This window comes from Tiliqua scincoides, chromosome 4 (genome assembly GCF_035046505.1).
Source record: "Tiliqua scincoides isolate rTilSci1 chromosome 4, rTilSci1.hap2, whole genome shotgun sequence".
Lineage (NCBI taxonomy): Eukaryota > Metazoa > Chordata > Lepidosauria > Squamata > Scincidae > Tiliqua > Tiliqua scincoides.
In genome coordinates, this window is record NC_089824.1 from 34,584,934 (window position 1) to 34,657,022 (window position 72,089).

Here is a 72,089-nt window from a genome sequence, read left to right on the forward strand (position 1 = left end):
ACACTCCTTGCATAAGAACATAAGAAATAGCCCCACTGGATCAGGCCATAGGCCCATCTAGTCCAGCTTCGTGTATCTCACAGCGGCCCCACCAAATGCCCCAGGGAGCACACATGATAACAAGAGATCTGCATCCTGGTGCCCTCCCTTGCATCTGACGTAGCCCATTTCTAAAATCAGGAGGTTGCACATACACATCATGGCTTGTAACCCGTAATGGATTTTTCCTCCAGAAACTTGTCCAATCCCCTTTTAAAGGCACCCAGGCCAGATACTGTCACCACATCCTGTGGCAAGGAGTTCCACAGACCAACCACATGCTGAGTAAAGAAATATTTTCTTTTGTCTGCCCTATTATTATTACTGGGGATCTCCATCTCTGGTATAATCCCCAATAATATCCCCTGGAGCTTATTATTATTAATTATTATTAACAGTATTTATATACCGCTTTCAGACAAAAAGTTCACAAAGCAGTTTACAGAGAAAAATCAAATAACTAATGGCTCCCTGTCCCAAAAGGGCTCACAATCTAAAAAGATGCAAAAGAACACCAGCAGACAGCCACTAGAAAAGACACTGCTGGAGTGAGGAGGGCCAGTTAATAATAACTCTTTTGTTCACACTAGTGTCACAGTTGGAAAGGGACACCTGATAGCAGCTACCAACACAATCACTAATGCAAGTGAAGCAGTTCAGAAGATATCCAGCCACAAAACCATGTAAAAAGGATGCAGTCCTTTGAGAGGACTTTAATGTATTGAGAGGACTTTAATGTATTGTTGACCCAATGTGCAGCGGTGGTTAGGAAGGCTGATTTCATGCTTGGGATTATTAGAAAAGGTATTGAGAATAAGACAGCTAATATTATAATGCTATTGTACAAATCGATGGTAAGGCCACACCTGGAGTATAGCGCCCAGTTCTGGTCGCCACATCCAGAAAGGATATAGTGGAAATGGGAAAAATGCAAAAGATAGCAACCGAAAAAGATAACTGGGCTGGGGCACCTCTCTTATGAGGAAAGGCTATAACATTTGGGGCTCTTCAGTCTAGAAAAGAGGTGCCTGAGGGGGAAAGTTATTGAGATATACAAGACTATGAAGAGGATGGATAGAGTGGATCGAGAGACACTCTTTTGCCTCTCTTAATAGCAGACCCAGGGGACACCCACTGAAATTGAATGTTGGGAGAATTAGGACAGACACAAGAAAATATTTCTTTACCCAGCATGTAATTAGTCTTTGGAACTCCTTACCACAGGAAGTGGTGATAGCATCTTGCCTAGATGTGTATAGGAGGGAATTGGACCCATTTCTGGAGGAAAAGTCCATCACGGGTTACAAGTCATGATCAGTATGTTCAAGTTCTCGTTTTTAGAAGTTGACTACCTCAAAATGCCATATGCAGGGCAGGGCAACAGGACGCAGATTGTGTCTTGCTGTTTTTTGTGTTCCCTGAGGCATCTGGTGGGCCACTATGAGTTAAAGGAAGCTAGACTAGATGGGCCTGTGCCTGATGCAGCGGGGCTCTTCTTATGTTCTTACGTTCTTAAATAGTAGGCATGCCCCCATATCCATGGGGGTTCTGTTCCAGAACCCCCTGCAGTTACATGAAACTGTGGATACAGGAGAACCCCTGCACCCCCACCCTCCGGAGGTGAGGGAAGCTGTGCTCCCCTCACCTCCAGAGGAGGCGTGCATGGAGGGGGGGCTCCGATCCACAGAGAACTGTGGATATGGGATCTGCTGATATAGGCCCCCTCCGGCAGTTGAATCATGCAGTGAGGGGGGGGCAGTTCATATACATTTGGGTGGCCAAATGAGCCTATTGTGTTGCTGCCCTTTGCCCTTTGGAGGGTAAGGAAAAATGTTTAGAGTTAAGTTTTTCTTGCACTGTGGGATTTCTTTTGCAAGAGAGGCAAATAGCCCAATCCTATGCATGTCTGCTCAGAAATAAGTCCTCTTATAGACAATGGAGCTTCCTTGCATGTAAGTGGGGATAGGATTGCAGCCAAAGTCCCATGAAGCCCTTTCCTCATTTCCTGCCACACTGATGTGGTAGCAGTAGGCGATATAGATGTTTCTCTGATCTGGGCTTGCCCAGTACAGCAGGTTATTAATGACACAAAGATCACCTCATCTGCTTCAGCTTTAGCAACCATGATAAGAACATAAGAACAGCCCGACTGGATCAGGCCATAGGCCCATCTAGTCCAGCTTCCTGTATCTCACAGCGGCCCCACCAAATGCCCCAGGGAGCACACATGATAACAAGAGATCTGCATCCTGGTGCCCTCCCTTGCATCTGACATAGCCCATTTCTAAAATCAGGAGGTTGCACATACACATCATGGCTTGTAAACCGTAATGGATTTTTCCTCCAGAAACTTGTCCAATCCCCTTTTAAAGGCACCCAGGCCAGATACTGTCACCACACCCTGTGGCAAGGAGTTCCACAGACCAACCACACGCTGAGTAAAAAAATGATCTTCTGATCTTCCTCTCCAAATGACACACTTAGAACATCATGAAATGAGAACAGCTGAATGTGAGATGTGTGATAGGTCCAATGTACAAAAGTCATAATTGCCTTTCTCTGAAGACAGAGTCATCTGTACTAGGCTGCAGAATTACACTGAAAGAGGATGGCATTGATATGTGTATGACTGTGTGATAAGAATTGTGTGTGTGTGTGATTCTGCATGTGTCAGTTATGCATGTGGGTATCTCTTTCTGTAGTGTCTATGCACAGGTAGCAAGCCCTCTGTCCAGAGGCTAAGGCACACTCCAGCAGGAGTAGGAGCTGAGAGTCAAGTATCCCTATCAAAGATGGTACTCCACACTGCTGAACCCATTGCTGAATCAGAAATGCAAAATTAAAATAAGGCTGCAGTTCTAAGAATGCTTACTTGAAAGTAAAGTAAGCATACCTTTATTTCTCCTTTGGAAATCTAACATGTGGAACCAAGCTTACCCCCCACCAAGAAAAGCTGTATGTTCCTTCTGTCACTGTTGTCTCTTCAATATCTTTTTCTGGCACTGCTAGGACACGTGTTCCACAAACTTTCGAGCTAATTCTGTGTAGATAACATGCATTTGGTAGTAGCAGAATTAGTCATTGTTTCACTTCAAATTTGCAGAGAGGCAAGAGAAGCATACCAGGGATGGAAACTGGGCCAAGAACCACCAAATGGTTACTTGGGTTGACAATATTTTTAAAGGGATATTAATCACCAGAATTTAAAACATTGGTGCCAAGGTCAGTCAAAACATGAGTTAAAACGTAGTCATTTGACATGTCACTTTTCTGCTGCAGATAGGAAATAACTTCAAACCCTCTTCACTTGAACTATACCTAGATCTCATCAGAGCTAGTACTGTAATGCTTTAGGAAACTATTTTAGTGCCCTGCCATAGTGACTCTCTGATGGGCATAGGTCCTCAACCAGTGCAGGACCCATGTTTCTGTATTCCATTTGAGAAGAACCTGGGGACTAATACAAAAATGCCTTATCTAATTCTGATAATTCTGTTAAGATTGTTTCATTTTTATCAAATTTGACATCCTGGGACTTAGGTGGTGTATGTATAAGGAGAGCCTTTGGCAATCAACAGCCTGCTAGGAAAAGTGCAAAATGTTTTCGCTTATCTACTGCATGCTGTCCAATTGCCCCTCCCCCACCCCACCATAGGATCTTTTTGGCAGAGGTGGGGGGAGGCAGGACTGGGCTATTTAACCTCTTGTTAGAGGCTTTTAGTCAAACAGTCAACAGTCAACCTGAATACCTTTAGAGGTGCGAATGAATACCTTTTGTCTGCCCTATTATTATTACTGGGGATCTCCATCTCTGGTATAATCCCCAATAATATCCCCTGGAGCTTATTATTATTAATTATTATTAACAGTATTTATATACCGCTTTCAGACAAAAAGTTCACAAAGCAGTTTACAGAGAAAAATCAAATAACTAATGGCTCCCTGTCCCAAAAGGGCTCACAATCTAAAAAGATGCAAAAGAACACCAGCAGACAGCCACTAGAAAAGACACTGCTGGAGTGAGGAGGGCCAGTTAATAATAACTCTTTTGTTCACACTAGTGTCACAGTTGGAAAGGGACACCTGATAGCAGCTACCAACACAATCACTAATGCAAGTGAAGCAGTTCAGAAGATATCCAGCCACAAAACCATGTAAAAAGGATGCAGTCCTTTGAGAGGACTTTAATGTATTGAGAGGACTTTAATGTATTGTTGACCCAATGTGCAGCGGTGGTTAGGAAGGCTGATTTCATGCTTGGGATTATTAGAAAAGGTATTGAGAATAAGACAGCTAATATTATAATGCTGTTGTACAAATCGATGGTAAGGCCACACCTGGAGTATTGCGCCCAGTTCTGGTCGCCACATCCAGAAAGGATATAGTGGAAATGGGAAAAGTGCAAAAGAGAGCAACCGAAAAAGATAACTGGGCTGGGGCACTTCCCTTATAATATTTGGGGTTCTTCAGTCTAGAAAAGACCTGGAGACAGGGTTAAGCAGTGAGGTGGCTAAGTTTTCCGTAGTTTTCCATAGTGGAAATGGATAAGGTGCAAAAGAGGGCAACCAAGATGATGATGATTGCTGGGCTGGGGCACCTTCCTTATGAGGAAAGGCTACGGGGTTTGGGCCTCTTCAGCCTAGAAAAGAGGCGCCTGAGGGGGGACATGATTGAGACATACAAAATTATGCAGGGGAAGGATAAAGTGGATAGAGAGATGCTCTTTACACTCTTAGATAACACCAGAACCAGGGGACATCCACTAAAATTGAGTGTTGGGAGAGTTAGGACCTCTGCTAACTGAGTAAGAGGCACTTTTTCAAGTGGGTGCTCCTCTTTCTTTAGCAGGGGAAGAGTAACTGTTAATATGCTTTTATCTGTTTTTAAATTATGTTTTTAATCTGTTTTAACCTGTTGTAAGTATTTGTACATGGAATGCCCCAGGATGGGCTGCTTATTCGCTCCTTTATCCCTGAATCCTCTCATTGTGCCAAACCATCTATCACATCCCATCATGCTACCATTCCCAATTTCTTTTCCTACTCTGCCTTTACCTTGTTGTTCTCTAACCTCCCCGTCCTTGTCCCATAGGGATGAGGAGTCCCGAACAGAATACCCCTCGGCTCCTGTCGGCTTTCCCCCAGGGATCAGTTTAAAAGCTGCTCTGCCACCTTTTTAATGTTATGCGCCAGCAGTCTGGTTCCATTCTGGTTCAAGTGAAGCCCGTCCCTCTTGTACAGGCCCCGCATTTCCCAAAATGTTCCCCAGTGCCTAACGAATCTAAACTCCTCCTCCCTACACCACCGTCTCCACGCATTGAGACCCCTGATCTTCGCCTGCCTAGCTGGCCCTGCGTGTGGAACAGGTAGCACTTCAGAGAACGCTACTTTTGAGGTCCTGGTTTTCAGCTTCCTATCTAATAGCCTAAATTTGGCCTCCAGGACCTCTCGGCTACACTTGCCCACATCATTGGTGCCAACATGAACCACAACCACTACCTCCTCCCCAACACTATCTACCATCCTGTCTAGACGAGAAGTGATGTCCGCAACCTTCGCACCAGGCAGGCAAGTCGCCATGTGGTCCTCACATCTGTTGCAAACCCCCCTCTCTATGTTTCTAATAATCGAATCCCCCACTGCAAGAAGCCCCCGACTCCCCTCCCACCGAGGAGTATCCTGAGTGCGTTCGGATATGGGCCTGTCCCCTGGAGAAGGGGTCCCCCCTAGGGCACTGTTTCCCTCCTCTCCAGGATGACGTCTTCCAGCCCTGAGACTTCCCACCTGGGCAGCTGAGGAGCTGCACGCCTGAGGTTGGGACGAATCCTGATCGTCCCCGGAAGTCTCCCTACGGTCCTTCTCTGCCTGCCTCTGCTTCTCCAGGTTGCCCACCAAGGCTTCAAGGGAGCGGACGCGTTTCCTGAGTCTCTGGAGCTCCTTGCACCGAGGACACACCCATGACTTATGCTCCAGAGGCATATAGTCATACATGTTGCACTCGATGCAAAACACTGGATAGCCCCCACCCTGCTGCTGTCTGTCTGACTGTATAGCTTTTTCAATTTTGTTTGTTTTTGTTTAGGGGTACTTAAAAACCCTACACTGGTTAGCAGCCCTCTTCTCAAGAGAAGAGAAAGGGCGGTATCTGGGGCCCTGGCTTCCTCGCCCTGCTGCTGAACTTGCACAGATGCTAAATTCACGGTGCCTTACCTGGCACTTTGTTCTCGAGGCACTTGGTGTCCCAGAGGCCATGCGTGCTTCTCCTTGCTGACAAATAGGTGGCAAAGTCTAAAGAGTGATACTAAACCTGCTTCAGATTGTAAATATTCTAGCAATATAAGAGCTGATGTATCTCCTCTATAATCAAGCCTCTATAATCAAGCACGTTTTAATGTCTATTTTAAATATAAATAAATAAATGCGGCGCCGGCGGGCCTGCACTGTATCCAACGCAAGTTTCAGGCTGGCTGAGACTCAGCTTGGAGCAAGGGGAAACTTCTTGTTACCCATAGGAGAGTCACCGCGGCCCCAATGGGCCAACTTGGATCTACGCCACCTGACGAGGCAGCGCAGATCTGAGAAGAATGGAGTAGCTAGGACTGCCAGGTCCTGACCCTGCCTCCTGCTCCCTGCCTGCCCACCATGGGCCCACCTGCTGCCCACCCTCCCCTCAAAACGCCTCACCCTCTGCCCGCTCTTCCCAGACCTCTACACCGGCCGAGCTCGGCTGGCGCAAACGCATCTTCTGTTGCTACGGAGGCCGGATCTGGCCTCCTTGGGCCAGTGCACCTCTGTGCGCAGGTGCGGCTTACTCAAAGGGAGGCGCAAACATGCTTTACAGCACATTTGTGACCCTTCCAGGCTGGTGCAAGGGACTTGCATCAGCCCAGGGTGCGCTTAGGACTGCACCCCGAGTAGTTTAGATTTAAACCTCACCTTTGCTAAGAGCAAGTGGCTACTTCTGAGCCCCAGTCCCCTATGCATAACCTGGCAATTTTGACAATCTGTCTCATGGAGATCCCATGAAAACAAACCAACATACAATTACATTTGTATGGCAATTTGCAAATTAAAATGTGTCAGTAGCCATTTCCTTTTCAGTGTACCTGTGAAGCTGTCTTATGCTGAGACAGATTCAGTGGCTGGAGTATGAGAAGACTTCTTTCATCATGAGAAGTCCATGCGCTTTCACAGTTGGCCTGCCTTCCTGCTTATTTAGCAAGGCCTGGAAGCTACACTCACCACTCTTGTTTTCTATAAGTGTAGAGCTGTGTCTAGTATGAATCACCACTGCATAGCTTAGATAAGGCAAGGCCCAGATTTTTTTTTGGGGAAGGGGGGGAATCTATCATTGTTTTTTTTTTTAAAAAGACAGATGTTTTGAAAAATGTGGATATATTTAGTTAGCAAAAAACATCTAGATCAGTGGTTCTCAAACTTTAGAGGCCCTAGAAACTGCTCCCTGATTTATCAATGCCAAGGGGTGGGGCTATAATGGGGATTGGGCAGCAGTTGCTCCCTTCAATTAGCAGCTTGTTTAACCCTTGATAGCCTAATCTGCCCTGTCAGTTTTGCAAACCACCCAAAATTGGGGCATGACCTACCGGGGGGTCCTGGACCCACAGTTTGAGAACCGCTGATCTAGATGCTTTTAGAAGTACCTCAGCAGAGAGTGGCAGCTGCACAAGGCTCAGGAATGCCAACATCCTTTGGATTTCACTGGTGCCTGAGGATTGTGCTTTTGCAGAGCCCCTGAGAGTTGGCACAAGGCAAGATGCCTGTCTGGGCTCCTCCTTCCTAAATGCTTTGGGGTACAAAAGTGCATTGAAAGTGGATGACAGCTGTAGTGGAAACAGCTGGGTAGACTGAGATTAAGGTACCCAAATTTATTTTGTAATATATTTGTTTTGTACTGTATAGCTTGTTTTGTCCTGGCCCAGGCCCCCTGGAAGCCCAAGCCCCTGGAATTTTGCTCCCCTGCCCCTTGTCCTCAGAATCCGCCCCTTTGGAGTCCTGCTGTCAGGAATCCCTGGTCAGCTGAATGGATTTGACTGTAAGTTTTCTTTTGCTTAATGCATCCTCCTTAGACCAATACATCTTCCTCTTTATAACATATATTGCAGTCTGCCTTTCCTTGGCAACCCTCCAAACTTTGATAAAGCAGAGCCTGGCTGGATCGGGCTCTAAATTAAAACAGACCATTGGTCCACTTATCCTGTATGGCTGCTCTGATTGGCAGTTTTTCTCCAGAGTCAGATGTGTTTTTCTCCAGAGGCAGATGTCTCCCAACTAGAGGTATCACAGATTGAATCTAAGACCTGGTGCAGGCAAGCCTTGTACTCTGCCATTAGCCATCAGCCCCCTTCTAATAAGAGGCAAGGATACACAATTATTTAAGAAATGAATTGTGATTTCAGCTGTGTTTGCAGAATTAAAAGAATCCAACATTCCGTCTACAGAACCATGTGATTGACCAAGTCTGTACCTGTTACCTTTTTAAAGTTAATAAATAAATTCAGCCCAAGATGAAGAGTTTAAGCTGGTGAAACATTCCCTTGGAGTTATCTCTATGTTAGGAAATGCTTCAGCTACATGATTTCTATGTGTCAGGCTTCAGTTAAATGCAAGGAGCAGGATGGATCAGAAAAAAATAGATATAGCCTAATTATAAGCTGTTAGCAGGAGTATAAAAGGTGGAGAGGGAGGTATGGGTCAAGCAATGAATTCATGTGCTGTGGGCTAAATATACTGCCTACTGTTTATGCCCCACTTCCCAGAACAATGGGAGGTTCCGGAAGCCACTTAGTACTACCTAGGTTTCAGCTTTTTTTAGAGGAGAGAACATTGAAAACTTATACTTTACTAAAAGAGTGATAGTTTGGGTATTGGGGTGGTGTTAGGCTTCACAGTCCTGTAAGCAAGAATGGTCACATCTCCAGTTGGCTGTTCTGCATCCCAAGAAGCCCTGTGGCTTTTGGCTACCTCCCCCTTGGCTTCCATTGCAGTCTCTCAACACATCTCAGTCTCTCTGAAAATACGCACACTGCCCCAGTCCACACTGCCTTTGTACTCTCTCTGAGCAAGAAAGGTGGGGAATGGGACAGTTTAAACTCCAAACTTTAGCCAGCTTATGTCAGGTAGATGTATGTAAGTGTCCTGAGGGCCCCAATGGAGACCCCCACTCAATGAGCTGCTTGAGACACTAATATTTCTTTAGCAAAAGCCTAGGATCCAGGTAGCATTAAGAATCAAGGACAATCCACTGTCGTGCAGAATTCATCTTAACACAAAGAGAGATGACCAGCTAGCATTTTGTCACATAGGAGCACGGGATCTAATATTGAAATCATAAGTTCAAAGCCATTTCTTAATTTTGGAACAATACTGTGGCCACAGCAGAGCCATTCACATTGGTGTGTACAGCCCTACCTCCTTGGGTGTTATTCTAATCTGTCCTAATGGGATTATAAATGACAAGCTGTGCAGCTGAACTGGCTTGCCCATTTGCCTTTGACTGGATGTAGCGAAAGCTTCACTGCCATGTGACACTTGGCATGCCATGGGATCCTAGAATTTAACCTGATGAAAGAGCACAGAGTGCATAAACTCAAAGTGTAGCTTACATGGCTGTTATGAAGATTTACTGGCTTTCATGTTCACATCCATCAAGTGCTGACTGCATCATTGAGCTGTGAGTTGCATGTGTGAATGACCCATTCACAGAATGAGTGCCACAGGCAAAACTTCACATCACTTCCCATCATTTTGAAGTCCTCAGTGTTTTTCAGTGGCATCAGTTCAGCTACAAGTAATTGGATGATGTACATGTAGGTGATGTACATGTAGGTCTCCACACATGTATTGACATGGAAGCATGTTAAAAAGTTTTACGAGTTATGGCCCAATTCTATCTAAAATGACTGTTAGCGGAACTCGCGTTCCATTGGCAGATTGCTGCAAAGCAGCCGTAAAGCACTTTGTAGCAGGTCAAGCTGCTGGCGCGCTGGCGGGAAGGCCTTCCCACGTGTGCTAGCAGAACTCAGAGCAGGTAAGCCCAGTGCAAGGGTTGAAAAGGGGCAGAGGAGGGGATAGAATGGGGAGTAGATGGGGTAGCGGATGGGTGAATCAGGCTTTAAGAGAGGCAGTGCTTGCCGAATCCAAATCCCTTTCCCAGGCCTGATCTGCCTGCACAGGTCAGCGCGGACTTGCACCGTGATATATCTGGCACAGATTCAAATTGACTCAAAACAACTGCTGGTGCTTACCCTGGGGCAAAGGGACAAATGCCCCATTACCCTGACGAAATCTCCAGCAGTCAAAACTCTCCTGTGGGATGCGATGGAGGTTGCTCCAGCACCACTGCATCACTGTTCAGGGGTGTAGGTGGGCTTGGGCTGTTGATTTATTGACATTATTCACAATAGGCTGTATGGTAATTTGAGTCACAATTTTTTTAGAGGGGGAAAGGGCACTTTCCATCTGCTTGTGTCCCTGTGTTTTGTTTTTACATTGCCTAATTGTTGAAAGAATTAAAGCGCGCGCGTGCGCACGCACACACAGACACAGACACACACACACACACAAAGAGAGAGAGAGGTTCATTTATATAGGTCCAAGGGATGTCATAGTTACTTTTTTTGTTTTCATACCTGACTTACATATTTCTTACATATTTCAAGTGGGCTTCAGGCTGTAGCACTCATAATTAAGTGGTGGATCAGTTAGTTACCTTAGAAATCTCTCTCTCTCTCTCTCCCTCTCTCTCCCTCTCTGAACTTACAGTGAGACAATTTAGCAATTTGTGGCAATATTACTGCCCAGGAGGATGGCAATGGTAATGTTTCACCCGTGATATGTTCTGCAAAGATGGTCTGTCTGGGCATTAATATGTACCCTGCATTGAAACAATTGCTCACAGTTCTGCTATTATTGCTCACTTTGAAATTCAGTCAACAGCCTGCGATACCAAAAACAAGAAAAATATGTACACTTATCTTCAGGCCATTAAAATCTTACAGCTGTGTTTACTTTTGTTTCTGTGCACGGAATGAGTAAAATGGTTTCAGACACAGAGCCTTATTTGGGGGTGGATTCGCAAAGGGAAGAAAAGAAAGAAAAGGAGCGGATGAAGAGTGGCCTAGGTATTTCACAGTTTCCAGTGGCTGTTTCAGAATGGTAATATCTCATCTAATTTTAGCTCCTCTCTGGAAAGAGCAGAATCCCAGCACCCCAATACATAATGGGTAGGGACCCATGGGTACACTTCAGCAATCTAATCATTCCAGGTAATTTGCTGTATGGATGATTGCATTAAGGCAGTGTGGTCTAGAGACTTCAATTCATTTCCACCCCCACTCACAGTCACAAGTGAACTGGAATGAGATTCATGCTTTAATCTCAGATTTTCAGCCACCATTTACGCTAATGTTTTTAACCCTGCAGTTCAAAAGAGAATGTATGCATTTTATTGTCTTAGATTCACTTCCTCGGCTGAAGGCAGATGCTTGCATCTAGGCAATGAATAGAAAGAAGACAGAGAAACCAATCAAAGTGCTCATTGGAATTAATGACAGCAGGCCCCCGAACACTGTTACTCCAGCAAAAAAGGTTGTCTTTTTGAGAAAACTGCTGATTCTTCCCACAGCAGATGTGGGCAATTCCTCCTGTTCACAAGAATGTCACCTGTGAAATAAAATTTTACCCATTACATTTTTTTCAATTGTCTAGGTAGTTATTTGAAAAAGCTTCTTTTGCCAGACAGTCAAATAAAGCAACAATGTACTTCCTTGTTCATACATGCATGTCAATTGTTCCCACCACTCAATAACTCAATATTAATTGCACAATCCTACATAAGAACATAAAAACTGCTCTGCCGGATCAGGCCATAAGGCCCATCTACTCCAGCTTCCTGTGTCTCACAGTGGCCCACCAAATGCCCCAGGGAGCACATCAGATAACAAGAGACCTGCCTCCTGGTGCCCTCCCTTGCATCTGGCATTCTGACATAGCCCATTTCTAAAATCAGGTGGTTGCACATACACATCATGGCTTGTAACCCGTAATGGATTTTTCCTCCAGAAACTTGCCCAATCCCCTTTTAAAGGCATCCGGGCCAGATGCCGTCACCACATCCTGTGGCAAGGAGTTCCACGGACCAACCACACGCTGAGTAAAGAAATATTTTCTTTTGTCTGTCCTAACTCTCCCAACACTCAATTTTAGTGGATGTCCCCTGGTTCAGGTGTTATGTGAGAGTGTAAAGAGCATCTCTGTATCCACTCTGTCCATCCCCTGCATAATTTTGTATGTCTCAATCATGTCCCCTCTCATTCGCCTCTTTTCTAGGCTGGAGAGGCCCAAATGCAGTAGCCTTTCCTCATAAGGAAGTTGCCCCAGCCCAGTCATCATTTTAGTCTCTCTCTTTTGCACCTTTTCCATTTCCACTATGTCCTTTTTGAGATGTTGCGACCAGAACTGGGCGCAATACTCCAGGTGTGGCCTTACCATAATTTGTACAACGGCATTATAATATTAGCTCTTTTGTTCTCAATACCTTTTCTACTGATCCCAAGCATAGAATTGGCCTTCTTCACTGCTGCCACACATTGGGTCGACACTTTCATCTGTCCACCACCTATCCACCACCACCCCACCTGTCCTTTCACCTGTCCACCACCACCCCAAGATCTCTCTCCTGATCTGTCACAGACAGCTCAGAACCCATCAGCCTATATGTGAAGTTTTGATTTTTTGCCCCAATGTGTATCACTTTACACTTACTTACATTGAAATGCATCTGTCCTATCCATGTCTACTCAAAATTAAGTCCGATTGTGATAATTTGGGCTTACTCCCAGGAAAGAGTGAACAGAATTTCATCCTAGGTGGTGATTTGCATGTCTGCAATTCTATACACACATACCTGGGAGTAAGTCCCATTGAATAAAATGAGACTTACCTCTGAGTAGACATGCAAAGGATTGCACTGTGAATGAACTTTGTGTGTGTGTGTGTGTGTGTGTGTGTGTGTGTGTGTGTGTGTGTGTGTGTGTGTGTGGGCAGGGGGGTGACAGCGAGAGGGATTATATATTCAATTTTATTGTATTTTATTGTGTTTCTTAAATATCTTGTGAGTCACCTTAAGCACTTTCCTTTCGGGAAGGGAAAGAGAGGGTACAAGAACTTGAAATAAATAAAATCAGTGGATCGAAGATAGGTTGCTGTTGCTATTTACAGTACCAAATAGCTACAAATCGGTGCTTCCCTATGGATGAAAGCAAAGCACTCCATGGTTGTATGAGACTGTTGCCTTGGCTGTGACACATATGGGCTTTTAAAAATCTATTGATTAATTCTAAGCCTCTGCTATGCATAATTCTCCTCATGGCAGGTCCTACCTTATTTTTTTATAAGGACATTGTATCCTTAATTAGAATGTGATGGTTGGAAGTAAATAGGGGAGAACAATAGGACAATGTGAAGGACATAAACTGCTGAGCTAGTCAAGTATTTTCATACTGAGGAAGTCAACTACAATATATGGAGAAGAGCCACAGAAGTTTCTCTTGTGGCCCTCTTATCTGGATGTGCTTGAAGAAAATATATGATCAAATGTCTGACTCTATGACGTTATTCTGGCACATGAGCCTTTTGGAGGCTCATAGCAAGTATTAAACTAAATGATATTATGCTGGTGTCATAGCAGTCTGACACTGGAACCACAGTCAGTCGTACCAATGTAAATGTTTAGGATCTGCATACAAGGCAATCTCTTTTCCCATTAACAGTATAACATTTTTGCCATGTTCATCTACTGGAATCAATGAGCCTCAAATTTCAGTACAGTTTATATGAGTGAAAATGACAGCTACGTTACAGTCCAATCCTGAGCTGCCCGGCGCGTGGGGCTGCCGTGATGCCAAAATGGCTGTTGCGGCATCCTGAGCACAGCGGGCAACCAGTGGTGGCTCCTCAGGAGAAGGGGACATTCATCCCCTTCCCCCTGTAAGGGAAGCAGCCCCTCAATGGGGCTACTCAATTCTGCATCAGCTGTTTAGCTGGCGCAGGGTAAGGATGTCTCATGTTAGGCCCCAAGGCCTGACACAGGGCTCTGAATCTGGCAGAGCTGAGCCCTCCCCCTCTGACCCTGCTCCTTCCACTGCCATGACTTCCCCCACCCTTCCCCCACCCTGGAGCGCCTGCTCCCCGCCTTTCCCCTGCCCCGACTTACCTCTCTGCCACCCAGCACTCCGAGCAGGCACCAGGAAGCGGACCACCGGTCTCTGACTGGCGCTGTCGTAGCACAGGCTCACGCTGGGCCAGTTCCAGTAGTGGGCTGGTGCTAATGCCTGCAAACGTGCCTCACGGTGTGTTTGCGACATTACATGCCAGTGGTGACAATACAGGAGTTTTATGGAAGTGGTTGCCTCAGACTGGCAGAGGGACTGTCTGCCTCTGTCCGCCTTCACCACTCTTCCACCTCCACTGATCCTCCTCCCCTCACTCACTGGGTTAGAAAAGAAAAGAGAGGGATGGAATGGAAAAAGTGTGGAGGGTAGGAGAAAAGCAGGCTGGAGTTCATACCTTACATGTTTTAATCAGGAGACTGAGACCTATAGATACACCGTGGCATAAAAACAGTCACCCCTTGTCTCCATTTGGCTGTACAATCATTTACATATAACAGAACGCTTGGCCTTTCTCCATTTTTCTGGGAAAAAAGTTGATCGTGGCTTTGTGTTGAACATACAAGGCGTAAATATATGACTGTGGTTTCCCAAGAGTGATCTGCAGGAGCCTGAACATCTCCTAAAAATATCACTGACTCAAAATGGATCAGAGAGTCATGTTTATTCATAATGACTAAATCATCTGCAAAATCAGTTGGTGGATTGTTAACATTTAAGGAATGCAAGTGCTGCATGTATGTGGCAGTAGATGTTTGGGACGTGAAAAGCTCACATAGTTTATTAAATAAAGCTAGGCCATTGATCTGTTTTGGCGGGTTCAGTAATTCTATTTTATTGCTTGCTGATTGAAGCAAAACAGAAATTGTGTTTTAAATCCCAGTTTGAGGGGAAGTTTCTGCATGAGATGCCTTTCCCTTGATCCTCTTAAGAAAACAGTTTTATTTTTGAACCTCCAGTGTTTGGAACAGCTTTCGAAAATCTAGGTGTGTGCTAGGGTTCTTCTATTGCAGTGTTTCTTAACGTTTGTCCTTTGCCGTACCACTTCACATGGGTCACCCATTCAAATTACCACCAGAAGTAACTGGTGATGACAAGATCGCCAGTTACTTCTGGGTTGGGAAACCAGATGTGATGCAATAAACACCAGTAAGGGCACAATCCTAACCCCTTATGTCAGTGCTTTCCAGCTCTGAGGTAAGGTAACAAACATTCCCTTACTTTGAGGAGGCCCCGTGAGTGACACCCAACTGCAGGATGCAGTACATGTCCCATTGGCACTGCTATGCCAGTGCTGGAAAGCACTGACATAAGGGGTTAGGATTGCACCCTAGGAGGCTCAAGGTGAATGGGAGGGCTTTTATAGGCATGGAAAAAAATGCTTTGGAGCTTTTCCCACCGAGCTGAGCCTTCTATCTCTGTTTGTTGCATCATGTTCCTGGTCTACTACCAGATGGCAGTTGTCCAGGAGACCTGAGAGTACCACCAAATATCACCTCAATTACCACTGGTGGTACCTGCACCACTCGTTGAGAAACACTGTTCTATTGTTTTCTTAAGTGACTGGGAGTGTAATCCTAAGTCCACACGTCCCTTGTGCTGGCCCAGGCGTGCCACAAACATGCCATAAAGCACATTTGCACCTGCTTAGAAGTCATGGAGGCTGGAGCAAGGACATGTTTGGCTTCCCTGCACTATGTCCCCACCAGGCAGTGGTCACGCTGGCCTGGGGAGGCTGGCACAGGAGGGTTGGGGAGGGCAGAGGAGGGCAGCAGTGGGACATTTCAGGGCAGGGATGGGGGCAGGCCAGCTTGTGGATGAACCAGACTCGGGAGGGGGTGGGTGGGACCAGCCTCTGGCACTTAGGCCAAATCCTAACCCTCCTCCTGAGCAGCCTGATGTTACATTGGGCTGCTTGGATTTGCACCAGTGATTTTGCCGGCATAGATCTGAGTAACCAGTGCAGGGTAGGATCTGGCTGTGGGTAGTGTTAATGGCAATAAAGTCCAACTACTGAAGCAGTAACCAGATTTTTTCACCCTTGGCCACTAGTTAGTTTGCTCTTCAGAATCATTATTACATTTATAGTCCATCTTTCCTCTAAAGATCTCAGGGCAGCATAATGTCTGGGTCTCACCGCTTCCTGTATTTTCATAATTTCTCTGGGAGGCAAGTTAGGCTGTGAGACAGTGATTGGCCCAAGGTCACCCAGCAAGAGCCTGGCTCTCCCTTGCTCTAGTCTGGCAAATTACACATTCTTGCTTGCTTCCTTGTCTTCTTCCCCATCATTTTCCAACAAGAGTTGCTTAGGTCTGAGATCCTCAGGTCAACATGGAGTCTATGAAAGCATGGTAGAGCCAGGAAACACAAAGGCAATAACATTCATTGGGGTCTTGTTTCCCCTCCCCTTTGTTGTTCAAGATCTTTCTCCAGCATACAATTGCCTATTTATTTTCTTTTGGATATAATATAATCCATAAGAACATAAAAATGCTTTTGAGTATCTGACAAGAAATATGATTCAGCCTTAGTGCTTCTCCAACTTACAGTCATTTTTTCCCAGATAGGTGACATTCTAACATTGAATTTCATTTACACAAAGACTATGATATTAGGAAACAATTTAGTGTAATCACTTGTTTCATTGCAAAGAAGAATCCAAACATTATTCTCTGGAATGAATTTTTCCTGCAGTGTTGTAGATAATAATGATGGTTTCCTAGATGTTGTTGTGAAGATTTTTTTTTTTTTACTTTTTTTGCTCTCACTTCTGCTGCTCTTTGAGTGAAGGGACTTACTATTGTCAATAGGATTAGAAATTAGAAAAGGCCCTAGTTTGCTTTAGAACCTGGGGGATATGTTTGAATTTCCTTCCCCCATCCCAGGTATATGTCCCAACACATCCTTGGCAATAGTGGACACAGTTTACATGTCATCTCAGGCGATATGCTCTGTAAATTTGAACTTTGTAAAGTTGAATGTTGCATTAATTCAAGCAGGAAGCTGGAACACTTACTGCCCAATCCTATCCCCCACTACATTATAGTATGTAGCCACGCCAACAGAGGCTATGCTGCATGCTAAGGTTGGAGTGTGGGTGATCAGACAGCCTGTAGGAGGTACATAAAATGTAAAATAATTTTTACTTACCTCCTAGTAGTTTGTCTGATCACCTATAGGTATCCTTGAAGATATGCCAAGTCATATGTTCTCTCTCTCTTTCTCTTTCTCTCTCTCTCTCTCTCTCTCTGTATGTGTGTATGCAGGTATAGTCCTGCAGGGACTTATACTGAGTCAGACCACTACTCATTATACATACTCCATCTAACCCAGTACTGTCTGCTCCAACTGCAGCAGAAGATACAGACAGAACTAACTGAGATCCTCTTAACTGGAGGCATGAAAGAATTGATCAGTCGACCTTCTACATTCAAGGCATGTCCTCAGCTTCAAGGCTCACTGGCTTGGATGATGCTGTGAAGACCATCCTCCAGGAGCAGTGCCAGGGTAGGCCAGGTGGGCACTGGCCAATGACCCACCAGAGGGTCCACCTGATCAGGCCAATCCCTACACCCTCAGTACAGCGGCAGAGGTAGTGCCACTGCTCTAACAAGGGGCAGGCTAGGGGTGGCAGGCCCTCCCCATGCATAGATTTACTCCAGGTCTCCCAGCACCCTGGCACCAATACCACCCTCCCTTTGGGATGTGTTGACTGTGAGGAACAGGGAGCAGTCTAATGACCGATATGATGTTTGGAGCCAAGGTGGAGTCACTCAGACAAGAAAGACAGTGAGACACTGTAGTGTAGCCAGAGGGGGTGGTGGCGCAGTAAGTACTGCAGGCGCCACCATGCACTGTGTAAGTGGCCCCCCTATTAACCCTCAGAGCCATTCTGGGCAGCAACAGCAACTCACAAGAGACACTGTTTGGTTCAGTGAACGCCTGCGCATTGCTGTTATGGCCCAGAATGGCTCCTAGGGTGAGTGGGAAGGGCTGCTTTCACGGCGTGTTGTGGCTCCTGCAGTACTCACTGCTTTGCCCCCCTGTGGCTATGCTACTGGTGAGACACATTCCTTCTTCCTCACTGAGGGAAAGCAGAACAATGCTATTCTGTTAGAGATACTTTATTTTAATTCATCAAGCTGTAGCCTATAATTCAGACCATTCACTGACTTATTCCATCTCTTCATTCCAGGTATGGGGCAACCCTCTGCTGTGTTTCATACAGGGTAACACCCACCCTTTGCTCCTATTTAGGCTGCTTTGCATGAAGCCAGTTCATCATTTACCCCAGAAACTCCCTTTTCCATTTTCTACATCTCCTTTCTGGAGTGGTATTTTTGTAGAGAATTATAGCAATATTATTTTAAACAATATTATTTTAACAGGATTATAAAAACCAGCTGCCCTTTTGTTCTCTCTTGACTGGTAATCTTTTATTTATATAGTACATCCTGCCAGAATAATACTGTGGGTGCGCAATTATAATGTGGATAATGTTAGAACCCAGCCTATAAAATGGAGACAGCAAAGGGAATCATTTATAGGGAATGAAAAAAATGAGCACCATTCCTTTTATTTTATGCAGAGTAGGTCATGTATTTATTAAACATATTTATTAAATGTGTTTTGTTTGGGGTGGTTTTTTTTCTTTTGGGCATAAAGGGAAACCGCAGCTCTGTTCAACAGCATCAAGACTTGTGGTTTTGGTTTGAGGAAAATATTTTTCATATGATGTTTCCTTATTTTCCTGCGTGTACTGCTTTTTTACAACTTAGCATAGAGTGGGGAGGAAGGAATAAATTCTGTGGCTGATAATGGGCTCCATGTCCACTGAATCATGAAAAACTACCATTACTGCATTTTATTTTACCAGTGATTGGATTCTGCAGGACCTAATTTGTAAGCCACGGCAGGGCTTATAACAGCTCTACTAACTCTCGCATCCTGAGCAGAGAGAAGCCGGTCTCCAAACGTATCATGGAACCTCAGGGCTTATGCACATAACTTCTGACCTAATTAGTCAAAAACATCATTATTAAAATTATTCTAACTTCTTTTATTGCCATGTTATTATCTCCAGTCCCTTCTAGCTGCTCTGCAGTTAAAGTTTAATTAAGCTTAGCTGCCCTCAAGTGGTGCATGCTATGAACGGCATTTCAAGAATGGCATATTGTTGACCAATGTAGAGGAAGAAAGAAAGAAGAATCTCAGTCCAATGTGATCTGTTCTGGAGGATATATGGTGGTACTGTATTCGCAGCTCAGCAATGACACCATCCATTCGGTCTTCCAGGACCATTTCTTACAATTAAAAATTTGCATCTTGCATACAGTGTGGGTTTTAGAAAAGTGATGGCATAGCCAGAGATCATTAGTCTCTTTTTTTTTTGGGGGGGGGGGATGGCTTGTCACTAACAAGTATTCAGACAGGGTCAGCCCATCTATGAAGATAACAAAGGCAGCAGATTGGTGTGTGTGTGTGTGTGTAGGGGATACTCATCTCTGTCCACCTACTTGCCTCTGTTGTTCCACCTTCTCTTTCCACTGCCTGGACTGGAAAAGAACGGGGGTGATAGAGAGGAAGCGGAAATGTGAAGGGGAAAAGCGTGGTGAGCTCGAACATTGGAGAGTGGAAGGAGCAGAGGCTGGTACATCATTAGGTAAGGGGGCAGTATTTGGCATGCTACCTTAGGGCCCAATTCTGTTAATCCTCAGTACCGGCACTGAGCTCCACTGCTGGTGCTGGGTATCGTAGACATGCAGTAAGGCATGTCCACGGCACCTGTGGAGGAGGGGCTGCTGGCACTGGGTCAGTGCCAACCAGCCCTGAGCGCCACATGGAGGCCAGCCAGCGCTCCTGCAGCACCAGCTGGTGGTATTTTCAGGGTGGGAGGGTAGTGGGTGGAATGGGGTGGGGGGAGGGCATGGCAGGGGGAGGAACTAGGGCAAGGAGGGTGGAACCTGCAGAGCCCTAATCTGCCTTATCTTATCCTCCGTGTTGGGCTGCAAAGTCCAACATGGAAGCTTGCAAATCTGCACTGGTAACATAGGCAGCACAGCTTTGTGATGCTCCACTGCAGGGCTTAGGGCTTTCCCCAGGGGAAGGGGATGAAAGTCCCCTTCCTCCAAGGAGACCTCCAGCAGACAGCCCCAGCGGTGCAGCTGGATGCAGCAATAGCCATTTTGGTGCCACTGCACACAGTGGTGCCGCCGCTGTTAGAGTTGGGCTGCCTGGCATCAGGAGCTCTGCATTCAGATGTTGGTCGGGTTTATATCTTGTGATGTTCAGAAACATCATTTTTTGTTTAGAGATTTTGCAAGCATTTTACTGGGTTGCTTGAAATTCTGAAGTCTCCCACTTGAATACTTGTGATCAGACTCTGGACAAACATGCATGCTTCCACAAGAGTTTGAATCTTTGAGAGCAAACTGACTATGCTTGCAACAATTATTTTTCATGGGAACCTTTGCAAATGGTTTATGCTCCAAAATGTTTGTCCTTCCACTGATGCACTTTAGAAAAGATGCAACTGACCCAAAAGCTTGAGCTCTTGTGAACATTTGCTTTTGTGAACTTAGCTCAAATTCAGGTTGAACATTTGAATGTCCATGTACCCCTATTTTTGTGTCTTTTGGTCATCATGGTTATGAAAGAAAGCTATTCTCTCTCTCTCTCTCTCTCTCTCTCTCTCTCTCTCTCTCTCTCTCTCAGCCGTTTTTGTACTGCCAGGCCTGCTTCCTGGAATAGAGGACACTACAGGAATTTTTGTGGCATACAACAACTCGTATATATGTTCCCCTGTTCCTGACTCCCAGCTGGGATCAAAGCTCCTTAGGATCAAATCAGAGCTTTGTACTAATAGGAAATATAACTGAGATGTGTTTGTCTGGTTTCACAAAACACCTGACCGATTAGATCACTAATTATACCTTAACTAAAAACTTTTTTTCTGTGTAAAAGAGGTTGGATTTTCCTCAAGAGGATTAGCAACTTGAATAATACTTGTTCAAATACCCGGTTTCAAATGCACTGTTTCGAAAAGCTAGTTTTAAGACTTAACTAGACGTTACATGCATGCACATGTATTCCAACTAGATCAATGACTGCTTTTGTTGTGGGAATGCAGTTGTGGAAGGCTGCAATTTTGAGCAGTCAGGAGGGGAGTTTGGGAGAGGTGCTTAACTCTTTTCCCACTTGCTTTTCTTCTGCTCTAATTCTCCCCAGTAACTTTTCCTTATGGGGGTTCAAAATGCAAGTTTACCCTTGTTAATAGGTGTCTGAAAACCCAGGGAGGGTAACAGCTTTGGGTGTGTGTACAAATTTAGAGTAGAAAAGTGGCAGGTAGTCAAATAGTTTAGTATTGGTTTCCCCCTCCCTCCACTTCTATTTCATCTCACAGATGACAAGCCGTACCTGCTGAAATTCTCTCTCCTACACAATTGTTAAAGGTCCAGAATCCCTAAAATTGAAAGTTTGCCCACTCCGTCCTAGGAGAAAAGGTGGAATACCAACACAATAATAATAATAATAATAATAATCTTAATAAGACATAAATATTTTACCCTGTGTTTTAAAAACCACTATTAAGCCAGAATTTTAATTAATGTTCCATTTTGTTTTGGTCTTTATTTCTTATACTCTCTCTCTCTCTCTCTCTCTCTCTCTCTCTCTCTCTCTCTCTCTCTCTCTCTCTCTCTCTTGCCCTGGGCTAAGTTGTGAAAAGCTCTGGCCTAAACCCACATAAGCCTCAATCCATTTGGTTTCTATCTCTGTAGTTATAATATTCTTATAAAACTGGTTAGCCTGCTCTTGTTATTGTGTATTAAAAGTCACTCCAGGGTTTGAGTGTGAGAAATGTGTTAGCTCAAGTAGATGAGCCTCTGGATTCATGACAGTTACCAGCCAGGGTTGCTGCACATCAGTAAGTAAAGCTGTGTATATAAGGGAACTTTTGAAGTACTGTGAAGCTTAAAAGCTTGCTCACTGTAACCAACAGATGTGACTGCAATAAAAGGTATCTCATTACCTGCGTTGTAGCTCTCATTTTTCAGGACCATCATAGTAAAACCATCCCGCGCAGTGAATGGTAATAATAGCAATGACTTTTATAGTGCTACTATTGATAATTCAGATTTTTCCAGGGCAGAAATGAATGCTGATTGCTGATTTTGTGATAATTTACCATTCATTACTACACTATTGATCTATCTGTGAAGTATATAGAATTACCAGATGTGACTCCATTCTGTTCCTTGTGAATATATGAGCCTGTGTTTGTAATGTAATTGTGAGTTTGACTAAAGCCAACACTGTCATTTTGTCTATCACATACAAAAAATCCACAGCGGTGCCCAATGGGTTTGTATATTTTGGTCTGTGGAAATTATTCACAAAACTATAGAGAAGTATTTGATTTCCTGGGCAACTGAGCAAAAAGCATATTTTAAAGTGCTGGCTTTTTTATATTTAGGAAAAGGGAGAGCCATTGTCCTTATTGATCCTCGCACAGCGTTCCCTCCAAATGGATCTTACTGGTGTCTCTCTTGTGTTTCTTTTTAGATTATGTAGCTGAACCAGCTGGTGCCCAGGGCCAGAAGATGTGATCATGTCCCCTGTGCCATTGCATCACCCTTGCACCTGTGCCATCACCCCCTCCTCCATGCATGCATGGCTCTAGCCCTAGAAATGGCTCCATTGGAGCCGTATGAGGGTGAAGGAGGGCAGGATGGTCAAGGCTATTTTGCTGGTGCAGACTTGAGAAGGTCCGTGTCGGGCTTTGCAATCCAACGCAGGGCTTAGGAACTGGAGGAAACCTCTGTCTGTCCCATCCCCTCCTAGGCTGGTCCCTCCCCAGTTCTGCCCTCCCCCGCCCTCCACCACCTTGGAACACCTTCCTGCCACCCCAAAAAGCCACAGTGCAACCCAGCAGTGCTCATGCCAGCACTGAAGCTTTATGGCACATTTACAACATCCAGTGCCAGCGGTACACTCATACCACCAGTGCTCAATCCCTTTGAATTGGGCTCTAAATATATTCTTTATTGTACTCAGTTTTAGTCATCAATATTCAATACTGGCTTCACCTTTGCAGCTCACGCTTGCTTGCTTATTCTTGCATGATCCCAGGCAAATTCTAAGCCTTGACAAAGCTTTTACTAAAACAAAGGGTTTCTGTTCCACATTCTCCAGAGCTATTTCTTTCCACACACTTCATGTTGGATTATCATGAGCTCTTATTGCATACTACATATATTTCCAGATAGGCAAGTTTCTACTTTGCTAGGATTTTATTACACGCTAAGTTCTCTTAGAATGCCATGATAACAAGGCCCTTTTTTGAGACTTTTTCCCCCTAACATTGTCAATGTGACATCGATAACCCTCACACCTTCTCAATGTCAGTATGCCTTTCAATGACAATTAAAGAACTTCAACTAAGCTGATCTCAGAGAGAGTAGTTCATGTCACACCAAAAAGCATGATTGGATCATCATACTTGTACTTTACCCAGGAGAGGCAGTCCATTGTATCTTGGAGAGCTCCCTTTTCACAAATTTTCTTTCTCTTTCAGAGCCAAGTCTACAAGGTGGTTTGCTGCATTTGAGGGCAAGACTGGGTAAAGTCCCTATTGTTAACATTTGTAATAATGCAGCCTTTGGTCCTGGGTATCTTTTCTTACCTAACAGGCCTTATATCTGTCTTTATCTTGTTTGTTATCTTCAGCCATTTTAAGTAGAAGTTCTTTGCCACCCTCTAGCTTAGCTTAAGCCTCCTATCAGCCACACTAGCTTTTTGGCAAACCTTATGTCTCCAGGTCATTTCTGCACATAAAATCTGTATCTGTTTGAGTTTATTCTAAGTTTGCAAGGTTAAAAAAAAGAAAAGAAATGAAATGAAGAGGGGGAAAAACCAAAATGAATGGAATTCTTGGACTACCAGCTTGGAGATTTTTCCTCTGTGAGGTCCTCCAGTTCCAAGGAAGCAGATTCATACATCCAGAAAATTAAGGTACAGAGAGGCCACAGAGAATTTACATTCCTAATGTGAAGGAAATGGCTGAGAATGTAAAAATACAAGGAAGATCTGACATGATTTGATAATGGGATTTTTGAATTCCAGGTCAGTCTTCTTTAAGAGGTTTTTACTAAGTATGGCAGTCAAAAAGTATTGTGTTTCAGGAATGTGACTGTAGAATTTAGCAATCAAGATACACAGAGCCAGATGCGAATGCTGAAGCAGTCTGTTTTTGTTTTCCTGTCAGTACGAGCTGAATAAGGGCATCAGGATTTAGCTTCTATAACCCTGTAATAAGAAGAAATATTAAAAGTGCAACACTGTGGAAAAGGATTGTGATTCCCAAAAGAAAACTTAAATTCAGACTCAACTCGCTGCACAATGTAAGCAGAATAAGCAGGCAGCAAAATATATTTAGTCGGTTTCTCCCCCCAAAAAACAAAAGAAAAAAGGAGACCACCCAGTATACTTCACAATAGGCTGTTCCCAGGTAAAACGGAACAAGAGAAACATAACAAAATGCACAAGGAATATACATTGTACATTTAACTTGATGATGAAAAAGAAAGGGCATCTGAACATCAAAGAGAATTGACATTTGCCAAGGAACTATAAGGAACAATTGGACTTTTAGAATCTTCTAGGGAACAAACTATGAAGAACAATAGGACTTTTGCTTTACTAGGTTATTATCATGGCATCATGAGAATGGGAGGGGAACCAGGTGACTGAATAAAACTTCAAAGAGATGAAAAGAAATGATCTCAGTAATTATTCCGTTTCTCTTCCCGTCTTTGCAAAATAATGGGCAAGACCCAAAGGAAACCAGCCTGAAGCACAAAGTGACTGGCATCAGATTGCAGGTTTCTATATGGCAGAGTCAGGTTTGCAGGATCATGGAAACCAGGATCATGTCTGAGGTTTTGCTGATGCTGCTCTAATGAAGCTCAAAAACAAAATAAATCAAAGTCCTTGGACAAGCAAGTTCAATGCTACTGTACTGGATTCTCCTTTGGTGAAACTTACCAGAATAGAATCCTGGCTTGAAGTGGTGCATTGTGATGCTGTTGAGTGGCCTCAACATTTTTCCTCCATTCAGGTCTTTGGAAAGAGCAAACACTCTTGATTGAAAGACAGATTGGGATTCAGACTCAATGGGCAACATGACTCAATGACTCAATGGGCAACTCAATGGGCAACTCAATGGGCAACTCAATGGGCAATACAATGACTTTCTCTTTAGGTCCTACATCCAGAAGACTCAACATGTGGAACTTCCAGGGAAAACAATTCTGGGGTCATTGTCTTAAAATCCAAGAGGCTGGTCCAGCCAAGCTTTGTTTTTCCCAGGTCCAGACGGTAGCCAAGGAGAGCCAGAGCACAATATGTATTTTTTAAAAAAAAGGAAGACTGATTGATATACTGAAGCAAGAGAGAGTTTATACACAGAAAGCACAACAGGGAAAATAAAACGTATATGTGTGAGACCTTTTTATTTGTGGGTTCGGAACCCCCAGATTTGGCTCACTCATGTCACAGATTTGATGTGACTGTTCTGGACATGTCCAAGAGGCTTTCTGAGGCCCAGAGAGGCCATGCGCTGCCTCTCCAGACCTCAGAAAGCCTCCAAATGTGACTGGAAGGCACTTCTGGTTACTTCCAGAGTCAGCTAAACCCCAGCCCACGGATTTGCTTATCTGTGGTTTTTGGCATCCATAGGAGTTCTGGGAATGGAACCCCTGTGGATGCTGAGGGATAACTGTATATAGAATGGCAACTGGGCAAACAAAAGCTCATAGCAATGTCCCCTTAAGCTCAACAGCAGTGGAGAGACTCTGTAAGTCTCTAGTAAGGCAAGGTCTGAGGCACACCTGCGCAGTCCCTCATTTCACCATTGGTGAAATCCAAAAGCACATTGGCAATGCTGAGGGTCATGTGGATTCTAGAAACTGCTAAAGGCCTGATTCTAATAGAAAAATATCATATTTCACACACAAACAGGTCTCACCCTGGGCCTCACTCTGGGCCTCTCACCTTACCTAAGGTATCCTATAGCTAATTAGGCATTGTGAGTCTTTCATTCTCTGTCCTTGCTAAATGAGCATGCAGACAGGCAAGATGTGAATGCAGCAACTTGGGCCTTACTAAGATGGAAGACAGACTGGCCAATTGATGAAGTTCACCTGAACTCCAGGTGTCTCTGAGCAGGCCAATAGAACAAATTGTCTCACTAACAGCCCAATCCAATCCTTTCCCACTCTGCTGGTGCAGCTGTGCTGGAAAGGCTGTATCCACTGAAGGAGCAGAAGTCTTTGGCAGGGAAAGGGGATATAAATCCCATTCCTCCTCCATAAGCCTTCTGCCTCACAATGGGACCCCTCAGACCTGTGCTAGCTCTTTAGCTGGTACACATGCAAGGAGATAAAGGGGCTGGGGAGGCTACTGTTGGACGGGATAGGATCCAGGGCATGGAACTGCCACTGTATCCACCCCTTCCTGCAGCCTCGTTATCTCCTTTCATCCCCCTTCCTGCCCCCATTCTGTCCTCCCCCACCCTTTCTGTCTCATGCGCAGGCTTACTTGCTCAGACAGGTAGTCAGAGGTCTGGCAATGCATGTGGAAAGGCTGTGGTTTTCCCACTGACACTCTGAGAGCACATTAATCAGCCCGCTACCAGAGTGCACTTTACAACTGCCAGCACTACTATTTACAGTAGTCGTCCAGTTTACAACCACTACAGTCACCAACAATGAGTTTACTCTAAGAAGATTTCAGGGTCTGGGGGCATAACATTAACACCTCATCATACAGGCACTTCTTGGAGGTTCCTCTAACGTGGGGGAAGATACTGATATGGCTGGAGGAACTTTCGTATTGCTAGGCTGAATGTACTCCATTCTGTCAGTATTCATTACAAGCTTCAAAACCAGATGCTCTTTTCACAACTTACACTAAAGAATAAACGGATACACATCTGATATGAATAATGGAATCATTCAGAAACCAGTGAGAGAAAGTTCAGGTTCTTAGGACATTCCGCTGCTGATCTGAGAACCACCATTCGCACCATTTGGTCCTTTCATTCACAAATTTAGGCTTGGAAACATAACTACTGTTCTCCCCAATACTGTAATTAACTTATTATAGCTAGGATGACTGCTTTGACTTTTCCAATTGTAGTTAATTGTTACTTTACATAATAATGGCCACTGACCTTACTTCTTCGATCCTATATAGACCTTTGACCTCAACTTTTATAATTTTTTACTGTTTCTCAATCCCCATGTGTGCCCAAGTGCCCGTGTGTGCCCGTGTGTGTGTCGGTGTGTGTGTAAGTTTAAGCTGATAAAGTAGGTAGGAAGAAACAATGACAGGCACAATGATACAGGAAGAAGGGATACCAGCATTGCCCCTCCAGCATGATCCAGTTGTTGCTTGTGTACCAGGGTGATGCTATGTATCACCCATCAGGACCCATCAGAACCTGGAAATAGGGTGTATTACTTCTACATGATGTGGTCCATCATGCTGCCTTCTCTAAAACCACTCTAATAGTAGTGTGCCTGATTTTGAAAAGTTCTGTTATTGTCTGCCCAGAAATACCTGTAAGACATGTCTCTTAGTTATGGCCACAAACAAATTAGCCCAATCAATAAGTTTCCTGTCATGGTGACCATCTGATATAATACACTGTAGCAGCGCAATGTTGCTTGGGAAGCACACAAGGCTTGGACCTCATTGCCTGGTGGGTGTGCAGAGTGCACTGAGAAAGCTGAGACTATGAACAGGGGTTGATAGAGCATGGAATCAGAGCAAATGAATGAGAAATGGCAGACATTCAGAGGGTTGATGCAGGGAGACTTGAAACTGAAACAGATCTCCCTCTCTTGCTCCGCCACTACCAAGCTTTATTCATTCTTAAACATGTTTCACAATACTGTGCAAAACAAAGAGGGTTACTGAAGGTTACAAAGGTTACACTGCTAGGGAACCGGCTATAACTAGCCGGGCTTTCTAGCTGACCACAACATTGATAAGAGGCACTTCTCCAAAATACCATTGCACTGGGCTTTAGACACTCAGCATGTTTCAAGGCTGATGGCAGAGTGTGCTTTGCTGTGTTGTCAAATATGCCAAGGCATCTCAAAGCCCAGCGCCTATGCGCATAAATACTACAATACACTACTGTTGACATCACTGCCGTCGTGTTCTCTAATTGTGCACCAGTGTAAAATAGTGAGTAATTTCATCTTTCTTAAGTGTTTCTGTAGCTCTGACAGCGACCATGGTTCACCTTTAAAAGTTGATATCGGTTTTGTGGATTATCTTTTTTTGTGAAGAACTTTACTTAAAAACAAATGAACTCAACTGTATGTACTGTCGTCTTGCAGTTTAGGTAGGGTAGTGCCCATGAGAGTAATTCCATCTTTCCAGAACTTCAGCTGAACCATTTGTAGGGTTAGGAGCAGAAATTGTGTTGATCTTACAACTCTGTTGAGCCACCCTAGGGAAAGGGTGACATTGCAGGAAAAGGGGATCTGTGATTCAGTAGAAGGGGGAGCAGAGGTTCATAAGCTAAGTGTTCCCTAAAGGTACAGAGAAAGTGCAAAAAAAAAAAGTGCATTCTTGAAAACAAAGAGGCTGCTAGCTTATGAAAATAGGAAACCTATTATAAAGTGCTGACTGTATCATTTATTTTGAGGCTGAAAAACACTGAGTGTAATTTTAAAAAATGTATAGAATAAGAAGCAGCTAATTTAAAAATAATTCAAAACACATGTATATGTGTGTGATAAATAATTGGGTTGTGTGAAATATGGAAAATATGTGCAATTGTAAGGAAATAACACTCATAACTCATGAGATTACAAGCAGCCAAAACAGTATTATAGAGCCAGCAAAACCACTTACAAGGGGGAATAAAGAAATTCCACCAGTAATGGTTAAATGGGGTGTTTTATTCATTTATAATTTTTAAAAAATATTTTAAAGACAAAAAAAAAGCTAAATATGTCTATCTGCATCCTGGCAAAACTCATAACACTGACAAAGAAAGAGAAAATGGCCAAAGATGCAGTATTCTGTTTTGTTTTTAAAAAAACCAGAATTACTACTCTGTAACAGAAAGAAGATAAACTACAACAATCTCTTGTACCACCCTCAAACAAGTAGTGATTTTTTTAAGCGATCCTGAATGTCAACACATCTAAAATATTCTCTATGTGACACTGTGTGTGTGTGTGTGTGTGTGTGTGTGTGAATTATGCAAACAGATCTTTACTACAGTACTGCATATTTTTAAAGAAGAACAGGGGGAAGAATCTGAGAGTGAATCAGCAACTTCTGGTACCACTGAGCAAGAGGTAAAGAAATAGAACTACAGGCTGTTCAGCATTAATTGATATCCTGTAGATATATCTAGACTGCTTAGCTTGAGCTTGCAGAATTTCAACATTTCTCTAAAAGCAGGATGGGCAAAAGTTTAGTTTGGAATGACAATAGCTTTAGATATGTTGCAAGCAGTCGACCAAGGGACTGTAAAACATTGCACTTCCCTGCTTGAATGTTTGAATGCAGAATTAAAGTGAGCATGAACATACCTAAGTTAGGAATGCTTTTGCATCCTAACATTACTTGAACAATGAGTGGAAGCCACTTCTGTCCATCCCTACCCTTGCCTTGTCCTCCCCAGGTCTCAGGAACAAATAATAATAATAATAATAATAATAATAATAATAATAATAATAATAATAATAATAATAATAATAATAATAATAGTACAGGTATTTCTATACTGCCTTTCTTGGTCCTCAGATTTCTCCTTAGACTTTATTCAAGGCGGTTTACAAAGGCAGGCAATTTAAATCCCCATAGGGATTTTTACAATTTGAAGGTTTCTGTCTTTCAAGAAACCACAACATTCAGATGTTTCTTTCTTGATCTGGTTGCATATTCTGGCCTCCATCCTCCCACGCTCAGAGCAGATGGAATAGCTCAGCTCAGCTTGTCAGCTGCTTCAAGGTCGCACGGTGCTGGTGGCCTCAAACTGGCGACCTTCGGGTGTTATCTTCAGGCAAATGGAGGCTCAACCCTCTAGACCAGACCTCCTGCCCAAATCCCAACCCAAGTTGTTTAGAACAGTGGTTCCCAAACTTTTTAGCACCAGTACTCACATACTTTTAAACAACACTCTATTGAGACCCACCTAGGCTTACCAGACTTTTAAAAAATACTTGTAAGAAATATTTATTTATAAGTAAAAATAACCCGAAAAAAGACTCTCAAACATTTATCTCCCTATACAGTATTTACACATGGTTGCAAACTGCAGTTCAGCTCCTTGTAGGGCAATTAGCAGCTATCTTACAAACTACAGGAGCTGAGCTCTTTGCAGGGTAATTAGCAGCTAGATTTTTGAATAGCCTCAGGGCTTGAGGCAATTATCTGATCTTTCCACCACCCTTTGGCAACCGACCAAAAATCAGGTTGTGACCCACCAGTGGGTCCAGTTTGGGAAGTTTACAATGTTGGTGGAGTATAAAGGAAAGTGCACAACTGAGTTTTGTATGTGCATAAAAACTCCCAAATCTAAATTGTTTGTATAAACTGCTGTTTTGCAACATATGCCATCTCCCCAAGCCACCATTTTACAGTGGGAGCTCCTCATGAAGTCTGGTCTGTGTACTCCTGCTATAAAGTGTCCATGATAATGTACCTCAACTTTAACTATATCTTTTCTTTGACGAGGCCCAGACCTCCCAGAACTTAAGGCAAATTTTAAACATGAATGAATTAATTTGCTTTGCTCCCTTTTTCTTTTTTAAACTGTTATTCATACTACATTTTATAAGAATTTGTTGCCATATGCCTGTTTCTTTGCTGCTCAAACATTTCCCCCTTTTCTAGTCCGTGCTTTAGATCTACCTTCTGCAAAACCCTTTCTCCCAAAAGGATTGTTAATGGAAGTCTCAGTAGTTAGAGAGAAATGGAAACAAACTTATTGGCCAATAATGAATTATTGAAAATTTAGCAGCATATAGGTTAGGTCAACAAAGTCACGGAATATGCGAAGGAGCAGAAAGCATTGTGGCTGTGTTCTGATTGTAAAGCTAATTATAGAGCTGTGGTCTCCAAACTAGAGACTGTAGCATGCTAGAAAATTCTTCCCTAGCACAAACAGAGCTTATCATGCTGGAAAGCCTCTTCTTTGCACCTCCTATCACGGCTGCCCGGAAATCCAGGTGCAAAGCTGCTGGGGCAATGGAACCTGGAAGCGGCTGGCCGGCATGAAGATTCAGGACAATTGGAAGTGCAGAGAAGAGGCTCGCCAGTGGAACATTAAGCTCCATTCACCTGGGGGATCGCAGTGGGTGCTGGATTCGGTCTGCCGGTTGAGGGTTGGCACCCACTGTTAAGGGGAATACCTTCCTCATTCTATAATGTACCAAGGGTCTGTCTCTCTACAATCTTTTGTCTTTCTGTTTTTTAGAGGAAAAGTTTCCTATGTGATTTCATTGCTCTTTAAATGCTCTCTCAGAGAGAGAGAGAGAGAGAGAGAGAGAGAGAGAGAGAGAGAGAGAGAGAGAGAGAGTACTGATAGCAGTCAAAGGCCAGAGTCAGTGAAATTAATGAATATATTTCTTTCTTTCTCTTCCCAATTCATCTTTATATATAAATTAGAAAACACATGATGGAGGACATAAATGAGAACATCCTACAATCCCTTCTGAATATATTCCAATTTTAGTAATTGTAGGAGAAAAGGTTTATGCAAACCATCCCTTCATGTCACTGGGGTGCCCTGTGCATCCTGGGAGATGCACTGCTGCCCGCCACGTGGAGCTCCGGCGGCCCCCTTACCTGAACGGGAGCCGCAACAAAGGTGGGCCAGGAGAGCATGCTCTGCGCTCCTGCGCAGCGCTCCAGAGACAGCCAGGCTGAGAACCGGGGAACACGGCACTGCCTGGCTACTTCTTCTGGAAGCTCTTGTTGAAGAACTGTGCTCAGGGCCTGTGAAGCAACAGACCCTATGAATGTTAAAGTATTAACACAATTAAACTACACTCTCAAGCTACTATTGTCAGCTCCTCATCCCTCAGAGAAGTGGGGTAAGGCTTGTGCCCCCCCCATAGAGGGGGCTGCCCCCAAGATGGAGATAACAATACACTATATTCAGTTGATTCATCTGGCCTGCCCCTGTAATGACTAACATTCTTACATTACAAGTGGGTAAGTTTTGTCTGAGCCAGCCCTGGGCCTGAGGAAAGCCAGTGTCATCATCCTTGAAATGTCAGTAGGTGACACATAGCCAGTTGCTTATAACACATTAGAAAAGTGTTTAGCCTGAATCTGAGCCTAGATCCAAACCACGCCTGCATGAATTTCACTCTTTTGGACTCACCACTTGGATCTGATCTGGCTTGTGCATGTGTTTAGCTTGTATCTAGGGCAGATGAAAGGGAGGTTCAGGGGATTGCCTGGGCTCAGGGTCAAAAAGGGGTCCAGGATCCAAAAGAAGGTAATGAGAAATTTCCTGGGATTTTATATTTTCAGATCTCACCTGGACTCACTGCTCTGGAGTGGTACCAGTGGCTCATGATACAACCACAAGCTATATACACTGGGTGAAGAAATACATACATGACACTCCTTAACACAGTGTCACATCTGAGAGGAAACAAGCCTGCTTCAGTAGTTCTTTGACTTGTGGATTCACATACCATGAAGGAGTGTACAGGAGTTCATGGGCACAGCTGCAGGACTACAGCTGCTGCAGAAGTAAGTTTTTATCTGCAAAGGACATTTTCCATTTTAGTATGAGCTTAAATAAGCTCTTCGCATGAACTGGAGGATGTCCATGACTTTGTGTACCTTGGCTCAACGATCTCCAACATTCTTTCTCTCGATACCGAGCTAAACAAATGCATCGGTAAAGCAGCTACCACGTTTTCCAGACTCACAAAGAGAGTCTGGTCCAACAAGAAGCTAACGGAACATACCAAGATCCAGGTTTACAGAGCTTGCGTCCTGAGTACACTTCTGTACTGCAGCGAGTCATGGACTCTTCGGTCACAACAGGAGAGGAAACGCAACGCTTTCCATATGCGCTGCCTCCAACGCATCCTCAGCATCACCTGGCAGGACAAAGTTCCTAACAACACAGTCCTGGAACGTGCTGGAATCCCTAGCATGTATGCACTGCTGAAACAGAGATGCTTGCGTTGGCTCGGTCATGTTGTGAGAATGGATGATGGCCGGATCCCAAAGGATCTCCTCTATGGAGAACTTGTGCAAAGAAAGCACCCTACAGGTAGACCACAGCTACAATACAAGGACATCTGCAAGAGGGATCTGAAGGCCTTAGGAGTGGACCTCAACAAGTGGGAAACCCTGGCCTCTGAGCGGCCCGCTTGGAAGCAGGCTGTGCAACATGGCCTTTCCCAGTTTGAAGAGACACTTTGTCAACAGTCTGAGGCAAAGAGGCAAAGAAGGAAGGCCCATAGCCAGGGAGACAGACCAGGGACAGACTGCACTTGCTCCCGGTGTGGAAGGGATTGTCACTCCCGAATTGGCCTTTTCAGCCACACTAGACACTGTTCCAGAACCACTTTTCAGAGCGCGATACCATAGTCTTTCGAGACTGAAGGTTGCCAACAGACATTAATAATTATTGTTTATTAAAATAATTATTAAATTATTAATTTTTTTGCAATAATTTTCTAAATTTAAAAGATTTTAGGGAGGCATAGGAGTGTGTTTGGTTTTCCACATTACTGTATATAGCTGCTGACACCATGTAGGCAGGTAGATTTGGCTTCAGGAGGACCATGTGGGCAGGTAGACCTGAGCTTGTATCAGGAAGCCCAGTAGACTTGGACTCCAGAGACATTTCCTGCTGTTGCCACCCTTCCTCTGCCCTGTTTTGCTGCCACCATTCTGCCTGTCCCAGTGGTCAACGTTCCCCAGTTCTGTTACATCTCTCCTTCACCCTTTGGGAAGAGGCCCCAAAGAAACTTTTTACACCCTGATAAAATTCTTCTTGGTGGCATGGCTTGTACCTATAGAGACTCATAACCTACTGCAGTACCCACCCAGATCTCCACTTATGCACTGCAAGACTGTATAGTGGAAACTACTTTCTTATACTTCCTGTGCACTTTTCTAAGTCCACTGTATCTTTCAAGACAAGAGTAGAGTTTTACATTGTCAAGAGACTTGCCATACCCATGTTCGGTACAGTTCCTATCCAATCTCCCTACTTTCCCCATCTGTAAATGCCTGAGGTGTGAGGGTACTTTGGCAGAATAAAGCTTTGTTATGTCACAGATGTATCATAAATTTGGGACACAGTTGTCATAATTGAAGGCTTCTGCTGTGGAGCGATTCAAGCCAACCTAGCAGCAGAATTAATTATTGCCTCAGGAGAGAATCACCTGCCAGATCAAGATCAAGATCTTTAGGAAAGATAAATCCAGAGCCTTACTATATTGCTGTAGTTCATTGCTGTGTTCAGAATTCCAGCCTTGTTAAGCGTTTCATTTTGCTCTGATTTGAATATCACGCTTGAGGGCTTTTATATATCAGGGCTATGTAAATTGCCTTCTTCATGGAATTTACATGCAAGTCATATTCTTCTGTTCAGGAAATAGTGTTTCCAAACAGATCCACTGGCACAGTGCAAGTGCACAAGTATGGAACGTAAACAAGGCATTAAGATGTATCACAAAGGTTGCTTGAGTTAACATGAAAATGTTCACAGAAGGAGATGTGGGGAAAAAAAAAGATAGCTGACAAACAGAAAGGCAGGAGGTCCATTAGAAGGAAAAGGGCTGGTTCATATGTGCATATCCATTGCTTGATTTCTCATCACTTTCCCAGAGAGTCTTGTCTCAAGTTCTGATGGTAGCCAAATACTGCATTTCTTGCCTTTTGCATTCATTCCTATCAAGTTCTGCAGCACATCTATGATTCATTGAAGGCACATTTTATTCACACAGAGCATCAGCAAGAATGAATAAGCCTTATTCATGCCTGGGATGACCTGAGTGTGTGCCACAGCATATGCCCCAGAATCCTTTGCACAAGTGCAGGCTTTGTGACAGGCACTCCAGGACTGTCCAGAAGACCAGCTACTGTGGGAAAGGTTCACTGAATGTAGAAATGTTCTGAAATCTTTTGTTTAAAATTGAAATCAGAGGGGTATATACATACATTCTAGAAATCTGTTTTGAAGTTGGCAAAGCATTACAACCCAGTCCTAACCCCCACACCCCAATTGTGGAACTAGCATTCCAGTGGGTGGCATGCTTTATGGCCACTGTGAGTGGACTTTTGAAGCCACAATACGGGCACCACACCCTGCACGTGGTGACAAAAGATGGAGCACTGCTAATGAAGGTAGGCTGATGAGAAGGGTGAAACGGAGCAGTACAGGGGGCTGGAGGCGCAATGGAGGTGGGGGAAAGGCACCTGGCATGGGTGACTTGTGCCAGATGCTATTCCCTCTGATGGCAGACTGCATGTCCCCTTTCTCTCCTCAGACTTGCACCAGCTAAGGAGCACCAGCTAAGGAGCTAGTGCAGGTCTGAAGAGACCCATTGGGAATAGCAGGCTTTTCCCTTACGTCTCCCAAACCTCCCAATCTGCCCCCCACCCCCATAGGATACAATGCAAGCCTCCTTGGCACAGCTGCATGGGGCAGGGGAGAATAGGATTGGGCTGTAACTGTCTTTAAGTAGCTAAATAAATGTATTTCTTTGGTCCTTGGCCTTTGGCCTAAATAGCTATACTTCTTTTTCAGCATTCAGCCTTTGGTAAAAGTAACGGCTTACAGGGATTCTTTTAAAAATGTTCATCAAATGTTACAGAGTACTTTCTACCTCCTTAGATACTATAGATGTTATCCTTCTTGTCTTCTAACATTACTCTGCTGGTGCATAACATTAAAAAGGTGGCAGAGCAGCTTTTAAACTGATCCCTGGGGGAAGGCCGACAGGAGCCTAGGGGCATCCGGTTCGGGACTTCTCATCCCTATGGGATGAGGATGGGGTGGTTAGAGAACAACAAGACAAAGGCAGAGTAGGAGAAGAAATTGGGAAAGGTAGTGTGATGGGATGTGATAGACGGTTTGGCACAATGAGAGGATGCGGGGACAAAGGAGCGAATAAGCAGTGCATCCTGGGGCATTCTGTGTACAAATGCTTTTATGCGATTGTCCGAAGTCTACGAGCAAAGGTGGGAGAACTGGAATGTCTGATGACAAGGGAAAATATTGACATAGTGGGCATAACGGAAACCTGGTGAAATGCAGAGAATCAGTGGGATACCGCAATCCCGGGCTATAAACTCTACAGGAGGGACAGGCAGGGGCGTGTTGGAGGTGGGGTGGCCGTTTATGTTAAGGAAGGGATAGAATCCAGCAAAGTAGAGATTGAAGGTGGGTCCGATTCCACCGTAGAATCTCTGTGGGTTAAATTACCAGGCTTGTGCAGCGATGTAATACTGAGGGCGTGCTATCGTCCTCCAGACCAGAAATCGGATGGGGACCTTGAAATGAGGAAACAGATCAGGGAGGTGACAAGGAGGGACAGGGTTGTAATCATGGGGGACTTCAATTATCCTCATATTGACTGGGTCAATTTGTGTTCTGGTCACGATAAGGAAACCGGATTTCTTGACGTGCTAAATGACTGTGGCTTAGATCAGCTAGTCACGGAGCCCACCAGAGGACAGGTGACTCTGGATTTAATATTGTGCGGTACGCAGGACCTGGTTAGAGATGTAAACGTTACTGAGCCATTGGGGAACAGTGATCATGCTGCGATCCGTTTTGACGTGCACGTTGGAGGAAAAATACCAGGCAAATCTCTAACAAAAACCCTTGACTTCCGACGGGCGGACTTCCCTCAAATGAGGAGGCTGGTTAGAAGGAGGTTGAAAGGGAGGGTAAAAAGAGTCCAATCTCTCCAGAGTGCATGGAGGCTGCTTAAAACAACAGTAATAGAGGCCCAGCAGAAGTGTATACCGCAAAGAAAGAAGGGTTCCACTAAATCCAGGAGGGTGCCCGCATGGCTAACCAGCCAAGTTAGAGAGGCTGTGAAGGGCAAGGAAGCTTCCTTCCGTAAATGGAAGTCTTGCCCTAATGAGGAGAATAAAAAGGAACATAAACTGTGGCAAAAGAAATGTAAGAAGGTGATACTGGAGGCCAAGCGAGACTATGAGGAACGCATGGCCGGCAACATTAAGGGGAATAATAAAAGCTTCTTCAAATATGTTAGAAGCAGGAAACCCGCCAGAGAAGATGGTTTCCCTCACCATCCCTCACCTCTGGATGGTGAGGGAGGGAAAGGGGAGATAAAAGGAGACTTAGAGATGGCAGAGAAATTAAATAAGTTCTTTGCATCTGTCTTCACGGCAGAAGACCTCGGGCAGATACCGCTGTCTGAACGGCCCCACCTGACCAAGGAGTTAAGTCAGATAGAGGTTAAAAGAGAATATGTTTCAGACCTCATTGATAAATTAAAGATCAATAAGTCACCGGGCCCTGATGGCATCCACCCAAGAGTTATTAAGGAATTGAAGAATGAAGTTGCAGACCTCTTGACTAAGGTATGCAACTTGTCCCTCAAAACGGCCATGGTGCCAGAAGATTGGAGGATAGCAAATGTCACGCCTATTTTTAAAAAGGGAAAGAGGGGGGACCCGGGAAACTATAGGCCGGTCAGCCTAACATCCATACCGGGTAAGATGGTGGAATGCCTCATCAAAGATAGGATCTCAAAACACATAGACGAACAGGCCTTGCTGAGGGAGAGTCAGCATGGCTTCTGTAAGGGTAAGTCTTGCCTCACGAACCTTATAGAATTCTTTGAAAAGGTCAACAGGCATGTGGATGCGGGAGAACCCGTGGACATTATATATCTGGACTTTCAGAAGGCGTTTGACACGGTCCCTCACCAAAGACTACTGAAAAAACTCCACAGTCAGGGAATTAGAGGACAGGTCCTCTCGTGGATTGAGAACTGGTTGGAGGCCAGGAAGCAGAGAGTGGGTGTCAATGGGCAATTTCACAATGAAGAGAGGTGAAAAGCGGTGTGCCCCAAGGATCTGTCCTGGGACCGGTGCTTTTCAACCTCTTCATAAATGACCTGGAGACAGGGTTGAGCAGTGAAGTGGCTATGTTTGCAGACGACACCAAACTTTTCCGAGTGGTGAAGACCAGAAGTGATTGTGAGGAGCTCCAGAAGAATCTCTCCAGACTGGCAGAATGGGCAGCAAAATGGCAGATGTGCTTCAATGTCAGTAAGTGTAAAGTCATGCACATTGTGGCAAAAAATCAAAACTTTAGATATAGGCTGATGGGTTCTGAGCTGTCTGTGACAGATCAGGAGAGAGATCTTGGGGTGGTGGTGGACAGGTCGATGAAAGTGTCGACCCAATGTGCGGCAGCAGTGAAGAAGGCCAATTCTATGCTTGGGATCATTAGGAAGGGTATTGAGAACAAAATGGCTAGTATTATAATGCCGTTGTACAAATCTATGGTAAGGCCACACCTGGAGTATTGTGTCCAGTTCTGGTCGCCGCATCTCAAAAAAGACATAGTGGAAATGGAAAAGGTGCAAAAGAGAGCGACTAAGTTGATAACGGGGCTGGGGCACCTTCCTTATGAGGAAAGGCTACGGCGTTTGGGCCTCTTCAGCCTAGAAAAGAGACGCCTGAGAGGGGACATGATTGAGACATACAAAATTATGCAGGGGATGGACAGAGTGGATAGGGAGATGCTCTTTACACTCTCACATAATACCAGAACCAGGGGACATCCACTAAAATTGAGTGTTGGGCGGGTTAGGACAGACAAAAGAAAATATTTCTTTACTCAGCGCGTGGTCGGTCTGTGGAACTCCTTGCCACAGGATGTGGTGATGGCGTCTAGCCTAGACGCCTTTAAAAGGGGATTGGACAAGTTTCTGGAGGAAAAATCCATTATGGGTTACAAGCCATGATGTGTATGCGCAACCTCCTGATTTTGGAAATCGGTTAAGTCAGAATGCCAGATGTAGGGGAGGGCACCAGGATGTGGTCTCTTGTTATCTGGTGTGCTCCCTGGGGCATTTGGTGGGCTGCTGTGAGATACAGGAAGCTGGACTAGATGGGCCTATGGTCTGATCCAGTGGGGCTGTTCTTATGTTCTTATGTACTCCAGAAAAAAAAAGGAAAAGTTTGTTCTGTACTATCTGGAGAAGAAAAATGAAAAGTTTATTTTTTGGTTGAGATTTTCCCTATCAAGGGAATCTTATGAGAGGTTAAGCTCATTAGGAAAGCAGAATAAAACAACACTTTTTAAGTTTTTAAAGGAACTTTTCAGAAAGTGAAAAGGGGCTTAGCATTTTGAGGGACCAGGGGGAAAGCTGGAGTGGGTAAAGAAGGATGAGATCCTAAGATTTTATTTGTACCATTCAAGCTGAGAGAGTTAAAAGCTACCAGCAATTCCTTGTGAAACCAGGTATTTTAAAGATTGATTTCATTTAGTCATCTTATAGTGAACATTTTACATACAAGGCTTTATTGGGGAGAGAAATACTCTGAAGGGTTGGAACATGGGTAACAAATCTGTCCTAGTATCTTTCTCTCAGGCAAACCTCTATGTACTGTATATGCAATATGACTTTCCATACATTCCTGGACTGATGCCAGGTTGTGCCAGACCTTGAGGCAAGGCAAGGATCTGGGCCTCTGTCTGTGTGGGCCTCCCTGGCCCCAGTTTACCTAGAGCAAACTGGTTTCTCTGTCAGAGCAAATTCAGCTTCTGACAGCCAGGGGGCACACAATCCTGGCATCACCCCTGACTGAACCCAGTCCATGAGGCCAACCATGAGGCTTAGCTGTTCTGGCACAGGTTAAGATCTGGATACCTGCTACTTTGGGAAGCCGGCCTGATCTTTCAGTCACAATAGCTGGTTTTCTGCTTTAAAATGTTATACTTTTGCATACATTTACAAGGAAGTTAAGTTACAATATAGGCAGAGTCTCATGAATATATGGGAGTAGTCAAAATAAGTATGCCAAGTAAGTGGTTTGGCAACGTCTCTCTCCTTCCCAAATGAAGTTCCTGTAGATTATAATCTGGTGTAGTTGGGGTCAGAAGGATTGATGGCATTGAATGAAACCTCTTAAAGTGCAAGAGAGCTTTATGCAAGGTAGTGATTAACATATGTTTACCTATTGCTTTGCTGGAGATCCGCAGTGAAATATTGTGAAAAACAGAAGATTAAGCAGTAAGTGTAATTAATCAACCAGAATGGTGGAAGCACAGGATATGAGAGACAAATACAAGCATCCAAGTCAAACATGAGCTGATGACAGAAATTAGCATACACCACAATCTTTCCTTTTTCTTCAATATTTTTATCAGTTCATAGTAATAGAGTCACACACAGCTTCCATTACTATGTTGAAAACTGACATTGGCTGTTGGACTCTATGGACACTAGCAATCCTATGCACCCTTACCTGGAAGAGAGGGCCATTGAACACATTGGAAGTTACTTCTGAGTAGATAATCAATAGAGTAGATAGTAGATAGGACTTGGTGGTAAAAGGGTGTTGCTCTATCCCCACATCGCTGTGGCAAGAACCTATGAACTGTATCTGGCATTGGTGTTTAGAATAGCAACCACTTCAGTGTAATTCTAAATGTGCCGATAAGAACCGACCTGCAGATGTACCCCTTTGGTTCTCTTATGGTTCTCTCCTTATACTATGGTCCGAATTACATGTTAAAAATACTTGTGTAGTTTAGTCTTTGCATGTTTGGGTTTTTTTGTGTGTGAGTTAAAATCCAGATCAACTGGGGGCTCAGAACTGCAGTATAGTTTCAACGCTTTCTCTCTACCACAACTATGATAGCGATCAGAATAGAAGTTCTTTTTGATGTCACTCTTGCAGTCAGAGATGCCTGGAAATTCCTGGAGTTTGAAGGTACCTTTTGCTATTTCTGGTTTAGTTCATAAACACCAAACCATGATAATGAACACTTAGTGTTTTTATGTGTGCTCAGAATCACTTCAGGAAATAAGTCAATATTTATTTATAATCCACTTTTCTTTCATCAAGGTGGTGTATTTGGGGTCCCAGGTGGTCACCCATTCAGACAGTGACTAGATCTAAGTCTGCTTAGCTTCATGTTTCTGATGCCAACACTGGTGAATACATTTCCCATGTGGGAAGCTGATTGTGTATAGTAACTATCCATGGATTAAGGAGAATTTTATGTATGGAATAAGGAGAATTTTGTCCCCAGCCAGTTAGAAATCTGGGAAGCAGGGGGATAGCCAAATGCCCCTCATAACTTGGTAGAACTTCAGATGATGACATATGTTCATGGTGGCAACATAACATGACAAATGGTAATTGACAGTCACCCATCCGTAATTCATGTTTCTTAGTTTTTATAACCTATTTTTTATTGACTATGTAGGAGGATTGGACACTCCCTTTGGTGGGAGGATGTGGGCTAGATGAGAGAAAGACTGGCCCAAAGCTCCCTTGGTGCCTTCTTCCCAGCATCTCTGGTACTCTGCAAAGAGCAGGATGGCGTTTTTCAAGTTCTTTCCTTTCCTTCTCCATTGCCAACCACTGTCTCCCTGACCTCTCCCTTGCTGGGTCTAGCATGAAATTCCTCAACATGGCTGTTCATCACTCCTGCCTGCACATAATAATAATAATAATAATAATAATAATAATAATAATAATAATAATAATAATAATAACTTTATTTTTTACCCCGCCTTTCTCCCCGAAGGGACTCAAGGCGGCTTACAACATATTAAAAACATAATTTAAAAACAAATAAAAACATATTAACACATCATAAAAAACAGCAGTCAGAGTAAAAAATAGGTAAAAAGAGCATAGAGCAGCAGCAAGTCATAAAAGAATCAGGCCTGTAAAAAATATTAAAAGATGTTAAAAAGATGTTAAAAGGCCGAGAACTCAGAAGGCGTGTTTAAACAGAAGGGTCTTCAGGCCTCGCCAAAAGGTCTCAAGAGAGGGAGCCATTCTTAAGTCAAGGGGAAGGGAGTTCCATAGCGTTGGTGCCACTACTGAGAAGGCCCTATTTCTTGCAGCCGCCCCACGTACCTCCCTAGGCGGCGGCACTTGTAAAAAGGCCTTCTCTGATGACCTAAGAGGATGGGCCGGATTGTACGGGAGTAGGCGATCTCTAAGATACCCTGGCCCAGAGCAGTATAGGGCTTTAAAGGTCAATACCAGCACCTTGAATTGGGCCCGGAAACGAATGGGCAGCCAATGCAGCCGCTGGAGAAGCGGACCGACAGAGTCGAACCGCCTACCTCCAGTAACCACATGGGCCGCCACATTCTGCACTAGTTGCAGTTTCCGAACCGTCTTCAAGGGCAGCCCCACATAGAGCGCGTTACAGTAATCTAATCTCGATGTCACCGAGGCATGGATCACCGTGGCCAGGTCTGCACGATCCAAGTACGGCCGCAGCTGGCGCACCAGCCAAAGCTGAGCGAAGGCCCCCCTAGCCACAGCCGCCACCTGGGAATCCAGGAGCAGCTGTGAGTCCAAGTGGACCCCCAAGCTGCGGACCTGCTCCTTCAGAGGGAGTGCAACCCCATTCAGCGCAAGTCGATAGTCCAGCACTTGCATCGAGGATTTCCGAACCAGGAGAGCCTCTGTCTTATCCGGATTTAATTTCAGCTTGTTAGCCCCCATCCAGATCCTCACTGCCTCCAGACAGTGCTCCAGGCCCTCAACCGCCACCCTGGAGTCTGGAGAAAAGGAGAGATAGAGCTAGGTGTCATCGGCATATTGATGGCACCCCACTCCAAAGCCCCGGATGACCCAGCGGTTTCATGTAGATGTTAAATAGCATGGGGGACAGAATTGAGCCCTGTGGCACCCCGCATCTCAAGGGCCAGGGTGTCGAACAGGCATCCCCCGGCACCACCATCTGGGACCGACCCTCCAAGTAGGAGCGGAACCACCGCAAAACAGTGCCTCCAACTCCCAACTCGGCCTATCGGCCCAGAAGGATACCATGGTCGATGATATCGAAAGCCGCTGAGAGGTCCAGCAGGACCAACAGGGACGCACTCCCCCTGTCCAGTCCCCGGCGTAGGTCATCTACCAAGGCAACCAAGGCGGTTTCTGTCCCAAAGCCCGGCCTGAAGCCAGATTGAAAAGGATCCAGATAATCCGCTTCATCCAAGACCCTCTGGAGTTGGGACGCCACCACTCGCTCAATTACCTTGCCCAGAAACGAGATGTTGGAGACTGGCCGGTAGTTATCCAACACAGTGGAATCCACATGAACACTTCCCTCTTCCGGGGGGCGGGGGGGGGTAGAGCCAACACTCGGCGAAGTAGCAAGGAGCCTCGGGGGCTCCCGGGGGGGATTGCTAAATAGATGTGTTTTTCATGTGCCTCAACAACTAAGGCACACTTCGGTGCCAGGAAGACGGTATGAAGAGCTTAGAGCTTGACAGGGGAGTCTTTTGAAACAGGCAATTTCAAGGATTTTTCTCCATTTGCTCTGTGCTGAAACACTTCCCTCTTCCCTTTTGAACACGGTGCAGAAAGCCACACATCCCTCCTGCACCTCTTTCCCTTGTGGGACTTCGGCTGCCATGAATTCTGGCTCTCTTTCTCCTGTTGTCCTAACAGTGGGATTTTTAGCATCTCATAGTCTCTGGCAAGATATCTGGCAGGATCAATGGTGGGCAGACATAAGACAGTGGGCAGGTTTATTATATCTGTTTACTGTATCTGTTTATAATAAAGAGAGGAACACGCTGTACATGGTGCAGCCTGTACAGATTCAGCTCTACTTCTATACCAAATGCAATTTAGGAATGGAAAAGTTAAAATGCACAGTCTCCTGGGCAGTGAAACCACAAAGTGGTTTATTTTTACAGAAAGTATTTTTGGAAAATACTGCCCCTCCCATTGACATTCCTCATGCTAATGTTCGTTAAACACCCGTGGCTGGATTAAACATTATGCTAAGTAGAACTACAGTGGAGAATCTCAGCCAAATTTGGGGCCCTGCTGGAAGCGGTGCCCATTTTGAAAAGGGGGCCTTGTTTAAAAGTAACAAAAGTCCTGCAGAAATGATCTGGGTCAGGAGGAAGGAGGGCATGTGTAGGAGGAGAAACAAATGAATGAGCAAGAGACGCCACTGAGGTGAAGATCCCTTTCTATAAGCATCTCAGGATAACAGGTGGCCGGACACAGAAAGGATGGCTCTGTTTCAAACCATTCACCCACCATCTTTTCTGCCAGTAGCATATAGCTACAGGGGGACAGTGCATTAAGTATTTCAAAGCACCACAACGTGCCATGTAAGTGGCCCCTTCCGTTCACCATTGAAGCCATTCTGGGCAGCAAGTATGTTGCCATTGCTGCCCAGAATGACCCTGACGGCATGTGGGAGGGGCCACTTACACAGTGCATTGCAACACCCACAATACTTAACATGCTGCCTGCTTCATGCAAGACAGTTGTGCTGTGGAGGAAATACAAACTGGTCCCTCTTTACTGTAGAAAAATAAGACACATGGTGCCCCCATATGATCATGGGTCTGGGAGGCTGCCTAGCCATGCCCCTATATCCTAATGTGCTCTGTTATCACTATCCCAGCTCTCCCTGTGCTCTGCACTTGTCTGCAAATGCCATAAAGGGGAAAAAGTTTCCCTTACTTTCCACAGCAAGCTGGAGGGATGCAAGGCAGTGTATGGCGCTCCAGGAAGCCATTTCCTGGTTGTGCCTAGGCCCCCTCCCTTGGCCAGAGAGTGCTCTGTTTAAGTTCATGCTGGCCCTGACGGAAGGTTTCCGTACATTGCAAGGAGAAGAGAGGAGAGGGGAGGAGGGAGCACACACACATGCCCACACTCACACTCACAGAGTCCTCAGTGGATTTATCACACAGGAGAGTCTGCCTAAGGAGAGAAGAGTGATCCCAGCCCAGCATCCCTCCTTGAGGAAAGGTTCTCAGTGCTCAGGGTTGGGTCTTTGAAGCACCCGCAGGGAGCTGGAGCAGGGAGGGACTGGTGCTTGCGAGGGTGGCTGGGAGGAAGGAGCTGCAGCTTCCCCTGGAGCCTGAAAGTGCTTGCCTGGCTTGCCTCCGGTCTGTCCATGTTTCCAGTGATCATCGGGAGACAACTTGGAGAAACAAGGAGGGAGGGATGATGAACCACCACCGCTTTTCTCTCCTTCAGCAGAGTGCGGGCATGCGAGTGTTCTCCCTCTCTCCTCTCCTCGTGGTGTACAGCACCCTTCCCCCGGGGTCAGCATGAACTTAAACAGAGCATTCCCTGGCCAAGGGAGGAGAAGGGGGCCTTGGCATGACCAGGAAATGGCTTCCCGGAGCACCAAAGACTGCCCTGCACCCCTCCAGCTCGCCATGGAAAGTAAGGGAAACTTTTCCCCTGCCTTTCTCCCATTAATTCAAATGGGTTGAAAGGATTTGTTTTATAACGTGGATTTGATTTGAACTGGAAATGAGGGGAAATGTCATTTCCAGTTCCGATTTAGGCATCCATGAATTTTCCTAACCACAGGGGCTTGGGGAACCATCCCCAGTGGATAATAAGGTTTGACCTTCAACTTCACTAGAAACAGTACTGAGGTGCCAGGGGTGTGTGTGTGTGTGTGTGTGTGTGTGTGTGTGTGTGTGTGTGTGTGTGTGTGTTGTGAGTGTGTGTTTTCCTCTTTCCAGGATCAGCCAGTATTGCTACAACCATCTATTTATTTCATCACATGATTGTTTTAGTGTTATTTGAAGCAGTGTTTTGGAGCCAGACACAATCACATTAGACAGTTCCCCACCTTATTAACTGACAGAGAACCATTCCCCATTAGACAATTGATCCTGGGTAGATGAAGCCATTATAAACAGCACTAATTAGCTGAAGAGAGGAGACAGAAATGCGGGCTCTGTGCCTTCCTTTCATGCTCTGGGAAGTTCATGTTCCAGACAAATAATAATTGATATGTAGTCTTCCTTAATTGTGGATGTTAACAGCCAGCAGTATAATGACAGGCTGACAACCTCTGCCTGGCTTATTGCACATTTAGTTCTGAATCCATGAACTGCTGAGTAATTTTTGGTTAAAAAACCTGGATTTCAGGGAATGCATTTATAATGTCACTGTAATCCAAGCTGGGGCTTTAACCTTCATTTGTGAGTTACGTGCTATGTGCGTCCAGGTGCTGGGTGTTTGTTTGCTTTGGAAGACTGAATGTCTCTTGCTATTGGGCGGCGAATTAGAATGAGAAAACAGATGGGATGAATGGAAGTCAGAAAGACTCAGTATTAGGGCCACATCAGACAGGCAGGCAAGTGTACTTACAGATGAAGCTCTTTTTTAAATAAGGCCAGCTGATGGTGGGGGTTTGGACTGGGATGCATGGGGAAGGGGAGAGCCACTGTTCTCTTCCCCTCACTGTTTTGAAGGTAAAAATTACCCCCCCCCCAAAGTATCAGTGAAGAGAGTGTTAAGCTAGATCAGGGGTGCCCAAACCCCGGCCCTGGCACCACTTGCGGCCCTCGAGGACTCCCAATGCGGCCCTCAGGGAGCCCCCAGTCTCCAATGAGCCTCTGGCCCTCTGGAGACTTGCTGGAGCCTGCACTAGCCCGACGCAACAACTTTCAGCGTGAGGGTGACTGTTTGACCTCTTATGTTAGCTGTGGGATAAGGACTCCCTCCACTGCTTGCTTTTTCATGTCTGTGATGCAGTAGCAGCAGCAAAGGAAAGGCTGGTCTTGCTTTGTGCAAGGCCTTTTATAGGCCTTGAGCTATTGCAAGACCTTCATTCATTCATATAAGTTAATCTTTAATATATTCATTTATGTAAACTTACGTAAATTTATTCAAATTTTAAATGTAAATTAATTCTACTTTTCCCCCGGCCCCCGACACAGTGTCAGAGAGATGATGTGGCCCTCCTACCAAAAACTTTGGACACCCCTGAGCTAGATGAACCAATGGTCTGACTCGATATGTGCCCATATAAGCAGCAGAAGCATCACTGTGAGTAAGGGAACATCATCAGAGTATATTCATCCATACCTGCAGAATGGGGACAGATACAGATTGTATATTATAGTCAGATCACATCACAGCCCATTCCACATGAGCAGAAGTGATATCGGTCTTAGGCAGTGGTGCAGTTAGTGAGGGGCAGGTGGGGATAGTCTGCCCTAGGTGCCAGAGGGGTGAAATCACAAGTGACCAAAATCTTGGTGGTTACAAGTAATACCAGCATGTTATATACCAATTGATGCAGAGTTTACAGCAGAATGCAATGAAAAAAACCGGAAAGAAATATCTCCATTCTATCAAAAATTGTGGCCAAAAAACCAGAAAACAAAAATGCATGGAGCTCTATGGAAAGTGAAACTGAGCCATATCATGCATTTACTCATGAGTAGGCAAATGTGCCTTAGTCCACCAGAAAGGGAAGGCTGAGAGGAATCCAGTGACACCAGAATAGTCCTGATCTGGGGAACACAGCCTTCCCAAAACACCCAAGAAGGAAGTCCTTCCCTCCAAGCTGATGACTGTATTGAGCCCTATGGAAAGCGAGACTAAGCATTTTCTCGCAAGTAAGCAAACATGCCTTGGCTCATGGTCAGATCAGGCAAAGGGGAATGCGAGGCCACCATAATGGTTCAAATCTGATGAAACTGGAGTTCAACAAATGCTCCAGAAGGCAGCCCCCCCCCCCAATAAAAAGGATAAAACAGAAGCTTCAGCAGGTAAGGTGAATGTTTTCTAGTTTAGACTTGTAAAGCTGGGTGGGTCCTGATAGTGATGTGGTTTAAATATAAGAACTTAAATTGAACTGGGCACTCAGTAGAGCTGAAAATCTCACTGATTTGTGTGTGTGTGTGTGTGTGTGGGGGTGTTATTGCAGGCAGGCTACAGAGAAAATTCACTTGGTGGAACACGCCTGGCTTCCCCTTGTTTGTTTTTCTTTAATTTAATTATTTATAATTATTTATTTTAATTTGCTTGATGATGTCACTTCCAGCCTTGACATCACTTCCAGTGTGTCCCAGACAGATTGTCATTCTAAATAGTGGGTCCCAGTGCTAAAAGTTTGCGAACCACTGCCTTAACTTAAAACGAACCAATGGGACATCCGGGGGCAGGGGGGCGCGTGACACCCTAGTAACCAAAATTGTGGAAATCGTGACTTTTAGGAATAATACCATCATATACCACTTCGTGCAGAATTTCATTCATTGCTGGTGGGGAAATATTCACTGCATTTATTTTCTGGCCATTATTATTATTCATTTCATGTCATGACTATTACCATCTCTCAGTCTCACCTACCTCACAGGGTTGTTGAGAGGACAAACTAAGGGAAGGAACCATGCACACCCCCCTGAGTGGAAGGATGGTATACAAATGTGAAAAATTAATTAATTATGTCATATAGGGGTGACAAAAATTTATGGGCCCTGGGTGTCAAATGACCTAGCTATGCCACTGGTCTCAGGATCCCCTTTACCTCACTGTTCTTGGTCCTAAGAGACTGTTCTCTACACTCCATATATCTTGTACTAGAAACAAAATTAAGAGCAGCCATATATCTGTGGGCGTTTCCCGAGTCGGCATTTTTGATGAATCATTTGGAGTTTCTATAGTTCCTTTCTCTATGCGCCCTCAGCTTCTGCTATCACATTGTGAGATAGGTGTGATACAGAACACAGAAGTGATGCCAGAAGGCTTCCTTGCCAGAAGCCTTCTATCAACACTACCTATAGGGTTGGTCTCTTGGAACCAAGTAGAACTCTTTTAAGTCCTGTGGCTCCATCAACACAGGAATTTCCCCCTGAATCCAGTTTGAAATCTTCAGCGGTAAATAAGGAGGTGTGAGAAGGAGACTCTGAAACAATAGCGCGTAGGCTGGTTTAGATTTATCTGCAGAGGGTGAAGAGATTTGAATGATCGTAGGGCTCAGTCCTATCCAACTTTCCAGTGCTGATGCAGCCAAGCCAACGAAGGGTGTGCTGCATCCTGCAGTGGGGACGCAATCACAGAGGCCTCCTCAAGATAATGGAATGTTTGTTCCCTTACCTTGGGGCTACATTGTGGCTACATTGTGGCTGCAGCTGCACTGGAAAGTTGGATAGAATTGGGCCCTGGTCTGAGCCCAAGTTAGTGGAAGCAGCTGTGGCATACCCAGGGCATCTGGCACCCAGAACAACACCTGATGTCATGACGCCAAGCAGTGTCATGACATCATCAGTGTGCTTGCACTCCAGCTGCTTCCTGATGGGAAGCAGTTGGAGCGCGAGCATGTGTTCAGCAGCTGGCAGGGCAATTTCACCTGATCAGCTGCCGAGAGGGTGCATGAGCTTCAACTGCTTCCCGATGGGGACGCAGTTGGAGTGCATGCTCTGGCGCCCAGGGCATGCACCATGTTTTGCTGCAGGGGGGCTACACCTCTGGGAGGTAGATATTTCAGTTAGTGCAAGATGCTGGGTCTCTTACTGGACATGGGAAGATGTGCACATATTTCATCTATTTGATTTCACCTACCTGAGCTACCATTCTCCCTTTAAGTTCAAGGTACTGGTTATCACCTTGGCCTGGGCTTCATATATCAGAGACTGTTTCTGCTTCTGCTGTTTTCTCCAATCAGCCACTCAGTCTCTGCTTCAGATACGATTACCACACAAAGCGATCATGGCTGCAGCTAGAAGCAAGGCACTTGTTCTGGGGCTATGGAATGATCTTCTCTCTAAATGCCCAATCCTATTCCTGCCATTGGAGCACATTGTACACCCAATGGTGGGGTGGTGGTGGTGGTCATCGGACAGCCAGCAGATGGTAAGTAAGTAAAATACTTTTTTATTTACCTGCTGTCAGTGGGCTGCCCAATTGTCTATGGGTCTCTTTGGACATTTGCCCACCACTTTGCTGGTACATGTCTGAGAATGGAAAAGGGATGGGATGGTATGGGGAAGTGGGGATAAGATCTATGCACACGTCATGGCTGCTGAGGTCTAACCCCTCCCTCCCGCTGCCCTCTCCCACTCCACCCACAACATGCTTCCACCACCAATTTACTGGCTCCGATAGATGGACGATTCAGGAGATGCTGCTTCACACACCACACCACAGCCCATTTTCAGCAGTGATCCGGAAACGCACAATTGCGGTCCACCTTTTGCTCCACTATAAAAGGCCTTGCATTGCTGGAACACTATTTGTCTCGCAAAACATCCCGATAGGATTAAGACCTAAAGTTTGCAATCCACTCTCTATAGGAGCTTTTCAGAAGAGGCGTACTACTCACCTTTAGGTTAGCATTTGGGACCACAGATTAATCTTGTTATCAGTTTCCTTTGCACTGTTGTTTTGGTGGCACGTTATATGTTTTTTTAAAGATTTCACTTTGTTTTATTCATATATGTGAACTGCCTTGAATGGAGGCTAATAACAAATAACAAATAAATAAAGAAATAAATAAAATCAAGATGTGCCGAGTGAGCCATCAATTTGCCAAACTGTCTAAACCGGATGCACCTAAATTTGCAGTTTAAAGAGCGGAAAAAAAACTGGTGCCTGTGGCAGTGAGAGGATGGGATAAATGGAATGCTGTATATCTGAACTGGCATTAGGATAATTCCTCTGTTTTATTTATGCTATGGCACTTTAAAGTATTCATTATCACAGAAAACAGCACACAACAGATACTCTGCTTGACTGATGGCACCTTTGAAGAAGCATCAGATTAATACAACCTGCGTAAGGGCCAAGGCACAAGGACATTACGATTCAAAGAAATGGGAGATAATTGGAATCTGTCCTGATATACATCCAAATCTGAAAAGTCTGAGGCTATTAACGAAACAGGAAATTTAACGTCAAATATCAGCATCCAGCAAACTCTTCAGAACTAATGAGTTAAGCTGCTAAGATAGGGTGCGTCTCCGTTTATAGAAGGGTGAGAAATAAAACCACCAAAGAGAACATTTTCAGTGAAAAAAGAGGAAGAAGGCAAAGATGGTGCAGTGGAGATGAGTTGTCTGTTTTAATGGCAATTGTCCTTAATGGCCATTTTGTCATGAAGTTTTTGACCAAACAAAAGTGGAACATTACCTGAAGTTCTAAGAGATTTTTCATCACCAAAGTTCATATGAAGTTCAAGCCCAGATTCTTTTCCGGTGGGGAACAGACAGGGATTACACTTTTTGATTTAGGAACACCTGATGCTGTAGTTGGGGCATGAATGCCTGAAAGAGAGACCAATGATGAACCCATGTACACCACCTGAGCTTTCGAAAAGGAACCGCAGGATATAAGTACGATAAAAATAAAACAATTTGAGAGCTCATGATAGGTTAAGTGTAAGGTCATGCACATTGGGGCAAAAAATCAAAACTTTACATATAGGCTGATGGGTTCTGAGCTGTCTGTGACAGATCAGGAGAGAGATCTTGGGGTGGTGGTGGACAGGTCGATGAAAGTGTCGACCCAATGTGCGGCGGCAGTGAAGAAGGCCAATTCTATGCTTGGGATCATTAGAAAAGGTATTGAGAACAAAATGGCTAATATTGTAATGCCGTTGTACAAATCGATGGTAAGGCCACACCTGGAGTATTGCGTCCAGTTCTGGTCACCGCATCTCAAAAAAGAAAAAGGTGCAAAAGAGAGCAACTAAGATGATTACTGGGCTGGGGCACCTTCCTTATGAGGAAAGGCTACAGCGTTTGGGCCTCTTCAGCCTAGAAAAGAGGCGCCTGAGGGAGGACATGATTGAGACGTATAAAATTATGCAGGGGATGGACAGAGTGGACAGAGGGATGCTCTTTACACTCTCACATAACACCAGAACCAGGGGACATCCACTAAAATTGAGTGTTGGGAGAGTTAGAACAGACAAAAGAAAATATTTCTTTACTCAGCGTGTGGTTGGTCTGTGGAACTCCTTGCCACAAGATGTGGTGATGGCGTCTGGCCTGGACGCCTTTAAAAGGGGATTGGACAAGTTTCTGGAGGAAAAATCCATTATGGGTTACAAGCCATGATGTGTATGCGCTACCTCCTGATTTTAGAAATGGGCTATGTCAGAATGCCAGATACAAGGGAGGGCACCAGAATGAGGTCTCTTGTTATCTGGTGTGCTCCCTGGGGCATTTGGTGGGCCGCTGTGAGATACAGGAAGCTGGACTAGATGGGTCTATGGCCTGATCCAGTGGGGCTGTTCTTATGTTCGTATGTTATAAAAAGAGTTCAGTGATGAAGCAGACATATATACTACAAAGCATATATAAAAACTACACGTGCAGAGGAATCCCTATAGGACTCACAAGAACCTTGTTTCAAGGGATCCCTTTAGGACTCATAAGAACCCTGTTTTGCCCTTGTACATGTGCACATGGATGTCATGCAAGCAGCATAACAGGCTATTTTAGGGATCAGAATTGGGGTGGGAGTCCTAGTACGATTCTCATATAGCCTATGAGTCCTTCTCTTCAGTCACAAGTTACATAAGCTCAGCTTGAAGGGCAGTGTAAGGATATGGGATATGCATAGATCTTCCATTTCCCCAACTTTCCTGGCACATTCTACAGGGAAGGAGTGTACTCAGTATCTAGAGAGGTTTGACTCCTTAGAATGACAAGAAAAATGAGAGCCTGTAAAATGAAGTCAAGAGATAGCATGTAAAAGTGGACATTTGGGGTGGGGGTGGGTGGGAGGAATTCATTTTTTCTATCTTTTTTCTCTTGAGTGTCCACCTTTGCATGCTGTCTCTCAGTTTCCATTTACAGGAGCTTATTTCTCTTACTTGTCATTCAAATACACCCACTAAGAGAACGAATAAATGCCATGAAAACTAGCAAGATGACATAATGAATGAGTTACTGTAAATGCCTCCAGCATAAAACAATTATGTACCTGCTATTGTCAAAAACATTCAACATTTTCTTTTGTTGAAAGGGAAGCAGCTATAAATTATTCACAGGGGCACTGAAAGTACTTCTTTTTTTCTTTTTGGTTGCTACCAATTAATTCTTCCTTGAACATCCCTAGATATTTAGTTAAGAACAGAAAATTTACATGCAGAGATTTGATTTTGCATGGGGTTATCTAAATGAACATACACACACACATGAAAATGATGTATACAATATGAAATACCATCTTTGCAATGATGAACTGAGATCTTTTATATGGGGTAATTTAGGTTCTATTGGGAAACTGCAATGTAAAGCAAGCATGGAAAGTGTTGAATCATAATGTATTTTGGGATCCACATTGCCACCCATCATGTTAAAAAGTAAGAAAAGCGTGATAAATTAAAAGAAGCTATATTGTGTTTGAGTTGTAGTTATATGCCTACTTCTCCATTAAAAGTGCCATTACTGTTTACATTTGAAAGAGGTCAACAAGTATGGAAAAAATCTGCTGCAATTCCAGATTCTTCTAGATAGGTTGTTTGCCGTTTGCCTATGTTGTGAAAAAGCTGGGAAATATTAAATTTGTGGTATTTCACCGGAATGAACCTTGGCATAGGTAAAGGTAGTCTGGAACAAAATGCTTGTGAAAGTAATGCTTTTGGGTCACAGAGTTAACTGCAAACTAGCAACTCACATATAAGATGCTTTTCAGAGAACTTTTACTTAACTTTTACTTGGGCAGGAGGTCTGGTCTAGAGGGTAGAGCCTCCATTTGCCTGAAGATTAACATCCACAAGGTCGCCAGTTCGAGACCACCGGCACCGTGCGACCTTGAAGCAGCTGACAAGCTGCAGCTGAGCTGTTCCATCTGCTCGGAGCGTGGGAGGATGGAGGCCAGAATGTTAAAACCAGATCGGAGTGTAACACCTTGAATGTGGTGGTTCTTGAAAGAGAGAACCTTCTTTCAATTTGTAAAAATCCCTGCGTGGATTTAATAAGCCTGCCTGTGTAAACCGCCTTGAATAAAGTCTTGAATAAAGACCAAGAAAGGCGGTATATAAATACTGTATATTATTATTATATTATTACTTAAACTTCTTCCATTAGAACATGCAAGAATCAGCATTCCACATCTACTATAGGAACCATAGTTGATTGTGCAGACTGCACAGATGAAAGGTACTCTTTGGGAAACTAAATTTGGGTAGAAGGTGGCCAAACATCCATAATCCCTTGTCTCTCCCTAGTCTCTCTGATGTCTCTGCTTTCTGTGTCCACTGTTTCCTAGGAGGAGACTGGTTACTGTACTGCAACTGTAGGCATGGACATTAAAGGATTGGGGTATAATTCTTTTTGTTATCTTTGATAACCTTGTGCAGTGGTTCAAGCAGATAGCCCTACAAGCATGGGTTGAGCGAACTTGGTATGTTCAACCTGGAAACAAGAAGGCTGAGGGGATATGATAGCTCTTTTCAAATACCTGAAGGGCTGTCATATGGAAGAAGGGACACATTTCTTCTCAACTGCCTCTGAAAGTAGAACTAGATCTAATGGATACAAATTGCAAGAGATTCCAATTGATCGTTAAGAAGTAATTCATGATGGTAAGGATGGTTCAGCAGTGGAACAGATTGCTGAGGGAAGTGGTGGATTCACCCTCAATGAAAGTCTTCAAGCAGAGGCTCAACAAGCACCTTGTGCTGGAGATGCACAAGGAAGATTTCCTACAACAGGCAGGGGGTTAGACTAGAAGACCTTGTAGGTCTCTTCCAACTCTATGATTCTATATATGATCTCAAATGTTAGCAACGGGGACGCCCATAACACAGCATGAAGACAACAGCCCTTCCCTGCTGTTTCCTTTCCCAGAAACTAGAATTCATAGGAACCCCATTTCTGAACAAGGAGATTCAATTTACTATCATGACTAATACCTATTGATAGACCTGCCTGCCATGCATTTATCTAATCCTTTCCTAAAGACATCTAAGTCTGTGCCCATCACAGCATCTTGTGTCAGAGACTTCTATAAATGAATTATGCATTGTGTAAAGAAGTATCTTCTTTTGCCCATCTGGAATCTGTTATGAATCAGTTTCCTGGGATGACCACGAGTCCTTGTATTATGGAAGAGGGACTGAAGTTTTCTCTATTTCCACTTCATGCATAATTTTATATTTTCTATCATGCCTCTCCTTAGTTGGTTTTTCCCCATAGACTAAGCAGTTCCAAAAATGTTAACTTTCCCATGTAGACAAGATGCTACCCCTCTTATCATTTTGGTTGACCTTTTTTGCTCCTGGTTCTTTTCAGATTGCTACTTCCTTTTATTTCCTTGCTACTTCCTTTTCTTTTTTTTGAATTTGCTAGATGCCGCCTTAGGACGAGAAGGAGCCTTGCCTGTGTTTTTTTCTCCATGGCACTTTGGAGAGCTCAATGGCTTTGGAAAGGCTCTGCCTTAGACGTAGTCATTCATGCCACAGAAGAACTTGGGATATAAATTAATAATAATTTAACCTGAACTGCTGCTTAAAAATATACTTCTGGAAATGCATTTAATTATTAGTTACTAAAGCCAATGCCCACAGCTCTCAATATGACACCATAATGACTTCCCAGCAAACAATAGTGAGAATGAACACTTCATCAGCAGAGGCTATTTAGCAGAGTCTGTCTAATATTAGTCTATGACTATTTAGCACAACGAGGAAAAAAAAACAAACTGTAAAATCCTAACAGGAGAAACCGACTTCCTTTCTGAGTCTCCGGAGAGAGGGTTGGGTTGTAATAAAGCTTTGTTGTCAATTAAGCATATTTTTCATACCCTCATTAGCACAAACTTCTTTTTAAAGGAAAGGGTTCTTGTCAGTGTTCAGCTTTAATGTTTAGGCTTATGTTGGCTCCCAGACTCTTTGCTTAAAAAAAAAAAAATGAAATAGAAAGAAAAGAAAAATTCTTCCTTGGGATGTGTGCGTGTAAGCCCTGTAACTGTTAAGTGTAATTAATAGCAGCACATTGGTAGAAAGTCAGACATAATAATTGATTTCTTCTTTTTACTGTGCTAAAGATCAAGGGAACATATCCTTCATCCTCCATTATGCACGCACAGCAATAGCAGAATAGATCCTTTGGGAGAGTTTGAATATCCGGTGCTTTGCTGCCCACAAGATCCTTATTATAAAAGGTGTTGTAAGCCAGCCAAGATGGAGAAAAGCTGCTGCTGCTAGAATTACTGAAAAATGCTTAGCTCTTAGACTTCGTTACACAAGGAAGGAAGTGGGGGGGGGGGAGAACAGCACCCCAATAAATGAAGTTCTGAATACATGGGGAGAGACTCAAGCCCTTCCTCTGGACAGCCAGGGAACATAATGAATTCTGAAAACTCCAGCCTGTGCCTCTTTTCAACAATGTTGACACTCTAATGTGTTGCCTAATCAAAACTCTATTTGCACCGAAGTAAATGCCATTGATTTCAGCAGTACTTCCAAGTAAGTAGGCTGTTGATGGCAACCTGAGAGAGATTTCCTGGTGCTTGAAGAGATGGATGAAATGTTTCCCCTCTCACCTGACAGTGTCCCTCCAGTCCTCCTTTTCCAACACTTTAGCCCACCTCTTTCATCTCTCTCCTCCTCACTTCCTCATCTGCTCCATCCCCCCTATTTTTTTTTCCTTTTTCAAAACCAAGGTAAGAACATAAGAACAGCCCCACTGCCTCAGGCCATAGACCCATCTAGTCCAGCTTCCTGTATCTCACACTGGCCCTCCAAATGCCCCAGGGAGCACACCAGATAACAAGAGACCTCAATCTGGTGCCCTCCCTTGCATCTGGCATTCTGACATAGCCCATTTCTAAAATCAGGAGATTGCACATACACATCATGGCTTGTAACCCATAATGGATTTTTCCTCCAAAAACTTGTCCAGTTCCCTTTTAAAGGCGTCCAGGCCAGATCCCATCACCACATCCTGTGGCAAGGAGTTCCACAGACCAACCACATGCTGAGTAAAGAAATATTTTCTTTTGTCTGTTCTAACTCTCCCAACACTCAATTTTAGTGGATGTCCCCTGGTTCTGGTGTTATGTGAGAGTGAAAAGAGCATCTCTCTATCCACTCTGTCCATCCCCTGCATAATTTTGTATGTCTCAATCATGTCCCCCCTCAGGCGTCTCTTTTCTAGGCTGAAGAGGCCCAAATGCCGTAGCCTTTCCTCATAAGGAAGGTGCCCCAGCCCAGTAATCATCTTAGTCGCTCTCTTTTGCACCTTTTCCATTTCCACTATGCCTTTTTTGAGATGCGGCGAACAAAATTGGACACAATACTCCAGGTGTGGCCTTACCACCTTACCTTGGACACACCAAGGTGTGGGAGGAGCAGGAGCAGTGGATGCAGGCCAGTGGAGATGGGTGGCCCTCACCGAACCACTACTGGATGTGTTCACCTCCGTCCGCCTCATGAATGGGATGGCCTTATCAGTGGCTGCCTTTCAAATGTGATATACCCTGTCCTTGGAGATCTTCTCCAGTCTGAATCAGAGTGTGCACATACCAGCATGCAGGTTACCATATCTTCAGCCATACACTCAACCATGCAGCTGTACCTGAGGCATGCTCAAACTCTCCTTACTACTTGATTAAGTGATGCAGATGACTAAGGTACCCTGGCTGGAGAGAGCTCACGTCAGAGTAGTTAGGCCATCTTATGGAATCTGAAACCCTACTCGGTCATTATACATTTAGGCTAGAGCGAATGGATTGTCAGGGACAGCAGAATCATTTCTGCTAGCCATGCTCTTGTGTCAACCTGTTTTCTAACCACATCCCCCTGTTCTACAAACAGTCAGAGCTAATCTGCAGAGGCGGCCCAGGGATGGGACTAAAGAATGCTCCTGTGCAGGGGAATGACTAGTAGGCACAATCTCACTACTCTTCTCCTTGCCTTGGCTTCACCCTGTCTTTTTATGACTGAACAAGCCTTCTGGAAACAATTAAAGCTGTTTTGTTCAGGTTGGCTTTTGGTGACCAAAGACAGAAAACAATAACCGTGACAAGAGTGGTTCATTGTCATCAGAATGTTATCATTATGAACATTTGCAATTCTCCCTAAATGCTTGAGTCAGAAAAGTAAGGACTAAATAAAAATATAAATACTGGGTGCATGTTGGCAACCTTCAGTCTCGAAAGACTATGGTATCGCGCTCTGAATGGTGGTTCTGCAACAGCATCTAGTGTGGCTAAAAAGGCTGATTCGGGAATGACAATCCCTTCCACATTGGGAGCAAGTGTAGTCTGTCCCTGGTCTGTCTCCCTGGCTATGGGCCTTGCTTCTTTGCCTCTTTGCAACCAATCAAATAACTATGATGCGACCATGTTGCTGCGACCCATGTAGCCCAGAGATAGGCAGTGTGGGTGTGGCTGGTGAGGCAGAACCACCCCATTGTAGTGTATGGAAAAGCACTGCAGCTGCCCTGCCCACTTACACCTGAGGAGGTTCTTATACCTGAGAAAGCTGGTTTAAGGAGAGCCTCCTCAGGTGTAAGTAGGCGGGGCAGCTGTGGTGCTTTTCCATGGTCCACAATGGGGACCTCACCTGTTCTGCCTCAGGTACATATTTAGTAAGTGAAATCATCTTCACTTTTTATTCCAGTCAGAATGATTCCAGTCACTGCAGACTTAGATATTTTCCTGCTGAGATTGTGCAAGCACAAGCATAAGACAATCAGTCACCACTGGAACAATAGCACAAGAGGCAATGGTTCCCAGATGGCTGGTCAGGAGGTAGATATGGATCACGCTTTTTTACTGTGCAATCCTAGGTATGTGTACACAGAAGTTAAGTCCTACTGAGTTACACACACACACACACACACACACACACACACACACACACACACACAGAGAGAGAGAGAGAGAGAGAGAGAGAGAGAGAGAGAGATTTCTATGATGATTCTTCGTATGGTACAAGCAAAAAAGGGATACTGTGAATGGGCCAGTGGTCCCCAAATCCTGAAATCTTTAATAAACAAAGGACTGATTTGAACAATGTAGATTGGTAGACTTTATTGTGAAGAGGTCGCCATGTTGTTTAATCTCTCTCTCTCTCTCTCTCTCTCTCTCTCTCTCTCTGTGTGTGTGTAAACATGGGGACCTCTTCACAATAAAGTCTACCAATCTGAAATACATGCAGCACGCCTGTCACAATAGAGTTTTTATGATTCCAGTAATTAATGAAGACAATTGCTAGGTAGTGGAAAAATACATTTTTCCACTACCTAGCAATTGTCTTTATTAATTACTGGAATCATAAAAACTCCATTGTGAGTGAAAGAAGGGAAAACTTATGTGAGTGAAAGAAGGGAAAGTGTTCAATATTTTTATTTTATAAGAGGAAATGATACCATTTCCTAGAAAACTGCTACCTTTTGAATGCTAACTGGATTTTGTGGGGCTTGCAGTTAAGGACTAATTCAGACAATATAGCTTTTGTCCATGCAAGGTCATCAGGAAACATATCTATAGTACATTGGCAATCGTCAAGGGCCATTACAGCACTTTTGTTAAGACAGCCAAACTCACAACACAATTAACTATTCCCATGTTCTTTAATAACAATACTGTACACCTCTTAGTTCACTCAATGTTCAGGGGATGTTTCATACTTTTACATTTTCTGAGAACCTCAACAGTGATAAGTGCTGACAGAACATCATTAAGTTGTGCAATTTTCGTGGTTTTGCAGCTACTTATGATAAATCTGACCTAACGGATGATGCAAAGCAGGATATATCTATCTGTATAGCAGATATAATGAGGCTAAACAGCTGAGCTAGTGGTTGATTATTTCTACCACCCCCATTTCATGATGAGTACTGGTCCTCGATATTGTGGTTACTTTCTATGACATTTATCAAGGAAGGATACAAAATTTACCAGAAGTAGTAGTATCTAAGAATATAGTGCTACAAAACCCATTTCCTCTCCCCATTCTTCTTTGAGGCTGTGCTGAAATGGACATAAGCAAACAGATAGGCACTTAGAATTTATTTAGATATGTGGGTTTCTCACCCATTTTAAAGAATATATTCCCACACATAATGATCGTATTCCAAAAAGTAATGCAGGATATCCCAGATTCTTACAGATTTCTATGATTCTTCTTCCTATGGTAGAAGCAAAAAAGGGATACTGTGAGTGGGCCAGTGGCCCCCTAATCCTGCAATTTTCAATAAACAAAGGACTGATCTGAACAATGTGTCAGTGGGCCCAATCCTATCCTCTCCCAGCACCAGGAACCAGGGCGGGAGGGAAATGGGACCAGTGGAGCCCTGCTTCACTGGTTATCATTTGTGTTGGACTGAAAAGCCCAACATAGAGCTCCTCCAGTCTGCACCAGCAAAACAGCTGGGCATAGTGGTCATCATTTTGGCACTGCTGCACCTCGCACCAGTGCGGCTGTTAAGATTGGACTGTAAGTTGGCCAACACACTGTGCAATTAGGGATAAGATCATGTAAATCCTGGAAGGCCAGCATGAACTTACTGGGCTTGAAGACTGCATCAGCACAAGGAACTGGTCCTTGTGCTGGTCTCCCCAACTCCCAAGTTGATGCATCCCAAGGGACTTGTGCCAGCCCAGAACATTCTTTAAATTGTACTCACATAGAGGATAACCTGGGTCTGCCACTGACTGTACATCAATGCTGGACAACGGCCAATCACAGCTCTTTGATGTTTGCCTCAAAAAGATATCAGTAGTTGTGAGCCCATTTGTCACACTGACAGATTGCGTTTTAGGTGTACATTTAAAATGGCAGAGATGTACACCTAATATTTGCAAGGCCTGAAATGGCTTCATTTCAGACTGAGCAATATTATGTCTGAGAATATTGGATTTCAGAAGTTATTTAAGGAGAGACAGTAAAATAGGAAATATTTGCTCAGTTCTCCTGCTTTTACTACATGGAGCTTATCAGAGTGATATTGTGGATGAATTTGGCCCATTCCATTCTATCAGAGATTCTATGAGATATGAAGAATACATAGATGAGAACAAGAAATGAATAATAAAATGGATGCTTTCTTTCTTTTTTGTTTGTTTTGTTTTTAAAAACAACCCTTGATGATCTCTCTTTATATGCAGGGAACCACATGCAGGTCTATGGAGTCTTTTTCCTCCAACACAGCTAAGTATCCACAGGGAGCTAGCTGCTAGTGGTTGTCTAGCACTGTGTCAAGTTTTCCATTTTAATGGACTTTATGCACATAACATACAAAATACCAAAAATCAAATATTTTCCAGAGAACATAAAATATTATGGCATTGATGATGTCTAATGAGCCCTAACCTTCATAGTACAGTTAAATGGTTGATAGTGATGATGTCAAACCATATAGACTATACAAAATGGAGATTATAGTCTTCTTTTTTTGTTTCCTCAAGCCTATTCCTTTCATCAGTGGAAAGTTGTGTATTTTGAGATTGTGAGCTTTGCAAAGCAATTACAGGTTGAGCCTATTTATCTGTGGATTTTCCATCCACGAATCTGGCTCAACGCGGAGGGCTTCCCCAGCCCTCAGAATGCCTTTTAAAGGCATAAAAAACATCACTTCTGGTTTTGACAATAAAAACAGAAGTGCCTGTTTATTCCTCTATATCCATAGTTTTCTGTATATGTGGGGGATTTGGGAACAGATCCCTCACAAATACAGAGGCACAACCTATATATGTTTTAGTAAAGGGTCACGCATCTTGTCAGTGAAGCATTGTATGTTAACAAACTTTGATAAGTGGATTTTCAAAATACAATATAAGCAATTAATTTGTCTCATTGCATCAAAAAAGTAAGCTAAGTGGTTAATCAAATGGAAAACTTCACATCAAATCTTTTGTTTATTTATTTAAAATATTTATATCCCGCCTCCCATACAAGTGGGGCACCCAATGATGCTTTTATAACAAAAAAAATTAACATAAAATTTTATAACTATAAAAGCTTACTAATAAACACACACAAATCTAGCCTTAATGACAAATAATATTCAACTGAGATTAATTTACTTGGGGCCTTCAGAAAGAAGAATTTTTGCTGCCCTAAAAAAGTGACATTTTCAGGTTCATGATAACTTAGTCGATAATACAAATGTGTCCTGCTTGAACCATTCAAACATATTGTGAAAAGAGTGTAATTTCCGTAGCAGGTTCTTAGACTCAAAACAGAAAATAAGATGTTCCACATTTATTTAGCTGGCCTGGTGCCATAGTAGCTATATGCACCAAAGTTCTCTAATGTTCATTGTTTGCTCTTGAAGATACTCTTGTTGACATGCTCATTTATTGCTGTGAATACATGTGCATGAGTTAACCCTTTACTCAAACTCTCTTTGATTGCTATAAACTATTATGTGACAGGACCAGAGGATCAAGCAGTCTTTAATTTGATATCTTTTCTGTCTGCTTCAATTCTCTCAACTGGTTTCTTGCAAACATTTTTCCTTGGTTGTGCTCCATGCAGAACAATAACTTTTGTGTTCTTTTCTCTTTGAGACATGTTGTTTTGGTGGTCTGTGTGATTGTTTGGATTTCTGAGCCAGTGGCATTCCTGGAGGGGCGCAAATGCTAAGTTTTTTCAGGCACAGGAATGCCTCCCCCCTCCCTTCAGAGCCAGTTGTGGCTGCTCTGACCATTGCTGGTGTTGGAAACGACCATTCCCAGGGAGCATTATGATGTGGGACAAACATGTGGTACTATTAGTCACATTGTGCACTAACATCATGATCTAGAAGAGAATTGTCAGAAAACAGTCTATCCAAATTCTCATTTTAAAAGTTTATAAATATCAAAATGATTCCAGATTGAAACAGGAAGAGTAACTCATTCCTACTAAAACATAGCAGGCTTGGTCTCAGTCAATTAGGAAATACATTCCGAAAGGCACAATCCTAACCTATTTTCCGGTACCAACATAAGGGCAATGCAAATCCTAGGTAAGGAAACAAACGTTCCCTTACTTTGAAGAGGCTTCTGTGAGTGCCCGCCAACTTCAGGATGCAGCACACGTCCCATTGGCACAGCTATACCAGTGGCTGGAAAGTTGGTTAGGATTTAGGTCTAAGTGAAACTGCAGTTATGGTTTGCTAACAGGCCAATCCTAACTATGATTGGGCTGGCATGCAGAAGGATTTTCAACTGTGGAACAGAGTTCCACTGTTGTAAAATGGCTCCTGACAACACGCATAGCTGCCAGCCGTTTTCCAAGCACTGTCACAAGAGGTGACAGTGGCACTGGAAGACAGCTGAGGTAGCCCCACATCCCTGCTAGTACCAGTAAGGCAGGTGGTGGGTGGGTGGAATGGGGTAGGATGGGGGAAGAACAGGAAGATTGGAACCTCTGCAAGTCTGTCATGGGCAGAAAGAGGATGGGTATCAATGGTAATGGTGCAGCCAATATCCTGTACTCCAGTGGTTCTCCAACTCTCTAGGAGTTTCAGAGGCACTGGCAAGTGCTTGTGGGGGCAGGGACTAGAATGGGGAGTGTCCCATCAGCACCGCAGCAATCGCAGTGCTGGAGGCACTCAGAAGCATTTAAACGTACCTGGGGGGACTGTGCAGCCTCCCAGAGGGTTCTGGAGGCTTGTAGCCCCCTCTGCGAGCCTCTCCTCTGCAGTAGCGGGCTCTAAACTGCAGTTGGAACCCACTTCTAGTTTTGGAAACTCTGAGCTCTGGAGCTTTGACTGCAAACCAGAAGTGGGCTCCAACTGCAGATCAGAGTGCACTGCTGTGGAGGGGAGGCTCATAGAGGGCGCGGAGAGCATCCAGGAGTCTCCGGGAGGTTGCATAGCCCCCCAGGAACGTTTAAATGCTTCTGAGTGCCCCCAGCACTGCATTTGCTGCAGCGCTGTCGGGACACCCATTTTTGGGTAACTCCCCTTAAGGGGAAAGTGACCTTTTACGTTTCAAAGGTGGGTCATGACCCACCAGTTTGAGCACTGCTGCTGTACTTCATTTCGCCACTATCACGCCTCCTTCCCTCTGCTCAGACTTGCGTCAGCTAAAGAGTCATTGGAGACAGTACGGGCATCGAGACAGATAAGTAAAAGAATTTTTTACTTACCTTTCTGCCCCACATGGTCTCCAGCTGCCCATAGGATGCAATGGAGTCTATGCTGGTGCTGCTGAACCTTATGGGCAGCATTTTGTTAGGATTTGACTGTCCATAGTTAGTTATGCTGAATCTATTGCTCATGGTCTACTAATTTTACAAAGTGTGTTTTTATCCAATAGAATGTTTAGTTGTGAACACAATTTTTTGTGTATGTCTGTCTTGAGTTACTTGCATGATTACCAGCAAATATCTTATGGGGCCATGACCAAAAATACCTGCTAAGCCTAGCTATCAGTTTTCCATGATGTAAGATGAAGACTTTCGTCTTAGCTACCAATTTTCTGTGATGAAGGTGAAGGAGAGAAGGGCCTCTCCTGTTGATCTTAAAATATGAATGACTTCACAGTTTGACAACAGTTAATGGCATTGTGTGTCAGTGGCGGTTCTGAGCTTTTTCATGCTCAGGGCCACTACTCAGTCTGCTGCCCTCCACCTGTGATCCAGAAGTAATTGCATTGACGTCATCACATCACTGCAATTGCTTTCGGAATCAGGTCCAAGTTCAAGCCTGTCCTGGTGCGATTCCTCATCACTCTGGACTGCCCCCCTTCCTCTTGTCCAGGGAGAGAAAAGATGCAGGTCAGATCAGCACGGAATCATGCCTGGAGTGGCTGCCACTCCTGATGCAATTCCATTCTGGGTGGTGTCTTTCGTCTCATCCAAGGAGATGAAAGTCGCTGCCCAGAATTGTGGCCAGAGAGGCTGTGAGTTGCAGCTTTGCCTGCTTTGATTCAGTACTGGGCTGGGCCGCCCATTCCTTTATAGGAGGTGAGAAAAGGGACTGCCTAGAGCAGCAGTGCACCTGGAGTCACAAACGACTCCTGGTGCAGTACCGCTCTAAGCTGCCCCTTTTCTGTCCTCTGGAGGAGAGGAAGGGGGCGACCTAGAACAGCAGTACGCTGGGAGTTGTGACTCCCAATGCACTGCTGCTCTAGGCCTTCTCTATCTTCTCCTCCTATAACAGCGGAGAAGAGGAGGGAGGCCCAGTCCAGCGCAGAATCGAGGCAGGAGAGGCTGCAGCTCACTGCCTCTCCATCAACTATTCTACTCCTCCTTCATCTGGAGGGTTTTTTGGGGGGGGGGGGAGGGAAGAAGTTGCCGGCTTCTTTTTCTCTTAAAAAAGAAAAGATAAGCAAGCAGCAGGGGTGGTGAGGCTGTCGGCTCTACCCCCGGAGAGGTAGCACCTGGGGCATTTGCCTCCCCTTGCACCTCCCAGGTCCACCACTGTTTTGTGTTGAGTTCTATCCTGTCCCATTGGATTTTACTAATGGTGGCTCAAAATATAATGGCCAAACTATATCCATCACAAACAGTATGAATGAAACACTTCAAATAGTTGTACTTATTCAGGGTAGGGCACACTGATAAATGGGAGTAACTCTAGGGACATTTCCCCAAAGGAACCCTGTCAACTGGAATGTTGAGGATTTTGACAAAAACCAGGTGAATCAGGAAAAAGAGAGTTTGATACTGAAAGCTGAGTATTTGATTTGGCACAGCTTGATTTTCTCTTGGCCTTCGCACAGCCTAGATCAGGGGTATCAAACATAAGGCTTGTGGTCTGAATGCAACCCCTGGAGCCATTTTTTCTGGCCCCCTTTACAATTGGGCTCTCCCAACTTGATAATTGGGCTCTCTCATATCTTGAAAATATGAACAAATTTCAGATTTTTGTCTTCTGTCATTTACAGCTAATGAGTTTTTATGTAAGAGCAAGGTGCTTACTTCTGGCCATCATCTGTTCAATGATGTCACTATCTGCTTAGTGATGTTACTTCCGGCCCTCAGCGGGGATCATGAATGTTAACTTCAGCCCTCTATATGAAATGAGTTTGACATCCCTGGCCTAGTTTAACTATGATCTCCATATTCTCCATATGTAAATGTGTAAACAAACAGATTTTTAAATAGATCCCTCCCCAAATCTCTCTCATTCAGCAGACAATGACCTCACAAATACCACCTTGGACATACCTTCACTCAGAGGCGTAGCAAAACAGCCCGGACAGAGCAGCACAATTTTGAAGTGCCTGGTTCACCACTGTTGGAAATCAAACTCGGTGTTAAGTGGGCATTTGTTTTGTCCCAGCTGGCAATTCCTTCATGCATATCCTTTTCTTCTTCCTTGTACCTCTGGGTTCAGAAAAAAAGAAAGTTCTGTGACTGTGAAAATGCATCATATTTGGAATTAAAATGTGGTTTGAGAAAAATGATGCCAGTCAGCAGGCAAGAAAAAAAAGCCTCTGATCAAAGATAATTCCATAATATTAATTTACTGGATAACCCCTCTTAGGTCTTTTATGAATAGCTGGCTCACAGAACATACTTTCTGTCCAACCCGATACCTGGTATCTGATCTTTGATAATGTGTATTACCCTGTGAAATGTAGCCATTATTCTGTGTTATCATCATATTTATATGACGGTCATGTTGTACGCTGATGTAATACAGTCTAATACACATGAACACACATTGTATGTGTATATTTTTGGTTCTGACCTTGAGCTAATAGCAGTTTGATAGCAATTATCTGATCTAAATTGCTGTTTCCATTTTAGAGGACCCGAGCGTCTGGGAAGGATTGTTTTCTTTTTTCTTTTTCTTTTTAAAAAATTTCCACTAATAGTTCACAAACACAAGCATCACACTGAACACATAGCTCTGTATAAAATGATCTACAAGAAACCGGCAAGGGCATTTAAGGAGTCACTATTTTTTGTTGTCATGTCTGTTACACAGGCCATTTTTTCCTGAACAGAGGAAGCAGATACTATTTTACCTACACAGCTGAAAAACAAAACAACAAGAATCTAAGGAACTAAGGCAGTGATTTTCAACCTTTTTCATCTCGCGGCACACTGGCAAGGCACTAAAATGGTCAAGGCACACCATCAGCTTTTTGACAATTGACAAGGCACACTGTGCTGTCAATGGAGGCTCACATCCCCCAATGGGCCTATTAATAAATGACCCTCTCCCAAATTCCCGTGGCACACCTGGGGACCATTCGCGGCACACCAGTGTGCCACAGCACAGTGGTTGCAAATGGCTGAACTAAGGGCTCAGTCTTAATTAACTTTCCAGCACCGAGGTAAGGGCAATGCAGCTCCAAGGTAAGGGAACAAACATCCTCTTATCTTGAGGAGGCCTCCGTGACTGCCTCCTCAGACATAACTGCAGGATGCAGCACATGCCCCATTGGCACAGCTATGTCAGTGCTGGAAAGTTGGCTAGGATTTGGGCATAAGAGCAGAATCCTGAAAATGAGATGGGCCGGTACAAGCCAGCCCACAAGGCATGTTTCCACCTCCTCAGGACTTGTCTGGGTGTGAGGATGTGTGCTGACCAGAGAAGGCAGCATTCAGCCTCCACACTGCCTCAACAAGGTAAGGTTGTACTGGCTGAGGAAAGCCAGTGCAGGGGGTTGGGGAGGGTGGTCGCGGGTGGAATGGGGGCGTTTCAGGGCAAGGGGGAGGGCAAGTGGTTGGTGGGTCAGTGGGTGAGCCAGGCCAGGGAGGGGGGTGGGACTGGCATGTAGGCTGGATTCTAACTCCCCTCTTGAGCAACCCAGCATTACACTGGGCTGCTCTGATCTGCACTAGTAATTTTACTGTCCCCTTACTCCATGACATGACAAGAATACATCAGTATGCAGGGGTAACACTGGATCAGCTAGGTTGGGTGGGTTTGGAGGGGCAACAGGGGCAACACAACCAAAACACTCGAGGGAGGGAGGCAGGGCAGACCTGGGACTGTCAAGTGTGCTATATGCAATGAGATATTTTTTTTACATAGTGGATTGTTTAGTCATGTGAACTCCAACCTGTCACCTGAAGTGGTACTGCCCAGGTACAGGTTTTAGCCTCAAAGAGGAGCTGAGAATAGTGAAGATGCAGAGATCTGATTAAGCCTTCTGCAGTCCTCTCCTCTGTTCTACCAATCAGCACAAAACATGCTTGCTTATGGACACATTCTATGCCACTCATGTTGCCCAAGTACAGTTCTGAGATTGGGGGCCTATCAGCATTGGAAAGTTGGATATGATTGGGCCCTAACAGCCGTTCCACCCCTTGTTCAAGATGTGATAGTAGAATGATGTCATATCATTCTGGATAGTAGTACATCAAATTACAGGTGGGCATGTTAAATTTTTCAGTGCTTGTCTATGGAAACAGTCTGATCCCTGCATGGATTAAAATTGTGACTGATGGAGCAGGGTCACCATCAACTTTGGGGGGGCTCTGGGGCAAAAACACTGTCAAGGTTCTCTAATGGTACATGTCGCTCACACTTTGGAAAGAAAGTTATGAGCACCAATTATTCTACCCCCCCCCCCACACACACACGTAGAGTGCCCAATAACCAGGTAGTTTAACTGGCATTCACTATTGACTAGCGTTCACCTGCTCCTCTCCACCTCCTGTTAAGCCCTCCCATGAGGTCTTGGGTTGACTTACTGTCTCTGTTGCCACTAATTTCCAGTAAGCCCAAGACACTTACTGGGAAGCACAGAGGAGTAAGCGGCACAAGTTAGGCTATGCTCTCTCATCTTCTGCTGCTAGTTAACAATTCTGCAGTTCCTGATGCAACATCAGAGGTCAGGACATTCAGAAGATGAGGAGAAGAAGCTGGGTGAAGAAGACAGTGTGCTGCCACCACTACTCCTTCACAATTATCTGAGAAGCATCCCCATAGGCCCTGGCTTACCAGACAGTGGTCAGTGGTGAGGAATAGAGGAGGAAGGCTCAGAGCCTCAGGTCACAGATGGGGACCATTCTGTAAACTTGCGTCCATGGCCTGAGTCCCACCAGGTTTTATCTGTGCAGCCATCCATGTCAGAGAGAAAAAAAAAAGGGGTTAGGCTGCAATCCTATGCACACTTACCTGAGGGTAAGCGCCACTGAACTCTTTGGGGGTTACTTCTGCATTGGCATGTATATGATTGTGCTGTTAGAACAGCAAATGGATATAACCTGAAATCCAAAAGCACAGATTCTTTTGAAATCTGTGGCTTTATTTTAAGACAAGATTCCTGGAGATTTTGCAAATCGTATGACCAGCATGGTTTGTGCAATCCACAATTGTGCATATGTGAAAATATATTGGAGGGAAAAATTTCTTTTATTCCCACAACTGGGCAGCCCAATCCTAAGGGGTAACCCAATCCTGAGCTGCCTCGGGCGCCCCTGCTTGGCGGAACCATGAGGGCTGCCGCCGAATCCAGTGCCTCCCGTGCTACCATGGGAGGCCCCTCGGGAGTAAGGGACATTCATCCCCTTCCCCTGGGTAAGGGAGGCAGCCCTGCAATGGGGCTACTCTCTTGGTGCCGCTAAAGTAAAGGCGCTCGTGTAAGGCAGGCAGCCTTCACGAGCGCCTAGGATCCTGCAGAGCAGAGCTCCACGGATCCTCCTCCTGCCCCCTGGGGCACGCCTCTGGCACACCCCCTCCCCACGTCACACCAGCCTCCCCGCCCCTTCCCTGCGTCACGCTGGCCTCCCCGCCCCCCGGAATGCCCCCATCCCTGCCCCATTCCCCATTTCGCAGCCCAGTGGTCGCAGGCACTGCCGAGCTGTGGAACGCGGGCGCTCGCCGGGTGGTGACTCAGCGCCGGCCAGAGCTGAGCCACCTCCGGCAGGAGACTGGCAGTGAGCCCCGCAAATGTGCTTTAAGGCATGTTTGCGACTGTGGTCCCTGCCGCAGAGGTGCAGCACAGACCACAGGATTGGACTCTAAGCCAATACAAAATTGCCAGAAGTATCTAGTCAAGCTCTTAGCCTGTGATTCTGAAGGAGTCACTTCCAAGAAAAATCTTTTAATATTTAATAATGCAAAAAGTGAATAATATAAGAAAGCAAGAAAAATAAAAAGGAACATGTGGCATAATATATGGTTCAAATTTTGATCCATATTACAGAAAAATAAATGTAAGAGAAGTCAATAATTACAGCTCAGATTTAAGGAGTATATAAATCGGGATTTATAGAACTAATTTAGTAAAATAAAATATTATGCCAGCTCATATATGCACCCAAAGACAACATCTCTCTAGTTGGCTCTCCAGTTTCCACTTTGCTTTATATAGTGTGCATAATGCTCATTCCTATGGAATTTTCATGCACAAATAATTGATCAGCATACAGAGGAATAGATGCTCTTAATATCTCTGATTAAAAACAGAGAATGAAATTAAGAATGAGTACATCTAACCATTTTAGTTCATTCAAGGGTTATTGCAATTAGATTACACCCCAGATTTATAAATCCCTACTGAACAAAATGCTGCTCTGGGCACATTGTTCCCCTGAGGAAAGGACAGAAACAAGAATGAAGTACATATATCAGATGCTTTTCATGTTCTTCAAGGGCTTGTTATTGAAAGATATTTGAAAACAACAGCAATGAGTGCCACAGAAGGATCTTCCATAAAATAGCAGCTTTTAGAAAGAAAATCAGAAAATTTAGACTGGCAGCCCAGTCCTATATGTACTTACTTAGAAATCTCATTAATTTCAATGGACTTTGCAAGTAAGGTTGTTATGATCTACGGAAGGTTTTCCAAAAAGAATATTTTTAAAATCTGAAGTACATCATTTGCGAATACTGTTAATCTGGGACAGAAAATGGAAGGAATATTCAATCAAAAATATAGTCTGATCAATGTAGAATTTCATTCTGTCTGCAGATGCAGGAAACAAAAAAGAAAGGGTTGCTTGTGTTCTAATTCTAGTTAATGTTTAGGGAATTATGGCAATGTTAATGTTTCAGAACTTGTAGGTAATGGTGCCATGCTCAGGGCCTTCTGGGTCAAAAGAATAAGGTGATGTCATACAACGTTCTCATCTGTGCAGGACATCTGCACGCACCTTGTGTGGCCTACAACGGGGAGGACGGGGGACCTTCAGTGCTGCTGGAACCTGTTAATTTTCAGAAAAGTTTGCAAGAACATCTAGAATCAATAAGTGACTCTAGATAGGAGGTGGAAGTTTATTTGGGTCTGCAGAAACTTTTCTGGAGTATGACCAGGTAGTGTCACCAATTTCACCAGTCTTGTTCCCAGAAAACATTTTGGTGTTTGCTTATTTTTCTATTTTATGCCTGGGGACAAGAATGGTGGTTCTTTGTCCAATATAAAAATATTTCTCCACCTACTTAAAGATACTCAAAAGTAAAAGAACTTCAAATCAAATACAAAGCCTTTTATTAGAGATGGACACATTTCTCTTGGTTTTTAATTTTTATTAGCTTTTTACAATTTCTCCTTGTGTGTGAAAGGAAAAAAAAATCTATCCTTTCTGAGATTTTGTAAGGGATTACAAAAAGCAAGCGGATCAGGAAATTGCTCTGCCCCAGCTTCTTTAACTGTGGCAGACATATTCCCTCTCCTCCCAAAACCTTCTCCTAAATTTCCTGTGCAGTGGGATAGTAGGGCACTGAAAGCAACAGGTAGGGTCTCTTTCTGTCTCTATCTCTGCTGTCCTCTTCTACCTGCCTTCCTCTATCTTTTTGTCATGGTCTACTTTGCTCTGTCTAGTAGAAATGGATCCAAGGCATTCTTACTGTCCACATTCATTGTTGCGTTATTGCAGTGTTGTAAAAATAACTTTATCATAAGCATAAATGTAAATGAAAAATGACTTAGAGTGTTTGCTATGATCCATGGTTTCAGGCATCTGTGGTAGATCTTGGAATCTATCGCCCATCGATATGGGGAGGAGAGGATTACTGTATACACTTTC